Source organism: Camelus ferus, chromosome 5, assembly GCF_009834535.1.
Source record: "Camelus ferus isolate YT-003-E chromosome 5, BCGSAC_Cfer_1.0, whole genome shotgun sequence".
In the NCBI taxonomy this organism is placed as follows: Eukaryota; Metazoa; Chordata; class Mammalia; order Artiodactyla; family Camelidae; genus Camelus; species Camelus ferus.
In genome coordinates, this window is record NC_045700.1 from 33961265 (window position 1) to 34033353 (window position 72089).

Below are 72089 nucleotides of genomic sequence, written 5' to 3' on the forward strand. Positions count from 1 at the left end.
AGGGAATAGTAAAGGTTTCCAGCACTTTCACAGGCCAACCAAATGTCTTCCTCTGCCATGTAAATGCAGTAAAAGGATATCTGCATTAAATTACAGGATTTATAGTCGGCAGAAAAAAACGAAACCACGGAAAGATCATTTTTGCATTAAAATTTGGTTTTCTCTACTAGTATGTATTTTAAAACTATAGGTGCCTTTTACTAATGAAATACATCAAAGTATATTATGTTCTGCATTTTGTGAGAACTAGGCAATTTATAAATGCTATTCACATTTAATTAGTAGTCATTTCTTCTCCATAAGCATATTTACTCGGATCTCTTGTTCCTACGGCAACCCAGTGAGTATTACAGCTACAGGAACAGCCTGGACTAACCTAAAAAAGGATGGAGATTAATGAGCAAGCTCAATATTAAGACTATAATGCAAAAGACCAAGCAATAAGATTGGTGAGAGGAGCATTACAAAGAAGCCTCAAATCAGAATCTCTTATTTCAAGGAGCCTATTTATAGCAGCATAGATTTATTTATTCAAGACTGCCTATAGTATACAGCTAGTACAAGAGATGACTCATTTAGTGCTAAGTTCTGCTTAATTGGCTATCCACTCAGGTAAGGCGTTACATATATAAACACATACACACACATACATACATACATACATGTATATAATTATAATCTGCTTCACACACTTATCAAAGGATTATTATATAAACAGTATTATAAGCAGTTGTGTTTATGGATTTTTCCCTTAAATACTGCACTTGTTTAATAGTCTTTAAAATTAGCTTTGATGTAAGATAATGTCATTAAACGTTTAGTGAAAAATGATTCTTAAATCTTAGTGTTTGTTATTTTAAGGGTATTTCTCTGATCTCTTTATTCTAGTTGCAGAACTCAACTCTTATGAAAGAATTGACTTGAAAAGAAATAACAAAAGCATTTCTGAGGGCACCAGATCAAAATAAACAGTTAATAGAAATTTTACTTATTCCTCAATTCTGCCTTAAAGTGACCATTCTTCATTTAAAGATATAGATGGGGGAAATAGGAATAAAGAACTGAGGCTTAAATATATTTCTTTACAAAAAATTATATAATTTTCAATGCCTATGAAAGACAAATTAGGAATAATTAAAAATTATTTAAACTTTAGAAAAAATTAGATATAACTAAAAAAAAGAAACCCAAACTCCTGGAGTCAAACTAATTTTGCATTGCACATTGTGGACAGGTAGTAAATAATTACCACATGTTATTTGTCCTAAAATTTCTTTATGTCTCAATACAATATGTGAAGGAGAAACTGAAGACGAAGAAAGGCAAATTAGAAGTTATATAACCCTTGTTATCAAATCGTGCTTAGTAAAAGCGACAGACTCTCTTCAGAGCTGGGCAGTTTGTTCTTGCTACAACAACACAGAGGTAATGGCATCGTTACCGAGTCTCTAAATTATCTTGCTTAGTGGCAAAAAGTAAAAATGATTCCTTCTGACCTTTCTGCATTGCTTCATTAACTCTAACTTGCAAGCAACAAGTAAAAATGAGAAGCTTTCGGCAGCCCCTTCTGGTATAACTGATTAGAAGAAGCAGCAGCTCGGCATCTGTTCAGGAGACGCTGGGTCCCGCTCCTGTGCTAAATGAGGGCAAATGTAGTGTGTGGCAAGGAGCGCTTGCTATGCAGTCACTAATACTTCCGTTCAGCTAGGGCATTTCAAGTTTGTTTCTTATTAGATCTAGAGAGATCACTGCAGATGTAAAACAGTTTGTATAGCTTCTCCTGAATTATTAGTCAACAGTGAAATTATTTTATGTGGCTCTATAAATAAAAAAGGAAGCAATATTTTATAAAGATTAATCTGTACAAATAATTAATGGTCCACCAATTCTGTTGTCTCAACTCCAGTTCTATAATATCAATTCCTCTTTAAAGAATACGTAATAGCTTCTACCTGTAATTCTCCTTTGTGAAAATGCACCTTTACCAGCAACTATTGTCTATGCAGTGAATTAATTATGCTCAACAGTTAAATCACAAGGCATTTCTTTCAGATAATCTATGAATTTGAGTTCAGCATTTCTATAGGTACTTTTGTGCCTCTGTATGAAGAGTATTTTAATACCAAAGAACACAGCAACTTAAATGCCATTCCTTGGGTTTTATGAAAAAGCAATATAGAAGAGTAAATAGGGCAAATATCAACAACAAAGAACCCCTACTTTGAGTCAAACAATAAATGCAAATAGAAGAGCTAAACCAGGGAAGAGAGGTAGGAGGTGAACACTGTGGTCTGAGTATTCCTTCCTGAAAACGCTCACCAGCCTGTTTTAGGCAAGAATATTCTGCTATCTTAAAAAAAAAAAATCATAATCGACCATCAGTGAATCCTCTTCGCTCAGCTTCCCAGGTAGAATTAAATCGCAGTCCCAGAGGCACCAAGACATGAAAACCGAACCCTCTTGCTACAGATAATCAGCATAGAAGAGCGGCGAACTTCCTAAATAACCACAATTAAATTTCACACACTCTCTTCTCCTTTTCTGGTTTTCAAACGTGGGGCTGTTTATCAGAGAAGAAAAATTGGAAGCTGTGTCTTTAGAAGGCAGCCAGGCACTCCTAACCTAATTAGCGTTAGCCACCTCTGAAAATAAATCCCCTGAATCCTGCAGCTCAAAAGTCACTTCCCCCAACCCCCAAGCGCCTCCAAACACACCAGCACCTGGGCTGAATTGAACACCCCAGTAGATAATAACCTTCCATCCTGACTCCCAGAAAATAGCACTAAAGAGGCTTTTGCCACTGCCTTTCAGGAAATCAGGTAAAATGACAACACGGAGGGTGATGCAAGCGATTTGCTTTTTCTGTATTTAAACTTCATGCCCACGACACCACAAAATACAGCCCGGAAGCTACCCGAGCCTCGAAGCCTCTGCACTCAAACAGAAGGCTCAGAAAAGAATGGAGATTTGCAGATCTGATAATGAGCCAGTTAATGACATAAATGATACCTCAAGAACCTCACTAAACCATCCAGGTCCTACAATTTAATCTGTAATAAATACTCCTGCATCATTGCGAGATGGCTGCTCATAATGGCAAATGAAATATGCTGGTATGATAGGTACAATAAATCTGGATTTTCCTATGGTTCCCTCAGGCTAGAACAATATGTAACCACAGTGCGCACTGTCAGGATGAGCAGATCTCAAAGCCATCATAAAATCTAAATGGGGACTAATTAGGAGGCCCTTCCCTTCCAGAGTTACTATTTCTATTGACATTTTCCATGCATGAGCCCCTCCATAACATCATAAGTCACCAAGATAAGAACTCCCTAGATTATAGGGAAAAAGCTTTAATGGAGAAGTTGAACTCAAAGGCGATGCATAAATTTTCCTTTTGATACTATGGGAAGTCTGTGTTCAGTACTTTCTTTACAAACTTTGAAGCCATGAGCAGGGTACTTTTTAATCCCCCTACAAGCTTTGCTATGGTCTGGCCGGTTTCAGTCTCTTTGTACCAGGAGCGTGAGTGTCAGGTCGTGCCCAGGGAGGATATTAAAAGAGAGTGGGCTGCTTGTAAAACTGATGGCTGTGGGTCAGGAGAGTGTCAGGAGGTGCAGTTGGCAAGTTGACTTCTGGTTCAGGGCCTTTTGTCTTGCAGGTTGGGATTTTTCCTAAAGGTCACTGAAGATTAGGCTTTCCCGGGGCTCTTCCAATCAGGGGTGGAGCAGATTTCTTCAAACAGGCCCTTTCAATGCAGAGAAGTGAACCCATTCTTTTGATAAGCCAAGATGCCACAGGTCCTTGGGAAAAGGTGAGGTGGATCATGGGGTGGGACGTTACCTTTGTGCTGGGTTGGGGCTTGGGAATGAGACCTCTAGGCACTCTGGAGTGGAAAGATGGTGGAGAGAAACCAGGAGTTAGTGTCGGACAGACCTTCTTTGTAGTCATCTACCAAAGGTATGACAAGTTACTTAACTTTTCTGAGAAACAAAATCCTCAGTTAAAACGGAACAAATGATCTCATAGGGATGATGTAAGGGTTGAAATATGTATGTGGGTAACTTTAAAAATAGCTATGAATATTATTACTTATGAAATTTATTATTTCATTGCAAAGGAATACAATTAAGAAAATACCATGAAAAGGGGATGTGCAATCCAGTATTCCATTTTCTCAATCTTTGTTTTATGCAAGAGAAAAAGCCAAATGATGCTGGGGGTGAGTTGTCATATGTTCTTATGAAATGTAAGTCCTGTACCAAAGAGGCATGGTCCTGTTCCTGGTGTTATTACTTGCAGATTTATCCAACTTTTGTACTTGTTAAAGCATTTTTGGTTACTGAATGAAAAGCTGAGTGATGAATTAAGAGCAGAGGCCCCACTCTTGAATTGTCCCTCAGCAAGGAGGTTCTGTTAAGCAGGTTTATTTAACAGCCAAGGTTTGGGACTTGAACCGACCCCAAACATTTTCTAATCCAGAGTGTCAGTAACAACCAGGGCGACTTCCCTTTGTGCATAGAAAGTGAATAACATACATGGGCTGTAAAATTGGCTGTATTACCTAGTTGATTGGCTAATTGATTTACCACTAGTAGAATAAATACATTATCTTCTGTGATCATCCTCTACTCTATGCAAAAGATCGCATACACTCTGATAGACATTTGGTGATTTGTTTTAGCTGCAAATGCTTCTAGTCTGAGTTTAACGTTAAACTGATAATATCTTAGAAGATAAGTAACAGTTTCGTTTGTATATTTATTTTAAATTTATGTATAAACTTCTGCTTTATATTGTTACCTTCCAGTGGGGCTGAATTTATATTTTATTATTTTAATCTTTTGTTATTGCCTGTTGGGCTTATATAAAATTTGGTTTATTTGCTGATTTTGGCTACAAAGCACTTTATTTGCTGCTTTTGGCTACCAGAATGCAGTTGGTATCACCTAATATTGAAAATTGTGAGGGTGTTCTCATAATGATTTATAGAAAATAGCATAATTACCTGTAAAGTATAATAAGGGCATCAATAGAATGAAGAAAAAACATATTTCAAAGCCTATATTGTCTCAAACTATGTGGATTTTATGAAGTTAAAACTATAGATTAAATTAAAAATAGTTAAGAAATAGGTTATATTAGAGCCCAACAATAATTTTGTGAGTAAGACTATCATAATTTTAGTAAAACATTCATCTTCTTGTTTCTTCTTACCTCAGTGACACTAAAATAATTCTGATAAAAGCAGTCTGCACACTGAATTCTATGCTGAAGCCACCACTAAAAAAAAAGTTGATAACAATAAACGTAAAGGTAATCACATTGTTGGATTTGTTACGCCACTATAGTCTTAGTTTATGTAGTAAGAGAAAACACGTTGTTTTAATACTAATAATTTTCAAACTTTAGGTATGTTTCTTGGACCCCAGTCAAGCTGTTAGTATCAAAGTCAGCTGTGGGGTCAGAAATGTTCTCTTACAAAGTGAGACTTACAGAGGAAAAGAGAGGCTGAAGGTCTTTATGAACTGAGATGTCCTGTTATTGCCCAGAGCTTAGAATTAAAATTGACTCTCATCCACCCACATTCTGGTCTTAATGGGGCTTCCAAAATACTGATCAGCTTAGTTCTCAATGACTCAGAGTTGATCCTAAGTTTTATGCATTTAGCATTATAGTTTATTCACTCAATAAGTATGTATTTTATACCTCTTTGTCAAACACTATTTCAGGTGATACAGCATTGTACAAAGCAGGAAAAAACCCTGCCTTCACAAAGCATATGTTCTACTGAAGAGAGAACAAACGAACAGTGTTAGAGGGATAGGAAGGGGGGGTTGCAGAGGAGGGCACTGACGTATTATTATATAGGACAGCTGGTCAATACCTCACTGAAAAATGACGTTGGAGCAAAGACCTGAAAAAGAGGAGGGAGCCAGTCCGGTGGGTACCTGGAAGCAGAGCATTTCAAATAGAGGAAGTAGCAAGTGCACATGTCCTGAGGTGGGGCCAGTCATGGTGTCTTTAATGAAAAGCCACAAGGTTAGTATGGCTGGAGAGAAGGGAATAAAAAAGACTGCAATGGTGAGTTAAGTCAAAAAGTGGCAACTGGCCAACCGGTATAGGGCCTGGTGAGCCTTTGTAAGGATGCTGACTTTTACTTTGAGTGAGATGGGAAGCCTCTGAGCAGAAGAATGATAGGATCTAATTTACATTTTCAGACTTTCACTCTGACCTTTGTATCAAAATTCACCTGGGGTGGAGGGGGAAGGGAGAGTGGTCAGGAGGGTAGAAGCAGAGAGACCAGTAAGGAATCTACTGTAGTAATCCAGGGGAGAGGGTTGGGGGGCAGGGACCAGGCTGGTACAGCTTGAGGAATTGGTCAGATTTTGGATATATTTTGAAGACATGATATATATAAAGTTTGTCAAGGGATTGGATGTGCATGTGAGCGAAAGGCAGGAATGAGAAAAGGAAAGATTAACTACTCTTTAAAATTTCTATTTTATAACAAACAGGATCATGTTCACATGTTAATATCGGAGATAAAATGATTATTTTGTTATGGTCCATTGTCCTTCAGTGTGTACACATTCATTCATTCAGCAGGCTCTACAGATGCTGATTCAGCACCAACCATATACCCCGTACAGTGCTGAGGGTATAATGCTAAGTGGAACAGGCAAACTCTCTTACCTCTCTGAGCTCCTATTTTAGTGGAAGAGGAGGTGAGGGCAATAAAAAAGTTTTAAAAAAGAAAGAAAGAAGACTGTAGTATTTCTTTTGAAATAACTAGCATTATTGCCATGCTTAATAGAAACATCTGCAATCATAATTAAACTTTAGTTTCATTTCTTTATAATAATCTGCAGAAAGGATACTGCTTCCAGAATTTTTGCCCACACCTAGGTGAACATTTCTTTTACTGAATATGTGACATTTTACACTAATGAAGTCAGGATTGCAGACATATAGAAAGATGTAAGAATATCAGAGTCATAAGGTACAGTGAAATAGCAGTTGTATATACAAAGAAAATACCCTAAATCTAAGAATAGGTAGAAAACAAAACCATACGTGCACTGTACTAATACAAAAAACCCATTAATTTTCTTTTGGAAGGGGGGAGTAATTAGGTTTATTTATTTGTTTATTTTTAAATGGAGGTACTGGGGATTGAACCCAGGACCTTGTGCATGCTAAACACATGGTCTACCACTGAGCTATACTCTCCCTCTAGGCCCCATTAAATTTTGTTTTAGTCTTCATTTTAAGCTGAGGAAAAATAATTTATAAAGATGACAACCCTCAGTGAAAGTTTTTTTTTTTTTTAATTAAAAGTATGTTTTGGTAAAGCAAATGAAGAAATTGGTATTGGAGATTTGGATAATTTGCTTGGCCTAAATTAGTTAGATAATTACTTCAAAACTTCTTTGAGTGATCTTGTTTATTCTCATAATTTTAACTACCACTTGTGAGAACATCCACATCTCTGTATCCAGTCCTGACAATCCACTGAGCTTCTGGCTCATGTACCTAAGTGTTTGCTGAGCATATTCACCAGGTACTTCAAAGTCTACATGTTGTCACATTACCGCTTATATATTTTTCCAAACCAATATAGCTAGCTTTTACCTTTGAATTTTCTCTTGTTCAGTAGGCATTAAACCATCCAGCCAATCAACAAGCCAGAACATGAGAGCTATACTCATCTCCTCTCCCTTCCCTGCCCTGCATGCACAAACAATAATAAACCCTTTCTAATACTTTTAATTCAGCATAGAATGGATTATGCTGTAGTAATGCATGACAACAAAATCTCAGTGGCTTCACACAACAAAAGTTTATTTCTTACCCTTCAGAAGTCTTCTGCATAAGCCCTTGTGAAGATTCAGCATTCCGCCCATTTTTGCTCTTAAGAGAACTCTACCTGTAGTACATGTTTCCACAAACACCATGGCAGGGAAATGAACAATGGCAGGTTACCCAAAGACTCTTCCACTTTTGGGCCCAGAAGTAACATGTCTTTTCTATCCACTGTCTGTTGACCAGAACTAATCAAATGGCACCACCCCACAACAAGGGACCCAAGAATTATAGATTCACATGTGCCCCAAAGAGCAGTTGAGCATTTCTACCCAACCTCCCATTATCTATAGGATGCAATTTATTATCCACATTTCTCTGCATCATGCTCTTTTGCACCCTTCACCCTCTTGTGACATGGCTCACATAGATAGGAATTTCTCTGAATGTTCTTCCCCTTTCTATACCTGGCTTTCTTGCAGTGATCCTCAGGATAAAGTGTGGGCATCATCTTCTCTAGAAGATAATGAAGCTCAGATTGAGCCATGCATCGTCCTTGGTATCCCAGTGCTCTTGGCACTTCTCACATCCTTACATCAAATTATTTTTTATAGTACAGCTGTCAAACTCCAAACCCTGGATGATAAATTCCTCAAAGACAGACACAAGTCCACCTTTGTATGTCCATCACTCAGTGCAGTGCTTGGCATGGAGTAGACTTTTATAAATGTTTATGGAGTTAAACTGTTACTTAGATCTTACTACCTTATTTGGAATCTGAATATTGGAATCTGAATATGTAACTTGGAGTTGCTAAAAACAGTAATGGGCAGAATAGAATTTGTATGGTTTAGGTTAGAGGAAACAGTTGACTTTCCCACTAATTGATATACAATAGATGACTGTTAGCTAATTTGATTCTTCTTTCTTTGCAGTAATCCAAAATCTAGTCTTGGGAGAGGTACAGTGCCAGAATATGAGTTTAGCTCTGTCTTAAATTTTCCCTCTGAAAATATATGGGCTGAGTAGTGTCTTTTATGTTAGTGTGTTTTAGAAAAAAAATTCTGAGCTCTTTGCTACAGGCAAATTCCTGGTTCAAAAAAGTACTTTATGAACTACAGCTGACCCTTGAACAACATGGGTTTGAACTGCACAGGCCCACTTATATGCAGATTATTTTTGATAAATACAGTACTACATGATCCATGGTTGGTTGAATCTGTGCATATAGAACCACAGATACAGAGGGCCAACTGTAGGACTTAAGCATCTGCAGATTTTGGTACACATGGGGGCTCCTGGAATGAATTCTCTGTGGATGCTGAGGAATGACTGTACTGCATCATACTTTTAGCATAGATACAGAAATCTAGAAGCAATATATGAAAAAACAAGTGGACCCACAATAAAACCTCCCTAAGAATATGCCAAAGATACATGCTCGTGCAAAATAAATTATTAAAACTAAAAATCGACCAAATAAAGACTCCTGGGCCTCTTAGGTTAAAGCCATCTTCTTTGTCTTAATAGAATATTGGTACCTATGATTGATTCAAGTATTGCAAAGCAACTATTTATTTGCTAAGCAATTACATGTATGATGGAGATATTCAAATACATTAATAGTTTGTAAAACAAGTATAGATGGATAAATTTATTTTGAGGGGGCCCTACTTTTCTTATTACTATAATGAGGTGATTGGAATAGATGATATATATGAGTTAACAGTATCTTAGGAATTTATAAGTAGAGATACATAGGCATGGGGGTATAATATATGAATTGGCCAACTTGAAGATTTGGAAAAATCAGTAAAAAGATTTCACGGAATTTAAAATAATATATCTTCATTGAGGAGTGGAAGAATTAGACTCAAAATAGTAATAGTGATAACTAATTTTGTGGAAATGAAATAAGACTACATACTAGTTAGTCTAAGCACTTTAGGTGCATTATTTTATTGAATCTATACAACAATGCTGTCAAGTGAAAATGTCTAGTATCCCCATTTTAGAGATGAGGAAATTGAGTCAGAGAAGTTAAATAATTTATCCAGGGTTGCAAAGCCAGCAAGTGAAAGTGCCTGATTTGAAAGTAGTCAGTCTTCCATCAGATCCCATGCTATTAATCAACATGCTAGTCTGTCTACTATTGAGTGTTAGGCTTCTTTTCCTTCTGACTATCAAAAAATGTTTATTGATTTTTCTCTGAAGTCATCTCATACTGTTGAATTACAAATGTTTAAGAATTTATTTTCAATTTTGTGATGAAATATATATTTGATGTACTGTACTTATTAAAAGCATTGGCCACATGAAAAGTGAGTAGGAATTAGCACTCAACACTACATTACTTTTGTTCTAGAGTCTTTATTCTGGGTATGAAGTTTCTACTTCCTATTTGGGTCGAATTTACTTTATTTCAGTTTGTAAGGTTTTTTGTTTTTTGTTTTTTTCCTTAGATGGATGGCCTATATTATCTACCTAATGGTAGCCATCAGGCCCTCTTAATATGGCCTTCTGATTATTAACCTTTGGGATGCCTAGGGTCATCCTGATAGAAGATTTAATATTTTAAAATGCAAATCTGGTCATCTGGGATGTCCAAATGGATAATAATCACTTCTCAAAAGTTCATTATTCACATGACCTTTTTTTTTTTTAGAAAGTACTACATTTTTCCTCTCTTCAGATTTGTGGTTGGGACTGATTGTCACTTGACTATATTTATGAGAACAAATATTCAAAATTTGCCACTTGAAAGAATCAGCCAAAGTGATCACTGAGAAGAAAAATGAGGATTAGTGTATTAGCCAAGAAAGGTTAGATTATGCTTCTGTAGAAAACAACCTCCAATTTTTAGTAACTTAATGCAACAGTAATTTATTTCTCAATCATACCATATGCTTAACACAGTTTTGTGTGTGTAACACATACAATGTGTGTAGGGTGTGGTGGTTCTGCTCAATGAGTGAGACAAATATACTCTTCATCTCAATATATGCTTCAACAAAGGTCATGTAAAGGAAAAAGACATGTTAAATAGTGCAGTGGTCTTAAAGCCTTTGCTGGAAATGATATCCATCACTTCCTTGTTCAGTTCATTTGAAACACGGATAAGTAAGCAACTAACAGATAAGCCTAAATTCCAAAGAAGCAGTTTAGAGAAAGTATAATAGCACTGTGATACTAGAAGGAAGGGAGCTGGAAATACTTGGTGAGCAGTTGTCATGACTACTACAATGTAGAAGTTGGTTCTGAAATATAGGAAGGATCTAACAACCTTCAGAAAAATTCTAACAGAGACTTTTGCATGACACAAAACTTCCCTTCAGGACAAGATAGAGAATTCTTACAGGAACTAACCAATTTCCCCTAATTTCAAGAAACTTGAGCTAGAGTTGTAAGAATGCCATGGAAGAGGGGGGCAAATGAACATGTTTAGCTGGCAAATGAATTCCAATCCAAGAATATATAGGGAAGACTAAAAGAAGAAGTAAGTATAGGCTTATCTTCTTCCCATTTCTCTCTGGATTCTTAATTGCATTGCAGTTTTTCTCCAAAATAGGGGAAATTCCCCTGATTGGAGTGGCAAGTGAGAACCATGGATAGAGGGCCACTATTCTACTTGGCCCTATTTTTGTAAGTGGACCAACAGTAGCAAATAAAGTTGCACAGAGGTAAATAATTGCACTTTCATCAAGTAGAAAAACACTGTGGGTTTTCTGTAATCTGCTTTCTCAACAGTGTGGCTCATCCCAAATGGAGGAATTATATCCTGTACTGGAGGAGAAACCACCTATTCAGGACACAGTACTTTTCAAACTTAGCAGACAGTAAATGAAAGGCAGCCCACATGCAGAATGGAAGTCAGATCAACACGAAAACTGGATATAGACACTTATTTATCCACTCATATAACTGGTAACCGACTAGCCTTCCCAATGTAAACAGCTATAAAACTTGGCAAATACATATGAAATAACCATTTTTAGATGTTGGAAACAAGAAAGGGCAGGACTGTAATTCATGAGGGGAGGGAAATAAGCATGATAAATACTATAACTGCCGACATTTTCTACCTGGAGGCATTTTCTAGCTTGCAGTGCAAGGGAAGAACTCAACTAGAAAGCACAGCAGTCTCACTGAACTGAGTAGACAGAGATCAATGTTCAGAGCTCCTGAAGCATCTGAAAGTATCTGTGGGGAAGATTACTAGAGGGAAAAAAAAAAAAAAACTGCAGAGAAGGAATCTCAAAACACTTGTATGGGGGTTTATTAAGTCTTTGGCATGATACTATGATGATCATGCAGAGGGCAAGACTGCATAAGATGGGCCAGTGAACAACTACCAGGGAAAGAACAATTGCCAGGAAAAGAACTACCAAAACTGCGCTGAGTGATGTTGAAAAATTCCATAGCCAGAGAACAGAGATATTACTGAATACATGAGGCATTCAGTAGAGACCCCAGAACGGCCACTCCTTAAGTACCAGGGCTGTACTAGAGAAAAGGCTATTCTAGACCTACTCTAACAAATCCTGCAATCATGCATTGAAAGAACTGAGCTGATCTAGAAGTAAATTACTCAACAGTGTAATATTTATAATATCCATCACTCGGTAAAATAGTATGGGAAATGGGAAGAATAGGGAAATGTGACCCATAATCCATAGAAACACACAAGAAAGAGATGATGAAAATAGCAGTCAAATACTTAAAAGAGCTAGTTTTAATATAGTCAAAATTTCAAAGAAAACATATGAATATAATAAGGGTATAAATTAGGACTCTCAACAGAAAAATGTAAACTATTAAAACAAACCAACTGGAAATTCCAGAAATGAAAAATGCAGAGTTAAAAATGAAAAATTTTATTGCTATGTATTCAGTTTTATCTTATTTTTATTGTAGAATTTCCATTTGTTTGTTTTTAAAATATCTTTTCTATCCTTATTTTCTATCTTGATTTATCTTTATCTTTAAATCTTTTTGCATCTTTCAAAGTTTTTATGTGCTAAGTCCATTAGACTTCTAATTATTGTCTCACTCTATTTTCTGATTTTTTTCTTCCTTTTAAAAATATTTTTATTGAAGTATAGTCAGTTTACCATGTTGTGTCAATTTCTGGCATACAGCACAATCCTTTAGTCCTATAGGAACTATACATATATTCGTTTTCATATTCTTTTTCACCGTAAGTTACTACAAGATATTGAAAGTCATGTAGAGTTTAAAACATGCTGATTTTAAACTTTACATGACTTTTCAGTTCATAGAAATAGTTAGAAAAAGATACAACACAAAAATATTAACAAATAATGTAAGCCAGAAATGCTCTGTTTGTATCAGAAAAATTAAAATTGAAAGCAGAAAACATTACCAGAGATAAAAGCATCACTCTGTAATGATAAACACTTTAACTCACTAAGAAGAAATGACTTAAATGCATCTTATAATAGTCTCAAGCTATATCCAGCAAATAAATGATAAACTATAAGGAAAAATTGACATAATACAAAATTTTGATCCTTCTCTTAGTTACCGGCAGATTCAGCAGACAAAAATTAGTAAGGATAGAGAAACTTTGAACAACATAGCAAAACAGTTTAATCTGTGTAGAACACTAAGTCTCAACAATTGGAGCACGCACATGCTTTTCAAGCTCACACTGAACATTATTGACAACTGACCATCTATTCTGCCATTAAGGAAGTCTCAATAAATTAAAAAAAAAAATTATTATCATACGAGGTTCATGACCACAGGGTAAAGTAAATTATAAATAATAACAAAGATTAATATATAAAAACCAAATATTTGAAAATTTAAAAACCCAATTCTAAATAATTTATGAGTCAGAAAAGAAACCATAATGGGAATTAGGAAATACTCAGAACTGAATGATAAAAGGCCACCTTGATACTATCTCTCATGCATTTAAGGGGGCTTAAGGGACCATATATTGATTTAAATGATTATATAAGAACAAAAGAAAGGTTAAAAATCGAGGAGTTTAAGTGTCTACCTTTAGGAATTAGTTAAAGGAAACTTTAAAAAGAAAGTAAAAGAAGGAAATAATAGTGATAATAGGATACAATGAACAGATAAAATAGAGAGGTTCGAAACAATCAAAACTAAATTCTTTGGAAAAAATTAAAAATTGGTAAACAATGATCAAGATTAATAAAAAAGGAAGATACATCAAAAGTACTAAGGAAAAATATCGACAAAGTTGCAGATAGTAAAATATAACAAGAATATTATGATCAATTTTATGCAAATAAATTTTAAAATTTAGATGAAATGGGCAAATTCTCAAAAAAAGTACAACTAAACAAAATTCATACACTATACAGTAAGAGTTCTACAAGTTTAAATAGTTAGAATCAATTGTCAGTCATCTTTCCCCAAAAGGATAAGAAAAATCCCAGTTTATAACTGAGGTTCTATACTTACTCAAGAAACAGATCATTTCAGTCTAACATCTTTCAGAGAATAGAAAAAGTAGAACCACTCTGGAATTTATTTTATGAGACTAATATAACATTAACACAAAAACAAGACAAGAAAAATAAAAGAAAAATTATTGACTGATATAATTTATGAACATAGATTAAAATTATGTTAACAAAATATTAGCAAAACAAATTCAGCAGCCCATGAAAAAGATAATACATCATGGCCAAATGGGTTTTCTCAGGAATGCTTGACTTGTTTAATGTTAGAAAAACTATAAATGTAATTAACTAGATTATATAAATAAATAAAAGAGAAAAATTATCTCAAATGTAGAAACAGTATTTACTGAAATTTAGTACTGATTCTTGATATTAAAGATTTCTTAGAGCACTAGGAATATATAGTAAAATTATAGTACTTATAAAAAAATCTTACAGCAAATATTATTGATAATAAAACTTTGATATCAGTAAGAGGAAAAGAATGCCTCCTACTACTGTTTGTTTTCAGTATTTCCTGGAGGTCCTAGACAGTGTAGTTACAATATAATAAGAAATAAAATTTTAAGGACTTGTAAATAAAAAATGTTATTATATATAGGTGATATAGTTGTTGACATAGAAAATCAAAAAAGAATGTAGAAATAATTAGGATTATTAAGAGTTTAGCAAATTTGATGGATATAAGATGAAAATTCAATTATATTTTTATATACTAGCCACAAACCATTAATAAGTGTAACATGATTAAAAAACATTTATTGTGTTAACAAAATAATAAAATGTCTAGGAACAAATACGAAAGAAGACATGCAAACCATTATGGCAGCCATTATAAAATTTTGTTGAAAGATTTGAAAGTAGACCAGTGGATGGAAAGATCTACTACCTTCATGGATTGAATGCTTCAGTATCTTAAAGATGTATCAATTGTCTATTAATTGATCTATAGATGTGATGCATTTCCAGTTAACATACCAACAAGATTTTGTGTGTGTGTGTGTGTGTGTGTGTGTGTCTGTGTCTGTGTGTGTGGAGTTTGACAAGTGGAATTTAAAGTTTATGTGGAAGAGCAAAGAGCCAAGAAAATCCAGAACATTTTGAAAGAAGAACAAGATCATGTGAAAAAACTTGCGAAGGCAATTAAGATAGTGTGGCACTGGTATTTGAATAGAAAAAATATCAATAGAACAGAATAGAGGTCCAAAATAAGGTCCGTGTATATGTCAGAACTGGCACTGAAGATAAATTGGTTAATAAATGGTACTGTGAACTTAGCTTATCTGTGTATAAAAAATTTAAACTGGATTCCTATCTCATGTACAAATTAATACCAGATAAATTAAGAATTTAAGTGTGAAACCAAAATTTTAAGACTTTAAAATGAAAATGTAGCTGAATATCTTTGTAATACTGAATTAGGGAAAGATTTCTTAAAGACTCCAAAGGCATAATTCATAAGTGAAAAAAAAAATCTACCATATTAAGAACTTCTGTTAACCAAAGAAAACAGATAAAATAAAAAAATAACCTATTTGGTATTTTGCAACATCAGATACATATCAACAACATAGATCAGAACATATGTCTAGAACATATCTAGGTGCACGCATGTAATATTTGTATATAACCTTATGTAAATCAACACAGATAAACAACTTGATAAATAGTTAAACAAGAATTACAGAAAACACATTTTTTAAATGAATATATGTAAAGACTCTCAATCTTATTTACCAGAGAAATTGAAACCCTAAGGGAATATCATTTAGTATGTACTAGATGTGCAAAATTAAAAAGTCAGACAGTAAAAACCATTGATGAGGAAGTTAAGCAAAAGGAACTCTTACACACTGCTGGTGGAAATGTAAATTACTACTACCATTTTGAAAAAATTATTGATCATCTATTAAGTTTGAAAATGTACATACTTAATGACTCAGCAGTTCCATTCCTAGGGATTTACCCTAGAGAAAACCTTGCACACGTGCATATGGAAATATTAAAAAATTCCGTAACAGCTTTGCTTAAAATAATGGAAAAATCTGAAAAAAATCTAATTGTTCATCAACATGTAAATGCAACAACAGCAATAACATACATTGCAACACTAAACAAGTGAAAAAAACTGAGATAGATGCATTTACATAGATAAGACATATGAGCATATTGTAATTGGAAATAACAAGTTACAGAAAAATGCACGTAATATGATACATTTATATAAAATTCACAAACATGCAAAACTGAACAATATAGGCATCTCTCTCTTATTATCAGTAATTTGAGCTGAATTTCTTTTACTTGTACTGAATGATGGAACCCTGATTAGTATGTTTGGGAGTTTGAAGAGAGAGAGAGAAGGAGATTAAGAAAATTATCTGGAGAGCTCCAGAACCTTGGGCAGGGGAACACGAGGCAGGGAGAAGGTCTAAAGACTGTCAACATAAATTTGTAAATGTTCAGAGGCTGGCAAGAGAGATATCCCAGCAAGGTCAGAGACAGGAATGGGAGGCATGAGAGGAAAGACGCTGAATTGAAAGGAGATATGTCTCTGAAGCCTGACCTGCCCCTTTTCATAATTTCCCTATGACAGAAATGCATTCCATCTCTATTGATGTTATGTGAGGGCTGAGGTTGGGATGGCAGTAGGAATTGAAAAGCAGCTCAGGTTTTTGATCATGATTGTTCTGTTAGCAGAAGCTGAGTTGTTAAGTACAGGAAGTAATCCTTCCAGTGTATCCGGCAGTGACAAGGTCTTCGATCAGCAAGTCCTCCTCTAGCTTGAGAGAAGCACAGCTGACGGGGTACACAGAGTTTGGAGAGAGTCCAGAGGCAATCAACAAAAATGACGAAATAGCTGAAAAATAGGACCTCTGAGGAAAAGTTAAAGGAACTGGGCTTTTTAGTCTAGAGAAGAGGAAACCCAAGGGTGATATAACTTTGGGAATATGAATGGTTATTGTAAGGATGATGGAGACCAGCTGTTCTTCCTGATCATGAAGGATCAAACTGCAGGAGATGAGCTAAGACTGCAGCAAGGGGGATTTATGCTTGTTAGAAGGAGGAATTTCTCAGCGTGTCAGAAAGTTAAATTCTATCTCCAGTTATTAAAATAACTTAAAACTGCCTGCTCTGTAAGGCTTTCTGAGCAGGATGGTTTGGTTTAGGGATCTGACGAGCTCTGTAGGTACTTCCACCGTTATTCTTATAGTTTCAGTTTATGAGCTTTAATAAAAGCTTTGCTTCCTACTTGGTCCAGGTAGTAATTGGAGATTATGTTACATTCTTAGCACATATTTAGCACAACTGAAAGAAAGAAGGTTATTTTCTCAATATCAAACAAATGTCTTTGTTCATGAGATTTTAAATGGTACCTGAAATAAAAGACAACTGTGACTTTAATAGAAAATTATATAATGTTGACAAGGAAATGATAAAATGTTGCTTTTGTTTGGAACCAACAAAGAATTTTCCTTGGTAAGGCACACTGTAAAGACCTTGTAAAAGCATTCCCATTTACTAATTTGAGGCATATAAAAAATATTCTACATGGAAATATGCCAAACAGGTAGTATCTGGCATTTTAGCATTTTCCTTGTCAGAAACACAGCATTTGTTGCTCTTGTGTGTGGATTAGAGAGAAGAATACAAAGTGTATTTCTGGAATTTTATTGGAGGTGGTTTTGCATATCCATCTTGGACACTAATGGGATACTCCGGATTGTTTCTGATGTCTCATCTTGATATATGCCCTTATGTCCTATGTTGGGATATAAGAACTTGGAGGTATTGCAAAGCCCCTACATACTTGAATTGAGACATTGCTTAAAGGAATCTCTTAGGGATCTTGAGAGATCACGATAGTCAAGGAAATACTGATGGTCTTATGTCTTTGCTCTTTGCGGGACTAGCATTTGATCTTCACTGTTCTGTTAGCAGGAGCCAATCTGTAAGAACAGTAAGTAATACTTCTAGTAAATTTGGCAGTGGTAGGAACAGCACTGGATGAAGTAGCCAAAGCACTTGGCTAGGAAATCGTACTTCTTGGAGAAATCCACCTTTCTCTCCTCAGTATGAATCAACCCAGTGGATAAAGGGCCAGATTTCCCATGATCTCCCCTACATATTGTAAAAAAAGGGGTGTTTATTAAACTGAAGGGGAGGAGAATATCTTCTCCCTGTAAAACCTTTTAGGATGTAGGATCCAACAACTCCAAATAGTGGTTCAAGCTAACTGCAGAGAGTAAGCACTTACCTATCCTTAAGATCCCAAATTAAGAAGACCAGATTAAAGACAAAGGGAAACCTTTCATTGACAATAAATTTTAATTAAAACAGAAAAGTCTTACAAAATAATATCTTTCTGCCTTGCAATATGATCTTGCTTTAAGTGACATTACGAGAAGGCTTACTCCTTATATAGTCTTCACTCTATATAGACTCTAGGAAGACACTAGACTATCCCAAGGTCTTCAAGGAACTGTGGGTAAAATCATAGCCACTGTTTAAACATCTACCTGTGCCAGCTGCCTTGCGTGCATTAGTTAATTTAATATTAACAATGTTTAGGATAGGAAATATTAGGCATGCAGATGGGAAAATATCATGGCTCAGAAAGATGAGGTCCTTTGCTCAAGTCATTTGGCTGATAAATGGGAGGACCAGGATTTAAATCTTTGCCAGTCTAAAACCAGACCAGTGCTTTTTTTCTTCATATTTCCAGGTACACGTATAACCCTCCCCTCCACACACACACACAGAAAGGAAGAATATGTGACAGATACTATATGTGGCTCACAAAACCTAAAATATTTACTTTCTTGCTTTTTTAAAAAAAAAAGTTTGCTGATTTCTGCTTTACTGAGTAAAAATGCTATAATATATTTTTGGGGAAATCCTTTTTATTAGCTACTTCTTGAGAAGTCTCATTTTTTTATTTGATGCATTTTCTTAATCTTTTATGTAGAACTATGATATGAAATATCTGAATAAAATAAAAATTTGGAAAGATTAAAAAATAGCTGAATTAAAATACCTTCTATCTTCCATATACTTTTGTATTAAATCATAAGTTAAATATATATATGTTCATATACATACATACACATATACACAAGCCTATTGTAGTTCAATTAGTATACTTCTTATTTGTCAATGATGTTGATTTTGCACTTCAAATTTGATTAGACTCTGCCAAGCTTTGGAAACTTTTTCTGATATTGAAAGTAAATAGAAATACACTGAAAGTTTTAAAAATACCAAACAAATGTTAATGTAAATGGGCCAAGTTGGGGGAGCATTGAAGAAACTCCCATTATTCCACCTAATTCAAAAGGGTTTTTTTCTTTTTATGTTTGTGATTCTAATATAGATTTTTAAGGAGAAATCACAGTAATTATTTTGTATAAAACATTGACTAACTAGCTGTATTAGTCAGAATAGGCTGAATTAAGCCAAATCTCATGGACTTTGCACAACAGAAGTTGTTTCTAACTCTTGTTACGTCTCCAAGGAAGGCTGGCAGGGGCAGAGGGTTGGGTCTTCTCTGTAGTCACCCAGGTGCCCCAGCAGCTAGATCAAATGTCACTAGTGACCAAGGCGGGGGAAGAGAAAAGGACAAAAGAATTGTGAAAGGGCTTTTCGCTGTCTCCACTCACAAGTGACTCAGTTAATTTCCATAATTAGTCCCTGGTCCTGCCTAACTGTAAGCTGCTGAGAAATGCATTGTTTCTTGTGTCCTGGGATAAAGACTATGAAATGTGATTTGATACACATTCTCTCTTCTACACTGTCCAAACTTTTAAGTGAATTATGTGTTCCATCTATATAATTTCTATTTGACATGAGCATTGTGGAAGAATAGAAACATCTTCCAAAACTCAAGGCTTGTTTTACTTGCTTAGTACCAATTAAGTTCAAGTAAATGTGTTGTCTGTTTTGCTGAACCACGTGGAAGTGTCACAACTCAGACAACCTAGTATATTTCAGCTCAGAAATGGGCTTTTGGAGGGAAGGAGAGGTAATAGTTTGAGAAGCATTACATTCTGCTCTTCTCACACAGATGGGTCCTTGTGTTGGCCACTTTCCCAAAGAATCATCTGGAATGTTCCTGGAGACAGATCAACTCTCCCTATAATGTGTTCTAGGGGGAAAATGTCAATATAAAGATCAAAAAGTGTTTTCTATGTTTTCCCCTTCTTGTTTGCACCATTTCTTTTCCTTTCAGCACATCACTGACTGCTCAAATGCAGAGTACCCTTTGCAGCTTCAGTTCCCCAGGACCTGCCACCCAGGCCAGTAATATCATCAGACTTCCCATCTTTTCTCTTTCCCACATCAAACATAAGAACCTTTTACTTATTCTAAAAGCTGCTTACTGGAAATACTAGCAAATTTGATGAGTTAATTTTAGTTGCTATTAATGGCTGAATGTTTTATTCCCTTGCAGATATATGTGCATTTAAAAACTGGAATCTTAAGGAAGTTTGTTATCCAAGATGATATATCTCTAATGGTGGATTATCAGGAATCATGTTGTGGTAGGTTCATAGAAGAGCAGTCAGACATGGAGTCTTTCCATGATTCTTCTCAAAATTTTATTCACTTTTAAAGTTTTGGATTATCATTTTGTTGGAATATATTCAGGATCACTCACTTATTTATTCAAATATTTATCTTTTATTAATGAAGTATTTATGGTTTACATACCATCTACAGGGCACTGTAGTAGTGTCTGGGAATGGAGTAAAACATGATTACTGTTTTCAAGGAAGTTCTGATTATAAATGAGAGGCTGAAATATAAAGATACTGTCATTAAATGCTTTCTTTTTTTTTTAAAAAAAAGTCAGCTTTGTTGAGGTATAATTTGCATATAATAAAATGCAACCACTTAAAATCTATAATAGTTTGATGAATTTTGACAGACTTATGCATTCGTGTAACCACATTACAGTCATCATATAGAATATTTTCATCACCTCAGAAAGTGCCCTTTTTACCTCCACCCAGTGCTGATTCCAGGCATTCAGCAACCACTCTTCTGCTTTCTGTCTCTATAGATTAATTTTGCCTTTTCAAGTATATCATGTCAATGAATCATACAGTGGGTATTCTTTGGTGTCTGTCTTCTTTTACTCTGAATAATGTTTTGATATTCACCTATGTTGTTGCATGTCTCAGTAATTTATTCTATTTTATTGCTGCATACTATTTCACTGTAAGGTATGACACAATTTATCTACTTACCTCTTAATGGGCACTTGTGTTGTTTCCAGTTTTAGACTTTACTGGAAGACAGCTGCTATGCACATTTGTTTACCAGACTTTATGGAGATGTATATTTTGATTTCTTTTAGGTGTAAAACTGCTACATCACAGTAAATGTGTATTTCACTTTAAAAGAAACTGCCAAAATGACTTCCAAAGTGATTGTACGTACCATTGTACATTCGCACCAGTAATATGAGAGAATTCATATTTTTGCCAATACTTGAAATAGTCAATCCTTTTCATTTTCAGCATTTTAGTCAATATATAGTAGTACTTAATTATGATTTTAATTTTCCTTTCCCTAGTGATGGGTGATATTACACATCTTTTTATCTCTTTATTAGTCCTTCCTGTATATCCTCTGATAAAAGACTTTAGAGTTTTTGCAATTTTTAATATAGTTATGTGCTTACTTAATATTGAGTTGTAGAAGTTCCTGTACACTTACACTTGTTCCTAAATTCTTTGTCATATCATCTAATACAAATAATACAAGTACATTCTCCCAGTGTGTGGCTTGCTTTTTCATTTTATTAAATGATGTCTTTCAGAAATCAGAAGTTTTTAATTTTTAGAAGCCAGTTGATAAAATTTTTTCTTTTATGGTTCGTGTTTTTGGTGTTTATTCTAAGAAATCTTTGCCTGCCCGTAGTCAGGAAGTTTTACCCCTGTGTTTTCTTCTATAAGTTTTATAGTTTTAGCATTTACACTTAAGTCAGTTTCAAATTAATTTTTGTGTATGGTGTGAGGTAAGGAAAAGTTTTATTTTTGTAAAATGGATATCTAGTTGTTCTAGCAAAATTTGTTGAAAATAATAATTTCTCTATGATTATCTTGACACTGTTGAAAATCAATTGCCTGTGTATGTCTGTGTTTATTTCTGGACTGTCTATCTTTCTCCATTGACCTATAATTATATATCTATACTAGATTAACACATTGTGTTCATTACTGTAGTTTTATATGATTTTGAAGTTTAATAGTGTGACTCCTAATTTTGCTTTTCTTTTTCCTAAATATTTTGGCTAGTCTAAAATTTTTACATGTCCATATAATTATTAGAAGAAAGTTGGCAGTTTCTAGGAATAAGACTTTGGGAACTTTGATTCGAATTCTATTAATCTTTAGTTTAATCTAGGGGAGAATTTACACTTTAACAATATTGAATCTTCCAATTCATGACAATTATATATTTCTCCATTTATTTAGGTCATCTTTAATTTCTCTCAGCAATTTTGTGTACATATTTAAATTTATTACCAAGTAGTCCATATTTGTAATAATGCCATTTCTTTCATTCCTGATATAGTTATATTTTGTGTTCTCTCTTTTCTTTTCTTGATCAGTCTATATAGAGGATTATCAATCTTAGTGACCTTTTTAAAAAGACCAGCTTTTAGTTTAGTTTACTTCAGTTTAGTTTAGTTTAGCTCTGGGTCAGAATCTGAAGCTAGGCTCTGAAGCTAGGCTTTTAATTATTGACAAAACATCTTGTATTGGTTCCTCATATCCCATTTCTCCTGGGGCAACACACTGAAGGCAGATGTGGCACAAGAGAGAAACTCTGAAATTTAGACTTTTGGAAGTTAAATATGGCAGATGACACATTTTTCCTTCTCTTTTCCAGAAGAGAGCGAAAGAGACAGGGAGATGGAGGGAGGGAGGTGGGTAGGAAGAGAGAGAGAGAGAGACACTATTACTGTATAAAATAAATGAATTTTCTCTGAGGGTAGGACGGTAGGGGCTCTAGGATTTTATTCTTCTTCAGAATGAAAACAGACGTCTCTAGGGGAGTTACATTTAAATCTTTTAGGAGGTGTCACTCTTTAGGATTGCTATTCAATCATCTTTTAACCTGGGTGCCAGTTCTCCTTGCTCAGAAAGTCCTGAACATACATATATTTGAAAATAGTCACAGAGCATTGTTTCCCAACATCTTCTCTCTACTTACTTTGTTTTGATTTCTTTTTCTAGCTTAAGGCAGCAGCTTAGATAATTATTTTTAATTTTTTTCTTTTTTAAAAAACATATGAAGTTATAAATATTGCCTTAAGCACTATCCTGGATGCACATATTGTTGTCTTTTCATTATCATTCAGTTTGAAGTATTTTCTAATATCTCTTGGGATTTGATTCATGGATTATTTAAAATTATGTTATTTAATTTTCAAATGCTCAAGAACTTTCCAAATAGCCTATTGTTATTTCTTTCTGGTTTAGCTCAGTTGCGGTCAAGAATATACTCTATATAATTTCAGTAGTTCTAAATTTATTGAAACTTGGTTTGTAGCCCAATGTATGGTTTTATATGAAGTTCAGTATACACTTGAAAGTAATGTGTATTCTTTAGTAGTTAGGTGGGGTATTCTGTAAGTATCATTTAGGTCAAATTGATAGTGTGACTCTGATTTTCTGTGTATTTATCAATTTTCTGTCTGTTAGTTCTGTGGATCACTGAGAGAGTATTGAAATCTTCAACAATAATTGGGTTTTGTTTGTTTCTTCTTACAGTTTTTTTCATCTTTTCTTCATATATTTTTGAAGCTCTTTTTAAGTGCATACACATTTGTGATATTTATGTCTTTATGTATTGACTCTTATCATTCTGAAATCTCTTTATCCCTGGTAATAGTCTCTTTCATCAAGTTTATTTTATAGGCTTCACAAAAAGAAATCTATTTAGAGATTTAAAAAATATTATTCATAAATATTAGTCTAGACATTGCAGTTTTCTTCTAACTAATGTTTGCATAATATATCTTTTTCTATGCTTTTACTTTTTTTTTTTTTTTTTTTTGGTTGAGGAAAGTAATTAGATTTATTTATTTATTCTTGGAGAAGGTACTGGAGATTGAATCCAGAACCTCATGCATGCCAAGCATGTGCTATACCATTTGAGCTATACCCTGCCCCCATGCTTTTACTTTTAATATATATGTATCTCTATATTTCAAGTAGCTCTTTTATAGACAGTATATAACTGAGTCTTGCTGTATTATCCAAAAGGACAATCTCTGCCTTTTAATTTGAGTGTTTAGATTACTCAGATTTAATGCAGTTTTTGATACTCTTGAGTTCAAATCTATCCTCTTGGTATTTATTTTTTCTATTTTTGTTCCTTTTGACTCTTTTCCCTTCCTCTTTTAAATTACTTTAGTATTTTTTTGAATTTCTTTTTATTTCCATTATTTTGCCTTATTGGCTATATCTTTGTGCTTTATATTTTTATTATATTCTCTAAAGTTTTCAATATACATTTTTAACCTATCAGTCTAGCTCAGAAGTGGACAGACTTTTTCAGTAAAGGGCCAAATAGTGAATACTTCAGCCACACGGAAGTTCTCTGTCATATATTGTTTTTCAATTGTGCTTTAAAAATGTAAAAAAAAATTTTTTTTTCGCTTGTAGGCTTTACAAAAACAGGACACAGGCCAGATTAGGCCTATGGATCATAATTTACTAACCCTTGCTCTAGCTTCAAATATTATACCAAATTCACATATAATGTAAGGCACTTAACAGCAATATAGTGCTATTTACCTCTTTCATTCTACTTGCTATTTTTATCATACTTTTTTCTTCTACATATAAGCCCCACTTTTTGTTGTTATAAATTTACTTTAGTCAATTATCTTTTAAAGAAAATTTAAAAGCAAAAAAAAGGATATTTTAGATTTACAAATTTTCAGGTACTTTTCTTCAAGTATGCATCTGGTATACTTTCAGCTTGAAGAATTTTTTTTTTTAACATTTGCTATTTAATATTTTCAACATTTCTTCATGTGTTACTCTGCTGGATGTGAATTCTTTAGGCTTTACTTGTCTGAAAAGGTGTTTGTTTAACCTTTAATTTTCAAACACATATTCACTTAATATAGAATTATTTGTTGACTTTTCTTTTAACACTTTAAAAGTTATTTTATTGACTTAATTGTGTATCTTTTCTGATGAGAAGTCTGTAGTCATTTTTATGTTTATTTATATCCTGTATATAAAATGCCATTTTTTCTTCTTGCTTTGAAATTTTTTAAAAAATATAACCGGTTTTAAACAATTTGATCATAATGTTTCCTGGTGTGGCTTTCTTTTAATCTGTGCTAATAACTCATCAAATTTGAAATACTTTGGTTGTTATTAATTCCTGTATTTTTTCTGTTCTTTTGAAATTCACCTCCCTGACTTTGACCTCAAGTACATATATATATATTAGACTACTTATTACTGTCCCACAGCTGACTAAGGATCCAAAATATTTTTTCGGTCTTTTTTCTCTCTGTACTTTGGTTTAAATATATTTTACTATTATGTCAAGTTCATTGACTTTCTTTTTCCTGAAGGCTTTGCTATGTTGTTAAGCCTGTCCAGTGATTTTTTTCATTTCAAATGTATTTTTCAGCTCTAGAAACTACATTTGTTCTTTTAAAATATCTTCTATTTCTGTATTCATTAAGTTTATGCATTCCCTTAAATCATTGGGCATATTTATTTAAAAGCTGATTTAAAGGTTTGTCTCCTTATTCTGTCATCTCTGTTATTTCTGGCTCTGTTTTATTAATTGCCTTTTCTCTTGGTTATGCTTCAGATTTTCTTACATTTTCATGTTATATTTCATTGGATGCTAATATTATGAATGATACATTGTTGATTATTTTGGATTTTATTTTTATTTAAAGTGCATTAAAGTTTTTTGGCAAGGAGTCAAGTAATTTGTAAGTCAGCATGATTACTTCAAGGTCTTTTTTCGTTTATTTGCTTTAAGTTTTGTTAGAGCAGATGTAAAATAGCCTTTTACTCTAAGTTTTGTTTAACCTTTCTTCTAATGTATGGCCCTTATGAGATCTTTATTGAATGCCTCAGATATTCAACAAGATCTCTCTACTACAGCTGGTAAAAATTTGAATGTCTGCCAGTCCCTTGTGAGCTTTGGGACTTGTTCAGCTTATAGGCTCCCTAATAGTTGATATTTGCCTGGACTCGTAGAGTTTCACCTGGAGCACATACAGATTAGGATTCAACCTAGGATTTAGCTTAAGAATTTTGGGAGTCCTTGGGTAGATTTCTAGAAGTCTTTCTCTGAGTAGCCACCTCTTCTCCAGTACTTGCCCTGCAAATTCTCTCTTCCTTGTTCTCCATGAGCTCCAGAGTCTGTCATCTCAACTCTATGAACCTGAGATCTCTTCTACCATGGCAGAAAACAAGTTGATCATAGGCTTCATCTCATTCATTTCTCTGTTAGGGACTACATTCCGGTGCTTCCTGTTGTCCAGTGGTTTGAAACAGTTATTTCACATATTTAATCTAATTTTCTAATTATCTAGCTGTTTTTGGTAGAAAGCAAGCCCATTCCATTTACTCTTTCATGAATTGAAGTGTAACTCCTTTCCCTGAGTACTGAAGAATCTTATTTATATGGCAATATGTTTCATGAACAGAAGTGTGAAAAATCAAAGGAAATGTAGCAAGAAATTTTTAAAAAGTTTTGAAGAAATTGAATCAGCAGAAAACAATCATCCCACTATGATAAATCCAGGCTCGATGGCTATGCAGATAAGGTGGGGGCTTCTCTGGGGAGGAAGTTCTTTGTCTTCCATTAATTAAAGGTGTATTTACATGTACAGTGGTGGTGCCAAGGAAGAATAACTATTTCCATTTCGGGAGGGATTAAAGAAAGCTTTATGGAGGGAGAGAAAGATGTTTGAGCAGTCTTGAAAGATATAAATATGAAAAGTTAGGTTAGGTAGATTTCTGAGCAGAAGTACTGTTGTAAAGACATGCAGATATAAAATGGAATGCCTTGAGCATGTGAGTTTGGGGAGTATGATATGTAGGTGTAAGCAAGGAGAGACTTGATTTCATGAAATAGTGATATGTTTAGACTTTATCCAGTAGTTGGAAGAAGGGCTTTAAGGGGAGAAGTTATGTGTTTCGCTAGGTGGAATGCAACTTTTTATTGGCAGTGTGGGAGAGTCATTAGTCAGAGTGTTGACAGGAGTCAGGACAGTTCTTTTGCAATTTTTCTCAATTGCAGATAGCAACCCATCAGTGAGGTTGTAAAATAAATTTTGCCTTTAAAAATGAAATAGAATAGAAAATATTAGTGTGCATTGCATTTAAGAGGAATGATGTTTTGAAACTTTTATTTTACATATACATTCAGTTTTAATTGTGTGTGTGTATATATGTGTGTGTATGTGTGTGTGTATATATATATATGTGTATGTCTGTGTATATATATATATATATATATATATATATAGTCATAATGTAAATACATTTTTTCTTGGTGATAGGAAAGAAGTGCTTTAGCAGACTATAAAAATTGTTTAGGTAAAAGACCAAGAGCATTTAGCCAAGGCATTAACAAATGGAATGAGATAGGAATAATAATGAAAATGTAGAACCTCAGAATTTATTTAGTAAGATATGTGGCCTGAGGGTGACAGAAGAGTACAGGATGACATCTTCATATGTAACTTAAATAATAGGTGTTTGGTGATAATTTTATCTAAGAGGCAGTACAGGTTTTGGGAAAAGCAACATCACTTCAGACAAAGAAAATCTAAAAAGACACAAAGGATGATTAGAAAAGGATATGAAACATGTCTAAATTCTTATTCAACAGAAAAAGTCAGTGCTATAATACTCTCATCTGTTCTGCCCTTTGAGATGAGAAATTACAAAAAGTTACAAAAATATAACAGCAGAGTAACCTAAGAGCAGATATACTAAGTAGAGCAACAGCGTAAATGAAATCAGACACTTTCTTCTCAATGTATTATTTTATTTTATTTTATTTTTTGTCTTAAAGGAAAAAAAGGATTTGATGATGAAGTAAAAGCCCATAGGAAGATTTTGACAAAATACAGAAATACAGGAAGACAGACAGAAGAACTGTATATTATATGTAATAACACAAGAGCTTAAGCCCTTGATGACATTTATCTTCACTTGTGAGAGGAGATTTAATAAAGTAATTTATTAGGTCCCTTCGTACTCATGAAAAGAAATGTCATAAAAGACCTATTCCTTCATATATTGTCTATATATTGAATATTAATCCTTATATTCCTAGCTCACTACATTATGTCAAATTTTCAGTGGTCCTGCTTTAGAGCAAAACAAATGTAGAAGCCAAGAAAATCTTACATTTGGGGGACAGAAGAACTTCAAGCCTGGTAGATGCTTTTGCATCCCTCAACTTTGTTATTTATTTTCAAAAAGAACTAACTTTGGGAAATAAGAAAAACATCATTCCAGCTGGTTAAATTATGATGCTAAGTATAATGTCTGTTCAGATAATAAGACAGCATTTTACATGGACCAATCTACTTCCCATCCACACTTCTCTGGAGAAAAAGTGACAAGAGTGTTGGTGACGGGATGCAAATTTCCCTACTGTTAGAAAAACAACTCAATTCATAGAGTCTATTGTGTGTAAAACAGCAATTTAATTTTATCATTGAATACAAAATTCCAGCTATTTAAAAGACAGGCATTTAAAAAATATATGAGTTTAGATCGAAGATTCACAAAAAGCTAGGAAAATAGAGAATCACATGTAAGTTAATTCTAGCTCAACTTATTTTTAAAGTTAATGGTAATGACTTCAGCTTGAATTCAGACATTTGAGTTTTGTGCCTTAGATATTTTAGTTGCTCCTTAAACATTGACTGTTTTTCACCTTTGCCTTTCAGGCTTATCTGCACTTAGGAAGGGAACTGTCTTGTCCAATAAATTTTCAGGTACATCTTAAGTTGCTTGAGACATGGGCAAAATGATGTAATGCAAAGCAAATATGAAATGACTTCAGAAATTGACACAAATTCCTACAGTTGACACAAAGTGACAGGTCTTTTCAAAGGAAAACTCTCCTGACATTGGATTGGATTATCATCCTCAAAGCAGAGCTTCAGTTTCAGTGCCATAGGTAGTTGGAAAGAAATTTTAGGGAAATAAACAAAAGAACATTATATATATATAAATAAATATAATGTATAAATATATATATAAATTTTAGGGAAATAAAAGAACTTTGATAATAGGTCCATGTAGACCACAGATTCATTTATTAGTTAAAAACTCTAATTTAGAAACTTCATTTTTATATAGAAATTTTATATAGCATCTCTTATGTGGAAATATGGATTCCCCAAATCTAATTCAGTTCTAGCTTGACAAAGAAGAAGCCATGTAAGAAATTCGACTATGATCCTTGGGTTGTGGACTTTTGAACTTAAGCAATTCAGAAACACTCATTTTAGGTAGGAGTGACACTGCAGTTAGCAGAAACGATAGTTTTCTTTCCTTGAATGTGTCCTGGGTTCTCTATCTACATTATAAGCAAAGGCTGTGTCTGATACGGATAGGGAATACATATAGTATCTTATATATAGCAGGTGCTCAAAGTATTTTAAATTTTATGCTAGCCTTTATTTGCAAATTTTATTAAGAAAAATCTAAAAACGTAAATAAAAGCAAAAATTGGAAATTTCCCTCTTTCATTCATGTTTTTATAAGAATCACTATTAGCAGATCAGTTATGAGAAATGGTTTGCCTGTGGCTTTTAAGAATCTAGTTGAGACTCAGAAAAAGCAAACATGCCTATTTTTTCCTTAATTTTTTTTAATATCAACATAGAATTAATGTATTATAATATATCTAATTATAGAAATAAACTGTCTTCCCTTTTCATATGTATTATGAAGATTCTGGCATAGGAAAGAATGCATAGACAAAAGGTGCAAAATAGAATTATGTCAGAAGGGGAAAACTTGCTTATTGCTGTTTAAATATATATGGTGAGGTTGGTTCTGGGATAATAGAGGTGAGCTGGCAGCAATTGTTTTTCTTCTCCCACCTTCCCTTGAAATGCTCACAGATACCTCTGCTATTAAGAGTGGAATACTCCAGCAGCATTAGAAATTAGGGATTTTCATCAATTCTGCAAAACCTTAGAATAAGTTTCTGCTGAACAAAATTAGATCATATGCAGATTTCTATCAACCATTAACACTTACTTCTATATCATACTTACTTCTGATATCATTGATATCAGATCTTTGCTGAACAGAGACCAAAGACATTATGTTGACTAGGGACATTTCCTTTCCTGTCATCTCTATCATGGCTACTCTTCTATAGTCATAAAGATATGTAAAATATCCAGATAGTGCAATCTTCCTGGGTATAGATGTGTACAGGTAGGATATTGTACCCTGTTGAAGCCCATAGAAAAAAGAAGTAAATGTGAAAAAAGTAGTCAAAATTGTGTACTTTGAGGGATGTGTATGATTAAACATATTCGACATGAGACTTCAAAAATACTCTTTAATATTAATAGAAAGGTATATTATCCTTAAGATACAGAGAAAAGATTAAAAATTCACAATTAACATGAAAGCAAAGAATATTTTGATAACATTTTTTATTTACAATATATTTATTTACAATACAATGACAGGATGTGATAAAATGGAGCTAAATTTGATGTAAGCCAATAGAAAAATCAACCTAGAAACATGGAATGATTGTAAAGAAACCTGAAATGCAGTAGCACAGTTAAAATCTGCTTTAGAAGCAATTAAGAGCAAAATCCATATTACAGAAGTATAAAGTTTATGTTGAGGACAAATGAAAACATTTTCTAGAAAGCATATTAAAAATTATTAAATTTATTAAAAATTAAAACTGTGTGAGAAGGTAACTACAAAATTATTTTTAAAGGGTCAAATATACAGATAGTTGGTAACCCTGATGAAGAGGTGAAAATAAATGAGATTAAATCAATACACATACACAACAATACCAGAAGAGAAGACTTTCCTCAGGTGAAGAAAGACTTTAGTTAACAGGACTCTTCAGGGAAAATGTCTCCATGAAGAGGGTAATGTGTAGATAATTCCTGGTGAGTTTGTTTCATAATCAAATGTAATAAACATATTATAAGCTTTTAGATAGGAAAAAGATTACACTAAAAGGCACAAAAACTTTTTTGTTTTTTTAATTTTATTTTTAAGGTAATACTCATAAAATAATGCTTAGTTGATTTAATGATTATGTCCTCTTATGAAATTAAATTGGTATCTAAATAATATAGAACATAGGTGCAAAAATCCTTAAAAAAATACTAGCAAACTGAGTCAAACAATACATTAAAAGGATCATACACCGTGATCAAGTGGGATTTATCCCATGGCTGCAAGAATTTTTCAGTATTCACAAGTCAATCAGTATGATACACCACATTAACAAATTGAATAATAAAAACCATATGATCATCTAAGTAGATGCAGAAAAAGCTTTTGATAAAATTCAACATCCATTTATGATAAAAACTCTCCAGAAAGTGGGCATAGAGGGAACATACCTCAGCACAATAAAGGCCATATATGACAGACACACAGCTAACATTATACTCAATGGTGAAAAGCTGAAAGCATTTCCTCTAAGATCAGAAACAAGAAAAAGATGCCTACTCTTGCCACTTTCATTCAGCATAGTTTTGGAAATCCTAGATACAGCAATCAGAGAAGAAAAAGAAATAAAAGGAATCTAAATTGGAAAAGAAGAAATAAAACTGTCACTGTTTGCAGATGACATGATACTATACATAGAAAATCCTATGTACGCTACCAGAGATGCTACCAGAAGAGTACTAGAGCTCATCAATGAATTTGGTGAAGTTGCAGGATACAAAATTAATATACAGAAATCTGTTGCATTTTTGTACACTAACAATGAAATATCAGAAAAAAATTAAGGAGACAGTCCCATTTACCATTGCATTAAAAAGAGTAAAATGCCTATTAATAAATCTACCTAAGAAGGCAAAAGATCTGTACTCTGAAAACTGTAAGATGCAGATGAAAGAAATTGAAGATGACACAAACAGACGGAAAGATATACCATCTTCTTGGATTGAAAGAATCGGTATTGTTAAAATGGCCATACTGCCAAGGCAATATACATTTTCAATGCAATCCCTATCATATTATGAATGGCATTTTTCACAGACCTGAAACAAAGAATTTTTTAATTTGTATGGAACACAAAAGACCCTGAATAGCCAAAACAATCTTGAGAAAGAAGAATGGAGCTGGAGGAATCATACTCTCTGACTTCATACTATACTACAAAGTTACAGTAATCAAAACAGTATGGTACTGGCACAGAAACAGATACATAGATCAATAGAACAGGTTAGAAAGCCCAGAAATAAACCCTTATGCACTTATGGTCAATTTATCTTTGACAGAGGAGGCAAGAGTATACAATGGAGAAAATACAGCCCCTTTGATAAGTGGTGCTGGGAAAACTGGACAGCTTCATGTGAAAGAATGAAATTAGAGCATTCTCTAACACCGTTTGCAAAAATAACCTCAAAGTGGATTAAAGACCTAAATGTAAGACTGGATACTATAAAACTCCTAGAGGGAAACATAGGCAGAACACTTTTTGACATAAATCACAGCAATATTTTTTTTGACTCCATCTCCAAGAGTAATGGAAATAAAAGCAAAAATAAACAAATGGGACCTGGTTAAACTTAAAAGCTTTTGCACAGCAAAGGAACCATAAACAAAACAAGGACCACCTGTGGAATGGGAGAAAATATTTTCAAATGATTTGACCAACAGTTGATTAATTTCTGAAATACATAAACAGCTCATACAGCTTAATATCAAAAAAAACCAAACAACCCAATCAAAAAATGTGCAGAAGACCTAAATAGACATTCCCCCAAAGAAGACATCCAGCTGGCCAACAGGCAGATGAAAAGATGCTCAATATCACTAATTATTAGAGAAATACAAATCAAAACTACAATGAGCTATCACCTTGCACCAGTCAGAATAGCCATCATTAAAAAATCTACACATAATAAATGTTCGAGAGATTGTGGAGACAAGGAACCCTCCTACACTGTTGGTGGGAATGTAAATTGGTGCAGCAACTATGGAGAACAGTATGGAGTTTCCTTAAAAAACTAAAAATAGAGTTACCATATGATCCAACAATTCCACTCCTGGGCATATATCCAGAGAAAACTATAATTCCAAAAGATACATGGACCTCAATGTTCATAGCAGCACTATTTACATAACCAAGACATGGAAGCAACTTAAATGTCCATGGGCAGATGAATGGATAAAGAAGATGTGAGATATATATATATTTATACACACAAAAACACACAATTGAATTCTACTCAGCCATAAAAAAGAATGAAGTAATGCCATTTTCAGCAACATGGATGGACCTAAAGATTATGATATTAAGTGAAGTAAGTCAGAGAAAGACAAATATCATATTATATCACTTATATGTGATATCTTAAAAAATGGTACAAATGAACTTATTTACAAATCAGAAATAGACTCCCAGATATAGAAAACAAACTTACAGTTACCAGAGGTGAAAGGGGAGAGGGATAAATTAAGAGTTTGGGATTAACATATATGTACTACTTTATATAAAACAGATAAACAACAAGGAACTACTGTATAGCACAGCGAACTATTTTCAATGTCTTAACCTATAATGGAAAAGAATCAGAAAAAGAATGTGTGTGTGTGAGTGTGTGTGTGTGTAACTAAGTCACTTTGCTGTATACCTGGAATGAATACAACATTGTAAATCAACTGTACTTCAATTAAAAAAAAGTCACAAAACCCATCTTAATCTTAGATTTCTCTGAAATAGTGATCATCAGATGTCAAGGGAGCAATATAAATTAACTCTTGAGAGGGAAAAATAGTGTCACAATACCTTATGTATACAGACCATAGCAGAAGAGCCTTCTGGCATCCAGAATTTCCACCTTTCATGTGCTGTTGCAAAATTGTATATACAGTTTTATTTTCCATGTACTTTACCTGAGAAAAATAGGAGTATATTTCTTATGTTCCTTTCCTAAAAAAATTAAGACATATATCAACCAACCAATGACTAAATCAAATAGGAGATCTCAAGAATGGTAAATTATGGTATAATTTAACTATAAGTTACAGAATTACACTTAAACAATCGTGGCAAGTATGCTTAAAAATCACTACGTATGTAAAACAAGTGTTGAAAAAATACTGTGGTAAAAATAATTATTTATGAATCATTTTCTGGGTCCAAAATCTTAGTAGCAACAAAATGAAAGCATTTTTAGAGAAACGAGAAAAGGAATTTAAATTATGTTTGTTATTTATTTCACAAATTGAGGAGTCAATAAACAACAATTTTATTTTTCATAGTAAACAAACATATATGTATGTATACATATATACATAGATATATATACAAACACAAGCATATTAAAACTACAAAGATACTCTCCAAATTAATCATATGCGATATCTTCTAAATCTCCAAAGAGGCAAATAAAGCATAATCCATTTACCAGTGCTAGAAGTCAAGGAAAATAATAAGGAAACATTTTCTAAAAAAGTAAATTGGCAAATGAGAAAATTAAGAATATAAACTAAAACACTGTAAATAAGTCAATTAAGCATCCTAGAAACAAGACTGAAACATGCAAAAGAAAATGAAATATGTAGATTGAAAAATAGAGGGCAAAGATGTGTCAGGAAAATGAAATTTAAAAATTGAAGTGAAAAAGCAATAAAAGCAAATATGTATATTTTTAGTTAAAAACAATAAATGAAGCAAGGAGATTAGTCTTATTTTGTCAAAAGGCGTTCTGAGAAAAAAGATATAATGCCAAATTTGTGTATGCGTGTAATAACACAGCAATGTAATGTAGAAGGATTAAATTAGGAGATACTAAACCAAGATTTTTTATTTATGTGCTTTGTAAAACCCATTACCCTTCCTTGGCAGTTGATTTGATTGTATTTATAAGAGAAAATTGTATTAGAAAAGAAGGTATCATGTAGAGCAAACTGAATTAGAAAAAAGTATCAAGTTAGCAGAAACAGAAAGATTTACATTAGTAAATTTAGGGAAGAGGGTGTATATTGGAGGAAGCTTCAGGGGAGACAGAACAGGGAGAATAAATGAGTAGAACAGTAGATTTTGCTTTGTTTTTATCATTGCAGTTTGAATCACATTTGAAGTTTGATCGTGTAGACTATTAGGTCATGTAGAGATTTCACAGAATCTCTAAGATTTTCTAGTTTCCCCAAAAGCTTGAGAGAAATTGTTTAGATCAGCAGGCTTGAAAGGGTTTTGCAAGATACATGTCAAGAGATGTATTACTGTTGAGCCAAAGATTGACATTAACAAAAGAGCCAGTGTTGACAGGAAGGACAAGCCAGACCCAGGTGGAGGCTGCAGGGAGAGTGTGGGGAAGTCCAGATGGCCCTGTCACTAGAACTGGAATAATATGTAAATCCCTGGAAGCTCAGATCTCCCAGGAAGATGAGAAGGAAGAATATAGGTAGCAGGGAAAGAAATAATTTTCCTGAGTACATATTCTGGAGACCCTAAGTTTTACCTACAGGAGCATATATTGGCAAGTTCAGCATCAGGGGAAATGGAGGCTAGAGAGAGAAAAGAATTTCAGTTAGGGAAGAGTAAAATTACATTTCTTGTACTCCTGAGTTGTAGATGTGAAAAAAAATCACTACACATAAAACGGATGTTAAAAATTAAATGAAAAACGGAGATTTCAAAATAAATAAGGATATGGGAAATTGAAATGATAATGATGCTGATGAAATTTGTATTCTATAGGAAATTCTTCTAAGTGTTCATGAAACACAAATCCTCACTAAATCTCTGAAACATGAACAGGACTATCTGCATTATCTGAGCAGTATTTAACAAAAGACAGAATAAATAATCCCCCATGACAATTATAAAGTGCCTAACTTCAAAATAGTTCTTGTGGACAGATTTCCCCATCAAATTTCAGAATACATTACAAAGCTACAATAACTAGCACAGCATGATGTTGGCTCAAAAATACACAGATTATTTGGAAGAGAATACAGAGAATCCAGAAACTGGTTCAAGAATATGTATGCAACATTTTGTATACAATAAAGTGGTATTTTGGTTAAGTGAGTTGAGGGTGGGGGGAAATGATTGTTGAATGAATATTCTTGCTCTAATTGACTGGATATTTGGAGAAAATTTAGATCACTACTTACCTCTAAATTTCAAATATACTAACATATTAAGAGGACATACAGATGACTATTTTAATAGTACTGGGATAAGGAGGCCATTTGAATTATGATATCAAAGAAGAAAGAATAATTGAAAATAATACTTTTTCTGCTTACATCTAATTGTATTTGTTTTCTTATTGCATTATCTAAAACTCCCAGAGCAAAATAAAACATTGAATTGATAATGAACAATCTTTTGTCTCCTGATACATAGTAGTTCTTTGAGTCTTAACAATAGGCATGATGTTCTCTGCCATATAAGGTAGTCATTATTATTCTAGAGAGAGTCTTTTCACTTAAACTTCAGAGTATTCACTTGTTTTAAAATTGGACATCTTTGTTGACTTTTATAAAATGCTTTTTTATAGTATCTAAGATGATAGTGTGATAAATTATATTAGAAGATCTTTTTATTGATCTATCTTTGCATTTATAGAATAAAAATTTGCTTTGTTGTGGTTTATTGTTTTTTAATACACTACTGAATTCAATTTACTATTACTTTGCCTGGGATGCTTACTTCTGTGTCACTATAAGACTTTGGTTTGTAGTGTTTAATTGTGTTTGCGGGTGAGTACTATCTTGATCAGGTTTTGCTATTAGTGTTGAGCTACTTTCATAACATATTTTTTTACCTCTCTTCCTCCCTGCTTCTCTCTCAAAAAAGACGTACTTCAGTGACATAAAATATTTAATTCTAAAAACATATTCTCCCCACTTATCTTACACAGGAGGTAATTGAGCGAAATTAAATAGCGTGACTTGTATGTTGAACTGGCACTATTGGGCAAATATAATCAAATTCACTTTATTTTTCTTTCCTACTCTCCATTCAAAATACGTACTATAGGGCAAAATTTTCTCCTGCTGCTGCATGAAAATTCTGGGGACTCCATGACTTTGTAGTCATTTTTAGGTAATGCTAAGATCTATAGTTCCTCTAACTCACAGAACACTCTAAATTTGATATTAGAACACTGCTTCCAAACTTGATTGAGAATTAAACATTTTCCATTCTCTCATTTGGGGAAGATTTCAGATAGGCAACAACACCTGGTAAGGGGTACAATCAGTATCTTCTGTCATTTTCTTCTTCTCCTTCCTCAGCTTGCATAGTGGTTTCTGGCTCTTCCAAAGAGTGTGCAGAGAGGAAGAAAATGAAAGAAGGCACAGGAAGTACACTAGTATAATGTAAGGTTGCTTCATGGTCTCTGAGTCTTGGTGCTATTTAAAGATGACTTTCTAGTCTGGAAATTTCTGTAGATTCCTCAGAGGCTCCCTTTGCTAGGCCTTCCAAACAGCCACCATTTCCCTAGAACCTTGTCTTCCCATGAGTCTCTCTGTAATAAGTTCCAAATGGCATTCTTGGGCAGAATTTGAGGTGACTCTGGTCAGCACTTAATCCTTTTTGGCCCAGTGAAAAAGAAACTCTCACACATTTTGTGCCTGTTATGGTTAGAGGAGCATTTCTGCCCACAGCAGCCTCCATTTTCTTTCTCACTTGCCACCTCAGCCCTTTAGCAAAGCTTCTTGCCTTGAGATTCCTCTCGATGTGGCAGACACCTCTCGATGTGCCTACTGTGTTGCAAGCAGCTAAAGTTTCCATTAAGGTCCATGAACTGTCCTGTTGAAGCCCTTTTTTTCTAGATAAAAAGTGAGAGGCAGACACTCCAGTCCATTTACAAGGGTATCCACAGCTTGACAGCAATTCTTAGAGAAGAAATACCACCTGGAAACCCACTGTCAACTCTTTCATAATTTCAAAGTGAGTGAGGAATTTTAAAAGACCTGAAATAGCTCGATAATATTTCATAGGGTCAGGCCCTTTATCTGGAATTTTATATTTACCTTGTTCTGGTACCTCAGGTGCAATTTCAGATATAATGTCTTGTCTCAGAGGTCGCCCATGGTCATCTAGAATGTTGGAAAAGGCCTGCACCTGGGTCCTTCGATTCCCAGTCTGGCAGTCACCGCCAGTGCGGTGCTGCCACTTCTTTGTTTAAATTATTGTTGGCTGTTGTTATATGAATTTAATTTCTTATATCTTGCACCTCACAGCAGGGATCAGAAACAATTGGCATTTCTGTATTTACACTTGTATTCAAGTTAAAGCTAAAAAGGATGAACCTTATTGGTAAAATCATCCTGAACTCCAGTGGTTACTATCAAAGTACTTCCCTCCAGACATTAACTATGATTGATCTTTAGATATAACACATGTATCTTATAGAAATAAGAGTCCAGAAATAAAAGAACACAGTCAAAATTCTTTACTTTTAGAACTGACAATACTTTGTGTGTATATATATATATATATAAATTAGATAATGGAGTTAATCAATAACTAAGTTCATATCATGAACTTTTTTCTTAATGAGCTATGAAAACCCCTATATAAAATAATAAAGTAAATCGTTTTGAATAAAGTGATATTTTTATGAGCCATGTTATGTTTGTTAATATATATTTTATATGAAGGATATGAAATCCCCTCTTAAAATACAGAACACTATCTTGAAATATTTGTGAAAAATACTGTAAGTGAAATAGCATGCTAAATTCATAAACACTATTATTAATATTAATTAGTTTCTGCTGATATATTCTAGTTTATTCTTTTTTGACTTATTTCAGTTTGATATTTGGAATATTTATACTGTAAATTTGATATTTTATTTAATTTGATTTATAGAAAATGTCCTGTAAGTAATTTATCTTACAATTAAATTATAGATATATTAAAATTGTAATATATGAATATCTGAATTTTGAAAATATGTAATTTAGTAGCTGTTTGTGCATATTACCAAAATGACATTCACTTTAGCACATGTTTCATAGCACATTTAAAAATACAATTTAATATGAAAATATATGCTTGGTATAGTCAGTTTTGTGGAAAATATCTCTTGATAACTTGATATAGTTGTATAAAGTCTTTTGCTCTGTCATTATTGCCTGGTTATTCAAATATACACTTACTGAGCAGCTATCATATGCATAATGTGGCCAGGTACTATGCAGATAAATAAGGTACACCACCTTTGTCTTTAAACTTTTACTTTGTTAGCTAAAGAAAAAATTCTAATCGAAAACAGTGAATTATCATTCCAGACAATAAATAATTAACAAATAGCCTTGCAGAAGTAAATGTAATAGAACTTTATAGCATTCAGAGAGCTCAGTAGATAGAGATGAGTAAGACTATGGACTAACTAGAGAATGAGTTCATTTTTCATGATTGCAAAGGATCAGAGATGATTGAAGGAATGATTTCTGAACACACACACACACACACACACACACACACACACACACACACACACCATGAACAAAATTATGAAGGTATGAATGTCCATTTTATATTTAGGGGATAGAGAATATGGTGTAAACAAAGAGAACAAATACCAGTGTGTAAATTGGAAAGATGTTTTGGATCTTAACTGTGTCAGTTCTTCAACGTCAAGATAAGAGATTGCAGCTTTATCCTAAGGATAGGATTACTGAGTAGGAATGATAAGATGAAATTAACTCTACAGAACTTTAGAAGAGAGGTGAACCACTGGAAGCTCACTAGGAGATTACTGCAGTGGTGTATATTGAGGAGGTCAAAACAGCCCCAAGTAGGATTTGAAGTGAAAATGGAAAGTGGGTGGATTCCAGGTACACTGAGAAAGAAGCACTGGTAGAATAAGTGAATGGGTTCATCAGGGGAGCAAGGGGGAGGGAAAAATCAAAGAAAATGCAAAGATATCCTGGGGGATGTTTTGATATCAGAGCATATTGATTTCTAATCCTTATTAGCAGCTGGCTTTCTCTTGAGAGAAATACTCTAAATTACTGCTTTCATTTACATATATTTAAAAATGAACAAACTGTTATGTTAAAGTTTATAATTCAGTTATGAAAGTTTACCATTTGTTTGGAATTTTATATGCCAGTTATTTGTCAATAGAATCAAATTTTTAAAATTATCTTGAGGAAAGACTCCTTATTAATATAATCCTTTTAAGGTAAACTGGAAACTATTTTAGAAAGTTATGTACTACACAAACTGTACCATCACAAAAGTTCGATAATGGAATAATTGGTTATCTTTATTAAGCTTATCAGAATTATGAATTTCTTTAAAACATTACTTCTTATTTTATCTGCAAATCACGTCTGATTTCTGAAACAGTGAAAAAAAATTGAATTTACATTTACTGAAAAACACAAATACCTCCAAAGGAGTATCAGAATCAAAAAACAGCATCTCTGATGGACAACATCATCTCTTCCCTTAGGCTCCTTCCCTAAACGCTACACACGTTGTTCCCTATCCCCCTGCCCTGTCAGCCTCTGATAATGATTGAACTGTGTTTCAAGTCACCATTTTAGAACCTAAAGCTTTGGTAATACCTAAATAAGGGACTGAATATCAGAAATAGTTGTAGTAAAATATTTTGGAATGCATTTCTTACAGTTTATCCACATGCTACTTTTGGGTGAAATGTTGCAGTGTAGTTCTCTAATGTCCCAGAAACCCACAATGTACTTTGAAAGATTCTGCTTAAATAGACTGTAGAATGCCATTGGATGGATTCATCCTGAGTTACAGGAGTGTTATCTGTCTGTTTGCTTCTGTTACCCCCATAACACTTTACACAGGGTAGTAACATTTTCATGGGCCCATCTCTGGTTTTTAATTGTCTTTCCTGAAATCATGAGTGTTTGGAATTAGAAGATCCTGATGTTAGTATCAATAAAACCAGATTACCTACTAAAAATAAACAAAAACAAATCTTTAAAGGCTTTAGCTAGCTGTCATTTAATCCTTTTTATTAGCAGTTTATATTGAGCAAAGCTCATAAGGCACCACTAGTTAAAATAAGACTAGATATATTGTCTTTGCTCCATATACCCTCTAGGAATTACATATGTAGATAGAAGCATGTGTGTGTATGTTTGTGTGTGTGTGTGTGTGTGTGTGTGTTGTATATATTACAAAAATATATTCCAAAAATAATAAAGAAATAAGAAAGCTAAACTAAGAGGATAATCTACTAGTGATGGAAGGTCATTTTATAATTTTGCCTACAGCCAGTAAGAATGAGAAAGAATGGCCTATCACAGTTTGGGACAATAGTTTATCCCAAGAAGTAACCTTCTGTAGTAAAATTATAATAAGAACTAACTAATAAAAAATTATTATTGATTTATCATAAAAATATTTATATTTATATTATTGTCTATGCTATTGCTTCATTCAGAAATATTTTCTGCAAAACAGTGTTTAACAAGAACTGCACCTAAGATTGAAACTAAGCATGAATGGGTACTTCTTTACCTTAATTCTTTAACAGAAAAACTCAAATTTCAGGGGCTTTCTGAGCACATTACTTTTCTTTAGAGTAATAACTATGATAAGAAAATTTTTAGGGCCCAGTTGTGCCCAAGCTCTCAATCTTCTTAAAACATGTACTTCCTTTTAGAAGGAAAATCTCGATCAGAATTGGTATGTTTTCTGTATTATTGTACATATTGTGGTAACCAGTATCTTGGTTTGAAAAGCATTCCCTCAAAAACCTTGGTATAACTAGTGAGGAGGCAAATGCAATTTTTTTAAACTGGGTAGTGCGCACCCCTCTTGTTCCCACATTCTCTTTCTCATATTGGTTGGTAAGTCTCTTAAACCTAGAATTTTGAATGCTATCATGTGAAGTTAAACAGAATATTTAGTTAAATGCAACAAGAACTATTAGGGCATTATTTTAGGCATTATAAAATGAATCAATTATAAATAGCATCAGAGTAATTCTCTTTTCACTGGCAATGATTCCTCTCCAGAGATTTATAAAACTTTTAGCCATTAGGACCTGCAGTATGAATGCAGTTTTTTGTTTATATTTTTGTGTTTGCTTTTGTTCCACACTTATTAGTCACAAGTTGCTTATCTTCTTTTCTAATAGTATTATCTATAGTCCTCTGCATATTTTTAGGTCAGGTTTATAAAGCACAAGACAGAGGCATTCCATTTTCTGTCTTGCTTGTGTCACTGCATTTGCACATTTATGCACTGTGTCAGTCTGTTGGGTGGTTTTTATTTTTCTGTCTGTGCAGGAGGAGGATGACTTTTACCTGTTGGATTTTGTTCTTGATGTGTGAGGTTAACCTTACAAGGTTTCTGCATCTTCATCTTTATCAGCATGCCCTTCTTGAGTTTCTCTTCGCGTGTACCTCAGCGTGTTACATTTCCCCGTCAGTCTCCCAATTCTGAAGAAAGGTCTTACATTTCCAAGGCTCTCTGAAGCATCACACACAGTGTGGTCCACAGATTAACAGCATCGGCATCACCTGGGAGCTTGTTAGAAAAGTAAAATCTAAGATGTGCCACAGATTTGCTGAACCAGAATCTGTATTTTAATCAGGGCTTTGAAAGGATAGCACATGCAAAAATAAGAAATTACTGCTCTAAAAGATCTGCCCCTGCTCCAGGCCCTCTGAGATCTCATCTCCATATTCTCTCAGGCTGTTTCGTTGCCTAAAATGTTATCCCCACTGATTACTGGAACATCAAAGCCAGGACTGTTTCCACTTGGTAACAGCTGTTTGTGTCTACATGGATGCTCAGATTCAGTGATCTTTCTGATCGCTCCTCTCAGCATATTGGATTTGAGTGTTCATCCTACCAACTTGGTTGTGAGTGGGAAGGAGGGGATTGTGGTTAGGAAACAATTGACTGGGTGCCTATCTCTGTTGTTTTCTATTTTCACTTTTCAAAATCATCATCTACTACCCACCTACAAGGTGAAGAACAAGCTACATGGTCTTAATAATGCCACTCTTATTTAACTACTGCTGCCCCAGCAACACGGTTTACTTAATTTAACTCTTTTCTTCTCCCACCACAAATGGGTTATTTTGTGTTAAGCCAGCTATTTTGATTGAGAGAAACAAGTCCCATTTGTAGGACTGGGCATATACTGGCAGACTAACCTCAGAAAAGGAGTGATCTATTTTGTAATGAAAGCTATCTCTACCACCTGTTTCTAGTCCAAGTCCAAGTAATTTTTATTGTTAATTTGGTTAGAAAATGGCTTGCTAAAGCTTTAGCATACTGAATGCTCTTGTATTTTGTAGTTTTTCTTTGTGCTTTGGAGTCCTCGGACTGGCCAAGTGACATAAAATGATCTTAAAAAGAGAAGGATACACTGTACATTTCAGTGTAGAATCATCATGTCATAGAAATGGGCAACTGTTTTTCATTTGTTCCTATTTTTCTCTTGGACATGGTGGAGATCCTTCACACACAGTTAAAGTACAGCAGAGAAGGGAATAAGAGGTAGGCGATGTCTTTATGTTCTTTTGTGGAAGGATGCTGCAACTGAAAGCTAAACAATTCAGAAAAGAAAATAAATAGTATATGTCATAGTTCATGATATATTAGAACAACATACATAATGAGATATTCTCTTAAGAATTGTGTGACATGTTGCTTACAACAGGTGGGTTGAGAGAGTTAAAAGTCTCTAATAGAAACTGGTCATATATAAGAGGAATTCTCAGCATCCTGGTCCATTAAGAATTCAAAAAGTACGTAATTACTGAATCTAATTTCAGTGATCATAGGCCAATATAAAGATCTGAATGTGAAGGATAACTAACACTAGTTGTACTCGATGGTGTGTTCTTTGATTTCCAAAGGTAGTTGTACTGTTTCCCTAGACTGACATAAGAATCTTTTGTAAATTCTGTATTATGAGTAAATAGCATTTACTCAATACTCACATCTACATTAAAAAAAAACCCTGTTTTTGTTGCAGAAAAATTTAATGTTATTTTTAAGCATTGGGTTATTATAAAGTATAATTGAACCAATATTAAGTTTAACATGAATTACATTCTAAATTAAACTATATTTCAGATTAATGTTAGTTTAGGATTTTTGATCTTGCAATTATGTTCTGTTACCATTTGCAAAGATGCAATTTAAAGCTTATCACTTTAAAATGAAATTTCTTTCTGCAGATGTATAAATAATATCAATTCAGGCATGTATAATGTCTAAAACTAAGAGTTCATTTAAAATGATATATTCTTCATATATATCAAACTTTTTTGAGATTTTAATATCAGTTTTCTTGATTCCTGTGCTGAATATATCCCACCTACAATATTCAATGATGATGATTCTACTCTGGGGCATTATGAGAGCTGTGGGGACGTTGTTGGTTGTTGCAGTTTTTGAGGAGAACTAATGCCATTTATTGGACAGGAGGTAGGACATTAGACATCTTCACACTTCATAGGACAGTCCCCACAATAAAGAACTGTCCTGGATATTGCATGATCTTTAAATGTCCATCAAGATAGCCATTCAGGAAGTTGAAAATCCTGGTGATAATGATCTGAGTTTCAATTTGCCTATTAAAACAAAATACATCTGCAGAATTTAATATGTGCAGCCTTTTTTAAGAATTCAAAAACAAATGATAAGAATAATGAAAATAATAAACTTTCAGTGGTTGTAATTCAGTTTGGAATTTTACCAAGATTTATCTCACCATCTTGGAAAATCTTGTCAATCATCAGCAAAAATCCTTCATGGTATTCGAGTCACTGATGAAATACCCTACATTTTGAAGCTATGTGTTCATGACTTCTTAAAGGGGCAAACACCTAATTACTTCACAGCATTATCTAGTACAGTTGTTTCCAGGTGTTTAACATATTGAAACACATATGCACATGCACATACACACATTTTCCATCAACTTCTACTTTCCATTCATTTATTATTTATATTATAATTCAGGCATTAAGTTTATGTTTAAAAGTTATCTATACATAAGCTTTATTATCTGTGAGTTTTAATTCAGGATAATAATGGGGGCATTACAGTGTAGCTGATATAAAATGGGATATATTGGGTCTGATAGTGTCGAGAACCACTGTCCTAGGAGCATTTACCTCTGATTGATTTATTTTTCCCAGCAGGATCCTTGTATTATATATAGCCAATTGTTCAGGAGAAGTTTACTTTGGTAGAAGGGCAAATGTGAATAACACAGAAAATAGATGGGGTAGTGTATGGGAGACACTTGCCTTGAGTTGACGTTCTAATGCATGCTTACTTGCTGTGTGATTTGGGGGTGAGTCAATACATTTCTCTGGGCCTGAATTTTCTTTCTGTTAAAGTGTTGGAATTAGTAAAGTCTAAAATCCCTAAGACACCACATTATTATAGGTAGAAATTTATTTTCATGATATAGAATCTATACACAGAAACCTAAAACTTCATTTGCAATATTCTCTGGTCTTTTTAAAGCTGAATTTGAACTTAATAGAGTAATAAGAAATTAACTTTTCTACAAATATATTTTCCACTAAATAGCAAACCACTTACATTTTATTTTGAGGACTATATTAGCAGAATGATACATAATTTGTAATCATTGCAAACTCTTCCTTGGCAAAAGCAATAGCTTGGGTTTTTATTTTTGTTACACATATAAACATCCAATTACACACATATATGATGGTGGGTCCAAAGTTGTGTGTGTATATACACATATATAGATTTACCTCTGATATTTTGAAGGGTATGTGCAGCTGTGTATTTTAATGATCGATTTCCTTAAAGCCCAGACTAGATTTTCTGAGTGAAATATACATGGTATTATATGGGAAAATTACTTGTCCTCAGGTCATATAAAGAGTTGGTTAGAAAAGAAAACATTCATCTTTATCTTTGAGATAGGCCAGAATTCTCTCCTTCAGTTCCCATTTCCTTCCTCTCTCACCCACCTTGCCACCTTTTTTCTTTAAATTATCAAGAGGAGGCCACGATATGAGGAATATTTCACTGCAAGTGGTGATATGAAACTGACAAGTAGTTTATAAACTAACCCTACCCTATTGCTTGGAGAAGCTTTATAACTGATTGTTTTAATACCAGAGTGACACCAAAGGGGGTCAAGTAAATAAGTATGCAAGCCTCACCAGTTCAAAATAATAAAATTCCAATGTGTGCAAGCCTGCTTGTTGAACATATGTTTGAGGCACGGCTAAGCCATCTGGCTCAGTGTCAAGCATTTACACCAACTGCAGTCTTACAGTACCTGACAGCAGAAAAGCTTTATTCCCCTGGTGTTTGGGCACAAATGGAGAAATATTATTGAAATGATTATCTGCATCAAGACTCAGATTTGCTTTGACATTTAGCTGGCTCTGTTTAATCCAAAGGGTTGTCTGAATGAATAAAGAGAAGGGTTCCTCCAGAAGATGCTGCGAGCAGCCAGGGAAAGCCAAATGATTAATGAGACTGAAAGGCAGGGTGGACCTGCCCACCTCCACCCAGACCTCAGTGCCAAGAACTGAATATGAAATTAGTCTAAAGCTATCTGTGGCTTGTCAGGAAGATTCTTCCACCCTCATATGGTCTCTCATTTTGGACCTCTGGAAACAAAAGAAACGGATGCCTTACCCAATATGGAAGAAATAAAGAGGCTGGGAGAGAGCTTCATGGTACAATCAGAATATTTCAAATTCAAACACTTTTTGCTTTCAACAGCTCTACTAGATGCATTTAGATTGTATGTTAGGAATAGAGTCTTTTAGAACCAGAAAACTACTGTTTGTTAAATTGTTTTGGTAGCTGGTTTCTACATGCTATGATCTTTACATAAAGATAATTTCATTTGGTTTAGAATGCCATGTTCCACTGGTTATTCTGTGCCGTCATTCAGTTTTAAATGCTATATTAAGCTGAGTTTCTTGAAAAACAAGGTACAGTGCTAGTTTTGGTATTCATCTATGCTAATAAAATTCAGAAGTTTAGCCAAAAGGAGACACCTTGATCAGAGACAAAGGATGTCAACAAGAAAATATAATAAAAATAATAATAATAATAATAATAATAATAATAATAATAATAATAATAATAATAATAAAACAAATACTTTTATCAGGAAATCTTTATCAAAGAGTTATAAGTTCACATCTGCTTTATCTGATTTTCAGGTATACTGTACCTTTTGGAGGGATAGTTTTAGTAATGATTGTTGATTTAGATTTGAAATTACTTTGGTGATTTGGATTTAATAAGAATGTTAGACGTGATTTCTTCCTCACTCTTACTTTTAATTAACTTTTTATAGAGATATGAATGAATTCTAATGAACACAATTGGCAGGCTAATTGATTTGTTTCAGAGCACAGTGAGTGATCAGTATGCTGGCAGCATTGTGATATACTATTCAAGGATGTCAAACAGTTTTTGGGTTAATTTTCTGGCAGAGGTTAGTTGGGGAAACTGCTTAAAATATATACTGTTTTTGATTTTCAAATAAGTGCCTGTTTTTTAAAAATTCAGTGAATTAAAAGATATCTATTGCTTTGAATTTATAGTGTCTTTAAATTATCACATCGCCACTGGGGAGTTGTTTTGTGTATTCTGTGCATATTAACAGAATACTTACACATGTGTTATGCAATGAGAATATTAAAGACAATTTAAAGAAGATAAAGCATTCTTACTGCAAGAAGAAAGCCAAGAATATGCTCCTCTGTTTAAAAAAAATTATTTTTAAGAGTTGTCACAAAATCAAAAGCGGTCAAAACAAGTCCTAAAAGCACCCATTTAAAGAAAAATAAAGCACAACTCCAGGAGGTTACTGTTTTGCTGGGGATCTCACTTTAAAGGTTTTGCTTAAATAAATCCCAGTGAAATGACATTCTTTTATAGTGTTAAGAACAATGAGCGGGTGAGAAAATATATTATGACATAGTTAAACACAGGGCTATAATTTCTAAACTGCATAAATTACATGTTTTCCCCTATTATGATACAGACAGCCAAACTGAACATTTTTGAAAGAAAATGACCAACGTATGATTAATTGCAAGCTCACAGATTTTGCAGCTTCAAGAGTAAATCAGCTGCTAAGAAGTGCTAACTTGCTAAAATATAAACTAATTTTAGTCTCTGGATATTAAAATATAATCCATCTTCTTCCTCCATTGGGAAAGCTAATTAGAAATTGTGACTGGCAGAGGGAGGAGAACTCAGAGAACACCAGGATTAAGTTCACGCATTTTAAACCTGAGCCCAGGAAAAGTGGCCAGATTTCTTATTCTTTACATTTCACATATTTGAGTTTCTTGAAGCCAGCTTATGGTAATGGCTGCTGCCCAAATGTGCAAGTGACAGAAGAGAGAGTTTGTGAAAGAACACGTTTAACTAACATAGAATGCTACAAATATAATGCAGAATTATAGAGAAATGGTTCATGGATTTCATTTGTGCACATCTTCTCAAAAGACCTGACTGATGACATATGACACATCTACTAGCTGGGTTTGGGAAAGGCCATCAGATAAGTTGCATTTGTGTTCTGAATCTTGATATTCTAGGAAACCTTCCATACTTTGAGTTAGTGTTGATTTCAACTTGATTTTACCTGTGCTCTGATGACTCTTCCATTGGAGGTTAAGGTGAAAATGATGGGGTTGGAAATACATCATGAATAAATAGGCTGTGTACTCATACACCCAGAACACTTGCTGACAGTTTTAGGTTTACTATTTTATGTGGCTAGTGTCTTATTTCACAGAGTTTTAATTTTGCCATATTTTTTTGAAGTATAAGTATACTGTTAAGACCTTTTGCAGTATGACTGTGAGATTTTTTAATTAAATAAATGATGGACATAGCAGAAAGCAAGAAGAGTCCTTACCAATATTATGATTTAGCATGAATAAGAGAGTGAATTAGAACTGTATAATTTCAAGGAGTTACTGTCTTATAATAATAACAGCCCATTTTCTGTATTTACTGTTGAAGGAATAGATCCAGGCAAACATTTTATAATAGAACTAGAAGCCTACCGAATGTGGAGCTGATATTCTGTGAGCATTTAAAAATATCAAATTATGATGAAAATTCTCCAGTGGATATCTTTATGTACATTTGCGGGTAGATGTACTTACCTGACATTGAGATTAGTTGCAGTGCAGTTTTTAAAGACTAGCATGGGTTTCCACAAGGAATTTTAATTAAATTCAGTACATAACAAGGCAATGAGTTTTCCAAGTTTAGTTATAACAAAAACTACACACACTCTTTTGCCTGCCCTTAATGAATAATGATTTTAATCAGCAGGATTCCAAACCCTAAGGCAATGTTTATAGTGAATATATATATAGTAGTAATGGAGGCATTATTACAGAGCGATTAAGAACTAGATGACCAGGGGTATTATTCTGGCTCTACCACTTCACAGGTATGAAATGTTGCAAAAATTATTTAAAATATCTACCTTAGGTTTCTCATCTGAAAAATAAGGATAGCAATAGTATCCACCTCACAACACTGTTATGAGCATTAAAGATAGTAATGCATGGCAAATAATTGCACTAGTGTATGGCATATAGTAAGTGTTTAATAAATAGTAAAGCACATACATATCCCAAACATTACATATTATACCTAATATATAGTACATGCACCTATGGAAACAACTTTTCCCTCTTTCCAATAAAGTTCTTTGTCTTAGAGTCTCCATGAATTAACATGAGACCAGGAAAAGCTGGCAAGGTGAAATGAGGGCAGAGATGCACCTGAGCACTTGCATTCCTACAGAATCACACTCACATCTCAGATAAGAGCCCAGAGAGATGACAGGTTTGGTCATGAAGAGAACAGATTATAAAATTTCTGCCTTTCAGTTCACACTCGAGTCATTACTACAGGATTTCAGTCAGAGGTTTATGATTCAGCACAAAGAATTGTATTATTTTTAAAGCACCTAGCACCTTTTCATCAATTATGTAAAGGTTAACAATAATAATTTAGGCATTCTCTAAGAATGGTTACCATTTCAAATGCCTGCTTTGTACCAAGCACATTTATTTCAGTTATTGCTAATCATCACTATAATCCAAAATGTTTAGTACTATTATTATTCCCATTTTAAATATGTATAAACATTTTCAGAGAGACTACTTAATGTGCTATAGGTAGTACACTTAGTAGCAGACCTTGGATTCAAGTGCAGATTTATTTAAATTTAAAGCCAAGTTTATTTGTCCTACATTAAATACAAAAATAGATAAGAAAAAAGACTTTAAACCTGACCATGCTCCTAAGAAAGAATTTACTTTTCTCTTCTTTGATTTAGCAACCTATAAAATGTGGGAAAGGGGGAATTTTTAACTCTGAATTCTCAACCGTTTGTCCACATCAAGAATCTGAAATTACTGGATAAAAGTAACTGCACATGTCATCTCATTTTTCTGAGGTTCTGTTTTCTCATTTTAGTTTCTCTGATTTCATTACTTCAGCAGCTCGTAAATAGTCTTAAACCAATGGTCTCTGAATTGTATCAAGTTTTCCTCATTGTTCTTTGTAGCTGCACAGTTCTGTGGCAGACTACTTAAACGCATCCTGGAAAAAAATGTCCCTTCTGCAATTTTTTTTGACCTATCTGAAAAAATGAAAATGTCTTACATGTGTGTCATTGGAGTCTCAGATAAAATGGAAATAAAGGATAGGACAGAGGCACTGTCTGGGGAGATAAGGCTGGGAATTTTCTAAAACTGACAAAGTACATCAGTCTACAGATTCAAGAAATTCTGTAAGCCTAAAGCCAGTCAAATACAAGAAGAAACTCACCTAGAGACATAGAGTAAGGTAGCTGAAAACCAGATAAACAGAAAATACTAAAAGGAGCCAGAGAAGACAAGACATACATTACCTGCAACAGAGTGGCAATAAAATGGACAGCTGATTCATCAACAGAAATGATGGACACAAAAGACAATGGAATGACATCATAAACTTTTGAGCAAAAATAAATGCCAACCTAGAAGTGTATATCTAGCAAAAATGTGAAATGGCATCAAGATATGGAGAGCAACAAAAAGGGTAAATATGTGGATAAATATAAATGAATATTGGTTGGAAATAACAATTAAAATCATATACAAACAATAATATACAAGCATAGTATGTAAAACAATAGTAGTATGACTAAGAATTTTAAATATGTGTAGCATTAAAGTGCATGACAATAATAACATAGAACTGAGAAAAATAAATGGAATTAAAGTGTTCTAAAATTTTAGCATTATTGCATAAAGTGGAAAAATTCCTAATTTTTATAATACTAAAATTAAAATTTTTACATTGTTAATTTGTCTAGGGTTTCAATAAATCTAAAATGCGTGTTACAATCTAAGGTAACTGCTAAAATAATATCAAAAACTTAAAGTTACAAAGTGAAAATAGAATAATAAAGCAGTTTTATTAATACAAAAGAAAATAGAAGAAAAAAAGCACCATAAAACAGGTAGTTTAATGGAAAGCAAATAGATAGTAAATATAAAACCAGATGTATCATTATGTACTGTGACTGTAAATGGACTAAATATAGCAGTTTAAAAGACTAAAATTGTTAGATGGGGTAATATGTAGCAGGAAAAGAAAAGCAGAAACAGGTAGGGAAAATACTAGACAAAAGCAAAAATAAATACAGAAAAACAAGAGAGAGAAATCTGCTTCAGTAAGGCAGAGAGCTGTGAGTAGCAGAATTACACCATTGTGTAAATGATAACAGGAGTGAGAAGACAGACTCTCACTGGGAGTGGTGAAACTTAATGAGAAAGTGACATTGTTATGAAAGAAGGAGAACAAAATTAATTATGAAAAAAATGAATTAAAACAGTATCATAGTCTGTGGAAAGTCCTGTAAGATTTATTAATGCCTGAATAACTGACTAGCTTTTAAAGCTCATTTTTGTTTCCAGCAGTGTTATTGATGTTCATAATAACAGCCTGTGTTTATTAAGAAAAACTTAAATTATTTTCAGTGTACCCTGTTTTCAGAGATTAGGAACTGTGTGATGCATTTTGGAAATTTTCGCATCCAAATAGTTAAAATGAAGTAGCAGTGCTGCAAAAAGTGATAACTTTCCATTAGCTAGAAATTCAGGACACTCCTTCTCACTACTGTAATACTAACTCCTTTCTCTGGCATTGGAAGAATAGAGCATGAACTTCATGGCATAGGAAACTAAGTTGGGGGCATGAAGAAGCATTTAAAATCAACTGATGAAAGAATGTGGGAAAGGCCTTAAAATATATAGCAAATTTGTCTAGATTAGCACATCTCAATTTGAAAGGCATATTAATTACCTGAGGCTTTTGTTAAAGTGCAGATTCTTATTCAGTAGGTCTGTGACGGAGCCCGAGATTCTCCATTTGTTACAATTTGCCAAGTGATGAGGATGCCAAGTCCACGGGCCAAACTTGGCGTAGCCAGAACCTAGAGAACGTAGAACAGCGAGTCTTGAGGGTGATAATCAAAGGTCAATAATAAAAGTATTTCATTTATTTTATAACCATTTCCTCCATGGCTTTAAACTCCTTTTAGTCACAAGGTGTTCACTAGACCCCAAATGGAAAAAAAAATACCTAAAGAGAAAGTCACTCAGGAGATTTTAGGAAACTTATAAAAATGTAACAATCAGTACTTAATTATTTCCACCAAAGTAATGTTTAAAAGGGTTTGCAATTATTTATTTCCAAAAGTAGCAAAAGTGGTTGCATCCTGTAAATGCATATCTTCTCAGTGAGTCTCAGGACTATCAAATTCAACTTGGGGAAACAAAGCTTCCTTAGAAAAATACATACAGGGGAGCTCCTGCAGTCATTTTCGATTATGACTTCTAAAATATACTTCCCATCAAATTTCATATAAAATTAAAATCCAGGGTTATATAAAACTGCCAATCAGAACATTGGCAAATGAGAAATGTACACAGTAAACATTTGGGAAAATACATAGCAGTTTTCTCCTTTTATTAAATTTTGACTGAACAAATGGTAAGTGCTTTGGTGTCAGGGAAGCTGCAAGAATAAAAGGCAAAGAGGTTGCAAGCAGTGTGTTAGAAAGATTAAGATAACTATATTCAATTATCTTACCCACATATTTCCCTCACCCTATAAAATCCCTGTTCTCTGAAAAGTGTTTAATCAGTAGTCTTGAATCTGAGAATTTCTGGGAAGTCTTCATGTTGTGTGTAACTTTTGAGATCTGCAGATAGAGTGAAGAAATCAAGAACACTAAAATATAAATTAGTTTTTCTAAATAATTATTACTAGCAAGAGAAATAAAGTATAATTAGATGTCTCAAAAGGAATATGATTCTCACTGAAAATCCTATTTATCTGAGGTTTCAACAGATACTGTTTAAAATCAGCAGTTGCCTTCCCGTTTAATCCTATGGTGAGAGTAATGAGAGGAAAACTACATGGAAAATATTAAAGTAAGAAATATAAGAATTTAGAAGAAAACACCTGAATTTGCTTCATCAGAAGTGGAGAAATCTGATTAGATGAAAAATAGTAGCAGAGTCTTCAAATAATTTTCTGGAGTACTTTACATAGAGGCAAAGATGCAGTAAGAAATGATTTAGCACAATGTGGGAAAGAAAGATTGATTAAAATCCTGAAGGAGTTATTACAAAATAAAACTTACCTTATAAAAAGAAGGAAAAGAGAAAAGTTATTTTAGTTCAGTCAAAAGAGAACCAGATGGAAGAATACTTTTTAATTAATAGTATAATTTTAAAGTGTATTTTTACATTGTAATGAATTTCTATACACCTTGGTTGACTGAAATAAGAATCAAAATATCACTATTATCATCCTTCACAATTACTTATTGAATATAACTCTATATAACAGACCACTTTTCTAGGTCCTGAGAACCCAAAGTGTGTAAAATATGGTCAAGCCCTCTAAGGAAGTACAATCTAGTGGGGCTGAGAATATATCATTTATTCGTGAATTTATTTTTTTGTTGAATTTGTATCACTTCAGTGAGCATTAATTTGGCAAAAGAGGTAATTGTGGAGAAAAGGATGAAAGAAATAGACTTTGGCTTCAAGGAGCTTGTACTTCAATAAGGGAAATAAGTCATATGTATAAATAGGTACAACGTACAAGTCATCAAAAGACGAGATACACCTCTGTCGGCTACAGAACCAAGTATAGGTATTGACACAGTATATGCCTCTAAAAATTTGTTGAAATAATATTGAAAGCATTCTCAAAGAGACTGGAAGATGATGTGTCCTGTGAAGTCAGAGATAGGATCATTACATCTGGCTGGTAAGAACAAGGAGTGCTTTCTGATGAAAGTAACTTGAGATCTGAATAGGAAAAATTTAATAGGATTTGAACAGAACAATAAAACAGGGAAGGACCATTTGGAAAAGTGAAGAGCAAGGGCACTGAGACAGGAAAATAAGAAGGTCATGTAGGAAATAAAGAGGGCCGTGGTTAGGCTTGAATATGACAATGAATATACACACACCCCATCAAACATCAAACAATGATAGATAAAATATTTCAGAAAAGAAACAGATGCAAGAACAAGATGAACATCTCTGACTGGAAACAGACAAATGTAATGAGTAAGAAAGGACTTGGTTTGTATTATAAAGAAAGGAGAGTCTGGAACCAACACTTGTGATCTAATAGGGATTATCCCACATGAGGCAGGAGATTAGAGCCAGTATCTCTGCTTGGTGACTGGAAAGTGGCAGCAGCTGCCCTGGCCTGTGACTGATTCTGCCAGTCAGGACATTCCCTAAGACTGGAGTTCTGAGGGCTCGTATGAGATCGAGTTCTGAATTGGAGACTCTCAATAAGACGTAATAGCACCTAAGGCTGAACAAGCCATGTAGTATAATTTGTCCTTGCTTCAGAAAAAAAAAGAAGTTCCTCAATCATTGGAAAAAACTTGGGAGCAATGATGTAGTTCCTAGCTATCATTTCCTAGACCTTAGGACTGCAGCCTAGAAACCACCCTTGTTGAAAAATCATAATAGAATCTGCTATGTATAGTAATAATAAGTCAAATTCTACAATCTTCATGAAGGATGAAATGTCTTATAGGTCAAAACAGGTAGTACTGAGGATACAGAGAGTGTATAAAAATAAGAGGGGAGGTTTTAGGGAAGTATAGTTTAGACAATGGTCTGAAAATGGTGGTAGCAAAGAACATGCACACTCCTTTACAGTCTCCTGATCTATGTGAGCAGGAAGTAGTGGCTTCTTTCAGACACTTTTAAGAGAATTTGGATATACAAGGAACAGCTGTTACATATATTCATGTGCATATGTGTCTATGGAAACTGGACCTTGAAGATTTCAAAGCTGAAAAATTGGCCATTCACAAAGTAATCAGCAGTCTCCACCTTTGAATAAGAATTCTCTATCTGGGAAAGTTGAGTTGGTAGGCCTTTTAATATGCAGATGCGAGGCAAAGGGCATGGTCTCAAAACTGAGAAGAACCTTAGATCCTGCCTTGTGGAAACTATAGGGAGCTGACTCTGCTCAGGGCTCTGAGATCAAATTTGGATGTGGGTTATGAGCAGTCGTTTCCCTCCCCTTCTCCTTCCTTCCTTCTGTCCTTCCTTTCTTCCTTCTTCCCTCTTTCCTCTCTCCTTCTTTCCCTCCTTTGTCCCTTTCTTTCTCTGTTTCTCTTTTCCTCTTCCCCTCCCTTTTTCCGTTTTTTTTTCTTTTTCTACCCCTGTCTTTTAAAATCTTTTATTATGAAACATTTCACATGTACACAGAAATGGAAGAACAGCATAATGAAGTTCCTCTGCACCTGTCCCTTAGCTTTACCATCTTCATCATGGCCACTGTTTTCATCTATACCTTGACCATGTCCTCTGCCCCAAAATCAGTATAGGAGAAATCCCAGACATGATATTATTGCATTCTAAATAGTTCACTAGAATTGCCATTTCTAATAGTTGTATTTTCCCTACTTCATCCTCAGGCCTTTAGTAAACTTTTGTCAAAAGTAGGATTCCTGTGGGTATTGTGTTAAGAAAAATTATGAAGCACCTGTCCATGTTCAGAAAGAATAGCTAAGGGGAAGTTGTATCCTTTTCAAGACTGGGAGCAGGATTTTGAAGACAATTGCATGGAACAGAAATTGGCACGTAATAGAGAGAGACTCTCAGTAAGGAAGGGCATTCTTCAGCAAGGCAAGCTGTGTGGAGACATGAGGGGAAAGCCAGATTCTGGCCCCATGAGAGGCAGCCCTCTTGGACAGTACTTTTCCAAGTATAGATTGCTGTGCATTCTTGGGGAGTGGTATCAGTTTCTTGGGTGACACTACCATTCAAAAATGAAACAGAATAGACTAGGTTTAAGTGGACTAGAATAGAAAATATCAGTATACATAATATGTATTGAAGCTAAGTAATGTCTTTGTAAACTTTCACATGAGCTCTCTGGGTCATGTTATGCCATGTATTTGTGGCTGGTAATTATGGCCACAGAATGTTTGAAAAGCAGTGCTATAGGAACTCTTACAAATAGCTCGGGGAGACTTTCAGGGGAATGGGAGTTTATGGCAGTCAGACCTGTGGAGACCTGTATAGCTGGCTCCCTGAGTATAAAGACTATCTATTTTGATTACTAATATGTACCCAGCACCTTGCAAAAAGTCTGATACATAGTGGGTTCTCAAGAAATATTTGCTTAATAAAGAAATAGAACAAATAAATGCACTTCTGGTTAGCAGATGGCTTTCCTTCCTTTGGTGATTCAGGCTCGTTCCATTTTGTGACTCCACTGCTCCCAGAGCCTCGTCATCTGTCTCTAGCTGTGATGGTAGGAAAGGGGCCTGGGAAAGCATCCCTGCCTGTAAGGCCTTGGCAGGATTTAGTCTTGTGACTACATCAGAGTGCAAGGGAGTCTGGAAAATATGTACGGTTTTGTGCCCAGAAAAAGATGAGACTAGATGATGGACCGTAGCATAGTTATATAAAGTAGTACATGAAAAGGATCAAATACCCAGTACATTTTCTATTCTAATGAAATCAGGAGTCGTATTTGAGAGATTAATTGAAAAACTGAAGTAAAGAGAAAAATTTTTCTGAAGACACTCAAAAATACTAAACACTGATTTTAACTGTAAAATGTCAATGTAAATTTGCCCATCTTCAATGCAGTAATTCAGACTTTAAGTATAGGTCTTTGATTGGAAGCCTGCATTATCTTCTTTACAAAAATCACACACATAAGGGAAACAATTTTTAGTTTTTTTTTAAACCGAAGTGAGAACTTGTAAGTCAACCTGCATCCAGAATCCTTCTCAAGCTATAAGCTATTTTTTTCATTCACATACAAACCAACATGGTACTCTTGTAAACAACTCTGAGTAATTCTTTCCAATATTTTCAGAGTGTTTTAATAGAACTTGCTGTCTTTCTGTGTTCATATTTTCATTAGTTTACCATATGAAATTATATCATTGTAACACTAAGCACTGAAAATAAACAGGTTTGGTAATGAACATAGCATTTTTAATAGGCATTCAACTCAACTGTTGGATTCATCCCTGCTGGTAACTTATTAGCATAAGTATTCGCCATGTTGTGGGCAAAAGTCACTGCTTCTCATAGAAGCAGTGGAGAGCAATGATTAATCAAGTGAGCTGATTAAGGAGAGGTTAATTGAGTTGGTTTCATCTGTACATAAATTAAATATTGCTTACATTTTATCAATTATTATTGCCTCAATCCTTTAAAAAAGTGCTCTTACAATGTCTATTGTATATGCAAAAATAAAGGATTACATATTTAATATTTTCCATGTTTCCCCCTTTTGTTATTCAAACAAAGCTCAATTGCATTATAATTGATCTTCCTGGTGCATAAAAATTTGTTTAGTGTGTGGATTACTTTCAGTTATTAGTAAATTCATATTAAAGTCTTTTTTTAGTCCTAATAAGAATAATAACTGGTAATGTTTATTTTGCCCTTAGCCTAAATATCGTGCATGCAGTAATTCTTACAGTACCTCAGAAATCTTGGAGAAAGATATCCCTGTTTATTATCCCTGTTTTACAGAGGGAAAAAACAAGTTTGAAATGTTGACCTATCTGGTTATGGTCACAGAGCTAAAGGCAAGATTAGACACTCTGGATTCCAAAGTCCTCTCTTAACAGCTCAGGTACATGTTTTAGTCATAATCGGTAATTTTGCTCTGACTACTTATAAGTTGACTCAATTCTCCTTCTATATTTAAACTATCTAAATATAAAGGTGGCTCTATAGGTTGAAGAAATCTCTTGTTAGGTCAGTTACTTAGGCTTTAATTATCCCTTTGATAAACCCTCATTTACAGCATATATATCATTTGTATGTCAAAAAATTGTTTTGATGACCCTTAAAAATTCAGCACATTATATAACCTATATACTATACTCTATGATCTAGGAAATTGCAGACTGTGTTTTAGTTGACAACTGTATTTTTTATGCCTAGCACAGCATTTGGCTCAAAAAAATTGATTGAAGAATAAATGAATCAGTGAAAGAATAAATGATTTTTTCCAGTATGGTATAAATATTCCATGGGAATGGTAATGGTAAGAGAAAAGTATTGTAAAACAGCAATAATATTTTTTGTATTATCAATTGATATCCTTTATTTAATCTTGAAATTTGTTAAGAAGGATCTTGCAGTTAAAAGATAAAAAGCCTTCTCAAATATCTTAAAACTTATAATGGAGGATAATGTATCTTAAGGTTTATTCCCACCAAAACAAGATTAATATTTAATAACCACAAGTAGAATGTGTTAGGTTATGATTGTATTATTAATCACCTAAAATTTATTTCATAAAGCTATCCAGTAACTGTTCAGTGCCACTTTTTACCAAGAGCCGTCGTAATTTAGGTTATTAAATATTAGCAGATGCATACGCTATATTAAAATTGTACATTCTTTTGAAATATAAAATCATATCTTCTATCTGAAAAATGATTTATTTAAACCAGTATAGATATGGGATAACAGTCAGCATTCCAGCATATAGCAAATGGCACAAAGTAGGATAATTGAAAGAGTTTAATAAAGGGACTATCTAGAAAAGTGTGTCTAAGACTTAGGGGAAGCACAAGAGATAATATTAGTGCCCCAGTGCAGTAACTTGTATACTTTACTACTAGTAACCAGTAACAGCACTTTAAATACCATCCAAGACCTGAGAGGTAAGGAGGAAGGACGGTTATAGAGAGGGTTGCTGGGTCAGGGTTGCCTTGAAGGGGACCAATGGCCTTTGAGGGATGCAGTCATCCTTGGCAACCCTACACTACTCCACTCTCCTGCATCCCTTTGATCATCCCCTGTGCTCCTGTATGTCCAAGTCAAGGGCAAGATTGCTTGTTGATATTGTCAACACAGGGCAGCTCTTCCTTCAGAGAGCAGAGAGGATCGTGTTTGAGAGTAGACTGGTAGGCACAAGCAGGAGAGATCCAACGCAGGGTCTGAACAAATTTGTTTCAGATTTAAAAGTCCTCTATATGCTGGTTTCAAAATATAATTTCCTAGCAAAGGCTTAGATTTTGCATTGTAATAAGTGGAAAAATAAATGTAGCAAACTTTTTAAGGAAGTCTTTAAAAAATGATAATTTAGAAAAGTAGAATGGAGAATCACTAACATTGAAGGGAGAAATAATATTCTTCCTGACTAATACACAAGGTTGTCATGGGATTAAATAAAATGTCTATAAAAATGCTATTCAAATGTAAGTTACCTTTTTTAAGTGAAGAAAACAACCTTATAATTATGCTCTTCATTTTTCCTTCTTTCTTTGACATTTCCAATAATGCACAATACTGTCTTTCTAATGATCCAAGTAAAGTGCAATCAAATAATTATGATATCTTGTGATATGTGTGGGAGATTAATTCTGTATCCAGATGAGGGTTGGTAAGACTTCAAAGAGGAGGTGACATATCAGTTGGACCTAGAAGAGTAAATAAGATTTCAGAAAAAGTGGCCAGGAAGGGGGTTTGAGCAGGGGAAGGAGTGCAAGGCAAGGAAGTGTTTCACTCCTTGGCTTACTTGGGAAAAAGGAGACCAGGGTTTCTGATGTATAGGATGTAAAAGAAGTATGAAGTGTCAAGAGAAAAGAGTGAAAGAGACTTGCATCACATTGTGTGGGACTTTTTTTGGTCCATGCTATGGCTATTGGAATGTTTAGTATCTACAATAGAGCAGTAGTGTAAAACCCAGTCTCCATTTTAGAATTTCTCGGGGAGCTTTTTAAGAAATATTAATGCCTGGGACCAATTACATCAGAATCTTTGACAATGAAGGCAGGTATAGTTGTTTTGTTTGTTTGTTTTTTTTAATGATCCCTTGGTGGTTTAAATATGCAGTCAGTGATGAGAACCTGTACAGTAGAATAAATAAGAAGACACATCAATATCTCCAGTCAAGATTTTTTTCCTTAAGCAGTCGGCCCATAGACAGCTGCCTCCTGCATACCTCCTCCCAGACATAGCGTGGGCACCTACCTCACATTCAGAATTGCATCATCACATGTTTATCCACATTTCCGAATCTATACTTTATTTAATATTCTTTATTTCAGTGAATTCATCAAAATGCACCCAGTCCAGAACTCTGTTATTTTTGAGTCCTTCCTACCAAAATCACTCAATTCTTTTTCGACCTTCTAATTATTCATCCAGGCTGCCTTACCTCTCTCCTGTCATGCTATCACTGCCCTAGGCCAGGCTACCATTTCCTCTCACCCAGATGGTAACTGGCATCCAAGTTGCAAGTTTGTCCTAATTCAGTCGGTTTTCTGCATAACTGCCCCAGTGACATTTCTGAACTATTGGCCTATAACTCATTCCCAGTATTGAATACCACTTGATATTTTCACAATTTTCTTAGAACACGTTGAAAAACATTTTAACATCAATTGAAATGCCTTTAAGATTGTTTCACCTTCTGCTACCCGTCTTTCCCTTTGTTGCATTTTCCCTGGGCACCACACATGCCATTCCTCTTTCTTGGCTCTCTACACCTGCTACTTTTTACCCAGATAACTCAGTCCTCCCTTCAGGTCTCCTTAGGTAATCATGTTGACTATCTGAGACCACAGGAATTTGTACTACCTTTATCAAGACACTTATTAGACTATTTTAACTACTCATTAAGTTTAATATTTTACTCACAGTACATAAAGTTTTGTAGAACAAGGACAATGTCTGTTTTGTTCATCGTTCATATTTCCAAACTGTAACATAGTTATTGGCACAGGCAGGGATTAAGTATTTGCAAATGAAGGAATAAATGTGCTAATCTTGGCGGTGCACCAATACAATGATGCATAGTACTCAAGTCCTATCCTCCAGAAATGTACAGTCTAGTGTGGGAAGCTGACAGGTAAAGGGTAAAACAGTACAACGTGAAATGTTCAATTTAGGTTAAAGCTAAGGGGTGCTAGGGATCCCATGGGAGTAGCGTCTAATTCAACTTTGATAGCAGGTAAGGGAGATTAGTTAGGAAAGATTTGGGTGAGAATTTGATGTCTAAGCTTATTTCTGAAGGAGTAAGTGATTGGCTGAAAAAAAGGAAAGAACAAGGAGAGTGGGACACAAAGGCCAGGAAGAAAGAAAGCAGCGTGTGCTAGAGGAGCTCCAAGTAGTGAAGCAGGGCTGGAAGTGGAGAAGCAGGATGGGGAGACAGAGTTTGAGTGACCAGCAGATCCTAGGTAATGAAATGGGTGTGCATTTGGAACTTGATCTTGAAGGCGATTAAAATCAGTAAGGACTATAAGCAGGGTCTTGGCCTGATCTGACTTGATCACCATCCCGGAGACTATTTGAGAAGGAACAGCTGTTTTAGCTTTGAACAGCTAGATGGTCAGTTAGGGAACTTGTTCAGGAGAAACATGGTCTCAGTGAAGCAGAGATAAGAACTGATGAAGAGAAATAAATGAGGAAGCCCTGACAGGATTTGATGATTGATAGGAACAAGGGGACACAATAGAAGGAGGAATAAAGGAATGCAACTTGGGTTTCTGACATGAACAAGGAAACAGAGGGCAGTGCCACGTCTGAGATGGGAGTGGCTGATAAGTATCAGTCTGCCTGTGCTGAAGGATCAGTCTTCTGGGAGAAGACAAGTTCTGCTTTGAGCTGTGTGCAGGTAGGAATGTTAGTCCGTACATGGGATATTGTTAGAGGTTGAATTTTGTCCCCCACAAAAGATTTGTTGGAGTCCTAGCTCCCAGTATCTCACAATGTGACCTTATAGGGAAATAAGGTCACTGTGGTTGTAATTAAAGTTAAGTTGAAATCATGCTAGAGTAGAGTGGGCCCCTCATCCAGTACGACTGGTGTCCTTATAAGAAGACTGATATGTGAAGACAGAGACAAAGGGAGAAAACCCTGTGAAGACAGAGGATTGGAGTTTAGAGTGATGCATTTACAAGCCAGGGAACAACAAGGCCGGGAAGAAACAAGGCAGAATTCTCCCCTGGAGGCTTCAGAGAGAGCATGATGCTGCCAACACCTTGATGTCAAGACTTCCAGCCTCCAGAATAAGAGAGAATGCGTTTTTCTGTTTTAAGCCCCCTAGTTTGTTGTGCTTTGTTTTGGCAGCTCTATGAAACTAACACAGATTTTTTACTAATGCTACTTAGTATTTCTGAGCGTTTACTATGTGTTCTAAGTGATTTGTGTCCACTAGATGCAGTTCTCATTGCAACTTTATGATGTAGATATGTACTATTATAAAAAAGGAAGCCAAACAGGTTGACTAAAAGAATGAAAAGAAAAGGAAAGGAATTGGGTTATTTTTGTGTCTCCTGGATAAGCTCTCCTTTTGAGACACCTTTGCATTCCCCAGGAGCTGCTCTGGAATGTAAGAGGTCACAGGTTTTCCTTAATGTGATAATCAAAACAAAGAAAGAAACGAGCAACCCTACAGTGAATAATACCTAAACCCACCAATTGTATCATGTAAGCATTTATTTCCATGAGGCTCTCTGGCTCTCCCACCAGGTGCTGATGACAGAGATTAACCTGGGAGGAGTAGAGGGATTTCCCCACCCAGGTGTCACAGATGATATATTTCTGGACGGAACTTTTTTGGTCTATGTTTATGGTAAGAAAGGCAAGGGGCAACCGATGCATTCAGATGAAATGCAAATGAAAATGTTTGACTCCTTACAAAAGTTGTCAGATTTATAATGATGTGGCCAGTTATCCTGAAGGATCATCAGGTCCAGACAGCACAGGACAGAGACTTTCCCTACCTCTCTTCATAGGGGTACTCGGGGCAGATGTCAGGTCGTCCCCAGTCCCTGTGGGTGGCTTCCTGAGGACTTGATTTCCTTCCTGCCTAACTGTTAGGGAAACATATTTCCTCAGAAGTAAATCCCCACCATAAACGTATATATGAGTTGAGCCTGTAAAGTTATGAGATGGATTTTCACTGCGGCTTGTGGAATCAGTTTCAAAAGCTAAGGAAACAGCAGAGCTGATTTAGGCTGCCAAGATGGATAAGTTTTAAGGGATAATTTATGTGATGCTGAGATATGTGCTAGTGTCGAGATGATGTAAATGAAGAGATTTTGGAAAGTATAAAGCACTATATAAATATATTCCTATTCAGGATGGTTAATAATCACTGTGTTATTATTCAGCACATTGACTGAGAATTCAATTATTTTATATAAGCTGTGTATTTCGGGTTAAATATTATCCAAGATGGCATTTTAGGAATTGATTTCTATTCCAACTAGAGTAGTCCTCTAGTTTTTATTATTTTAATATAATCGGCAGTGCATATCTGTGCTTAGCTGAGGAGTATGTATGTAGTGTTTCGTGCACCTTTTATCCAGAGATATTGCAATGTTTTATACTCAAGCTTTGCTGATTAATTAAGCCTTGTTTATGGATGTAAAATCACAGAAAAGTTGATGGCGCCATGTGAAATCACACAGCAAGGCAGAAGCAGGATGGTTAGGATGTAGCAGCCCTGACCCTCAAGTATGTACTCAGATCTCTTGAACATTCTCCCTCCTACTAATTTTTTTTTAAATATTGTATTTATACTTAAATAATGGCCTAGTGAAGAAACTCGGGGCTCAATTTTCAGTTTATAAATTTCTCAGCATAACTCCAAGTTGAGCCAGGAAACTATCATAGGCATTAACAGATTTAACAAATGGGAACCATGCTACTGTGCTCATTAATATATGGCTGAGAGTAAATGTAATCACAAATTTGCACACTTTTAGTTATCATTTCCTCAATTCTGTAATACCAGATATTGGTGTACTCATATTCTGGGAACACATATGTTTAAGTGTCATTCTGTTTTTTTAGCAATGATATTTCATGTCCAGCTGCCCAGATATTTCTTTAGGATATGTGTTCAGAATCCCAGAGAGTGAATTTCGTGTAACTTTGAACATGAAAGTAAGACAACACTTGGAGTTGGTATCTGAGGAAGGTATCTTTAGGGAAGTGGCATCATTGGCTCTGGCTGCTAACATGCTATTACCACTTGTGATGTTAAATGTTCTGGGCAGAAGAACTTTCAGATCACATCAACAACAGAACACATCAACTCCAGATAATAACAAGATTATTGATTTGTAAGTTGCTAAGAAATTTTATTTATAGTTATTTAGTTATTTATTTTTATGGCCAGCTGGTATGTTTTGTTATACTGTATAGATATGGTCTGCTGACAGTCAGTGTTTGCTCTACCTTCCTAAATGAGTATAAAAATTGCAGCATTCAAAATTAACATGGCCATTTCTATTTTTATATCTCATTATACATTTAGGAATAAAAACAATGAGATAGCAAAAACAATACAATAAAATAGCAACAACAAGAACAAGAACAACAAACAATAGACTGATGTCACTGACAGCTATTTGACAGGGAATGGGGTGGAGTAAGAACCTACCTGGCTGAATGAGGGTGATGTTAGATTGTTCCCATAAAATACTCAGAGAAAAGTTTTGGGGCTAATTAGGTAAACACTACAAAAAACACTGGTTTCCAGAAACAAGTATCTCTTTATAGTACTGTGCTTTGAAGCACTCTACATTATGTTTGTCGCTGAGGAAGAGGAAGTTATTATACACCATATGTAAGTTTAAAATAACTTCAAACGTAAATACTGATGACACTATGAAACTAAACTGTAAAATAAGATAAAATTGTATGTATGTGTATATATTTATATACATATATACATTTTCGCTCTTGTGTTGCATCATCTTTTTGAAAATTTACCTTCTAAATCATACTGAAGAATAGAATATTTTGAGGTTGTGACTTAATATTTACTCTGCAAATTGACAAGTTATATTGGTTTTTAAAATGGAATATTCCATTTTCTTCATAATCATTTCACTTCAGGTGGCTAATATACAAGAGTATAAATGCCCATGTTTCAATCCTAAAAATACTGTTGCCTCAAATGAACTCTGAGGTATGCAAACATCTATACTATGGATCAAAGATGCAAATGTTGGCATTGGCAGGCCTGACCTCAAAGTATTTGAAGTTTACCACAATTATATTTTTTAAGTGTTCACATCTCATGTATCACTTGCATTACAATCAATATTCTCCAAAAAAAAGTGTAGAAAATACTGAAATCGACTTTGGTTCCATGTACTGCTCTGAATTTTGGAAGCCCTGATTTGACCACCAAATGGCCAATATGTAGGATTATTACCCTTGAGAGCCGTTTCAAATGCCTTTTCACTTCCAGTACAATAAATGCTTACATGTCATACTTGATTCAGTGAAAGACCCAAATAAGGCTTTTCAGTTTTCAGCAGAGTGACATCAGCATAATAGTGTGATACTCTTTCTACTTCACTCTCAACCCTGTGGCTTGGAGGAGCAGAGTTTATCTGGACATCAGGCATGTGACACATGAGTATCTAATTTGCTCTACACTTACTTTACCACGCTAAGTGTGGTTTTTAAAAAAAATTAGTTTACACGTTAAACTGCTTTATCCAAAATAAAGTTGTACAGTGGAAAGAAAAAACTTCTTGAAAAAGATTTGAAATATTAAACAAAGAGCTTTTAATCAATAAAACTTGTTCATGTTCCCCCTGCTTCAAACACAAACATTAGGGTTATCTTGCTGCATGTTAGAGGAAAAGTGTGCTACTGCTGAGATCAGCTCCTGAATTGAACATGAAAACTCAGATGCTGATCTTCCTACCGAAGTGGTCAATTCTGAAAGGAAAATAAAATCAAATGAGAGCAAAAATTAATCGAATAATTATTTGGACAAATATTAAAACGGAATTGATTTTTTGACTGAATTTTCAGATGGTTATAATGACAGGTTTCTTGATACAACCTCCGTTTCTGGTTTTTCAAAATATACTCTTGAGCACTATGGTTTTGTAAAAATCAGCATCTCACAGGAGGTGTAATTCCTTGCTCACCAAACAGGATGTGGGCAATATCTCAGGAAGCAGAGCTATCTAGAGGAGTGTGTTTTATAGAGGTGGTGATGGAGCATTGCTGGTCAACTGATGGCACTTCTCACCCTAGGGGTAGGACCTTAAATATTAGCTGGGGAATTTTATCAAATGCTCCACCTTTAAAGGATTTTTTGCCTTTCCAGAAAGACTTTTGAGAATAACACATTATCTTCCTTTTCACAAAAACCTGGGTGGGTTTAGAAAATATCTGTTCTTGCTAATGTTGGCTTTTTGCTTTTCAGAGCAAATTCCCTGTGGCAAAGATATTATCCAGATCTCTGAGTATGTGTGTCTTTACACACACGCACATCTTTTTTAAGTTTTCTCTTTTCCTCAAGTTCTAACAAATCAGAATATTTAATTGTTTAATTATATAGCTTATTTCCCCAAATCTTACAAAATACCATCTATTTCATCTTTGGAAATCTAATCTCTCTCATCTTAACCTATTTGTGAACATGTCTGTTTTGACTGGACCTGATGAGGAGAACCACAGACAAAAAACTCATTTCTTAAGTTGAAATTTTTTTTTTTTTTGCATGTTTGTAAATGTCAGGTGGTAGGAAAATGAAATCAAGTAGAGAAGTAGATGAAGTTTGGCTGGAAAGGTGTTTTGTCCTGGGTATTTATTTTAGTTGTAAGGAAATGAAAAGGTGCCACTGACTCATTTAGTGCTCCTTAATGTTTGGGCTGACTTATTGGAGGGTTTTCCCTTGTTCTCACATTACACACGGTGCAGGCGCGTGTGCGCGCGCGCGCGCACACACACACACACACACACATACACACACACACACAATAGATGTTCAGTTACTATTTATATATTATCATCTGCCAGGGTCTTTCAAATTTCTGTTTTGCATTAAAGACAAAGAATTCCTCTCTCTGACTGCTCTTTGAGGGTTTCCTGACACAAGAGCATAATTAACTCTTTACTGGCCTAATTTCTGCATTTTTAAAAAGTAGCCAGATATGACAAAAGTAGAACATTCAATCCACAGGGTGGCCATTAACTGCACTCCGTTACTGTGTATGTTCTCAATTCAGACCACAGTTACTGTCAGGGAATTGCACTGGAAGCTCCTTCTTGTAAGCAAACACGAATACTATTCATTAAAGAGCACTTTCAATAAAATGCAATCTATATTTTTTAATGAATATTTGAGAAAGAAAATACAATCTTGGGTTCAGAAACCTGCAATATGGTTATTATTCTTTTAATAACGTTGACTTTCTCATGTACGTGTACTGACAGGTGTAGGGAAGGAAGTAGAAATGAGACAGCGGGGCTTTAACTCAGAAGAAATGAAAAAGCCGAGCCACAGTAACCTAAGTCAGTGTTAAATAAGGATTTCATAGAATCGCCTATAGCAAACGCAGCTTCTTATGGGTTTTACTGATGTCCCTGAGATAGTAGATTCTACCTAAATCTTTCAAGCCCAGTTAAATACAGGAACATGGGGCACTTTGGAGACTGAAAAAAACCAAGAGGCCCATCTAAGACTGTCCCTTGCTCCAAGAATCTGCCACTCCAAGCCCAATTCTTCTTTTTCCTAATGTATTTTTAATTCTAGTGACTGCAATTTTCATATTTTCAGACTGTTGGTTCTGATAGAACACCTACTTGCAGTTTCTAGGAAATGATAGCAGTAATGTTTAATGCTCAAGAAAAATGTCTACAATTATTACCCTCTAATGAACTTTAAATATGATTCTGGACTAAAAAAACCGAAGACAAAAACAGATTGTGTGTGTGTGTGTGTGTGTGTGAGTGAGTGTGTAAGTACACACACACATCTTTGTAAAAAAAAAATGAGTTAGTAGTGGATTTATTAAATGGAAGAGCTGTTTGTTCTGGTAACACAGTCCGCAGTAGTCCCACCACATTGCCAGTTGTTTCAGAGAGCAAAGGCACAGACAGGCGTGTTGGTATACTGAGAGTGTTTCTTTGACAAAAAAAAATTCCAGGAATTTTGCTACTCAAACAAACCTTCCATTGAAAATTGAAATTGCGCTTCCAGAAAACAACTAGATTATGATTTTTAAAGAAAGTAAAAATAGATAAAAACAACCTATTAAAGGCTAATAAGCTGCAGAGGGGAAAAACTGCAACATCTTAATAAAGAAAAGGAAGCTGACTAATTTAGAGTTTCCTAAAGAAAATGACTCTTACTTAAAGGTCCAAATTCACAGTAGGTTAAATAGTTTAAAATCATAGTAGGCAAAATCCACTCCCCATGAAAGAAATTGAACACCAGTTATCGAAATTATTGTCAATATCCTGATATTAATTTTGAATCATGTTTTAACTAATAAGAAGATGGATAAATTTGAAGGAAATTCATTGAACATGAATCAGTATTTTTTTTTCCTCCCTTTTACGTTCAGTTTGGTTACCTATGAGGACCGTGATTGGATTATACACTGATGGAATATTTGAGAATAAGGACCTGGTAAAAATGGCTTTCAGTATTTCCCAAAGCAGGTTGTTTCTCCTCTTGCCTATCACTGGCAAATGGAAAGGAAGAATTTAGAATTTCAGAGACAGCGCTTTGCTTGTGCGTGCCAGTCATGCATGGAGTGAAATGTGTTAACCTTTAAACAATTTGGGAGTGGATGCAGTTAATAGGTAGGACAGATAGTTACAAAGTCCTGATTAACTACAGAGCGCAGAGACATGTGGAAACTTGTCTGTGTTGAAAGGGAAGAGACAGCGGTGATTATTTACCGTTCTAGAGACCAGGTCCCAGGGAACAGAAGGAGGAAATTCTGAACAGCAACATTGCCCTCTTTTGGCAAAATAGTGCACAATGTGTTTACCTCACTCGCAGGTGAAAGCATTTCTTCAGGACACAGAAATTTTCCATATCAAGAAAAATGACACAAACTAAAACAAAGCCAAACACAGAGAGGGAAAGAGTTCACCTATATAACCAGAAGCTAGACACGATTCAAATACAGAGTAAAGAAACTTAAGGAAGAGGCTAATAAAGAAGCCTTTAGACGCAGTTGTTCTGTTGTCCAGTCTCAGTGACAAATTGTCTCTTTAACCCTTTGTTTATCCCTGACAGCTTCAAGCCTTCTCTAGTGTAATCAGAATCATGTCGGACTCAGAATGTGAACAGATAAAACAGGAGCTCGCTCTTTTCAAGCCACCAGGGCTTAAACATGTGGGGAATCTGCAGGAGGATTGAAGTCACTGAATAGAGAGCCGAATCCAGCAGAAAAGACATCCACATCCCAGCAGTGTGTGCCTTGCGACTCTAACGAAGCCGGCAGTGAGTCAGGATAGTAAAGGAATGGACTTGATTACATCAGAAAAAGAAAAGACAACTGTCAGGAGGAGACATAACGTTAAACTAATTAGTTTTACTTACATTGTGGGTGCTAGTGTCACTCTTTAGATAATATTAATTTCAGGCTTGTCCTTTATATATTTTCCTCTCTGTTTTTCAGGTTAGAGTCCTTGTCTTGCTAGATCCTTGTTACAAGATTTTTAAAACGGGTTATCTCTGGAATTTAGGAATGTCTGGTAGAAATGCAGGTGTACTGAGCCAATTTAGAAATTTATGTATTATAAATTTTTTCTCTCCCTGACTGGTGAAATTAATCACCATTCCTGCTAGTCCTATATGTATCACCTTTGCTAGCTTATAAGCTAAATAGTATTTAAAGAAAGGTACCTATGCTTTGAATGCTCACAGTCCTTTAGGGACTAGGACAAAGCAAGTTCTTCATCTTTCAACAGTTTGAGATAAAATTTACTTCATGAAAGGAATGAGAGCATCATGTTCCATTCTTTTTCATTTAACTAATTCTCACTAAATAAAATACCAACAAGGAGCAATGAGTTTCTTAGAGAGAAAATCTAATTGTGAAATAAATACAAACCTGAAGTTGGAGAGGTAGCTCACACCAATGCTTGCAAACTGATTTTTCTTTTCATTCTTGTGATTTGGAATATCTGGATTGTTATGTATATGTTAATTTATTGTCAAAGCTGCATTTGAAGGGAATTAGAGTTTAATCTTTAGATTTTCCTCATAGGATTCATTTGCAAAAAATGTTTAACTTAACATTGCTCAACATGAAAACTCTGAGAAATTATTTTGAGCTTTTTTGCAGTTAATTTAGAAAATCTTAAATCACTTAATTCTATTAGTGCTAAAAGTTTACTAATTGCTTTCATATAAATCATCTTATCTTTATAAAAACCCAGAGAGGTACTTCCACTTGGCAGGTGAGGAATTGGATCAGACAGTTAATATGGCCATTTAAGGGTATGCAAACCCCAAATTCCGATTTTTAATTCTTGTGCTCTTTTCCTTATATATGAAATCACATAACTTATTTCCCTACCTGCTTTAAAAGCAAAGAGAGTGGAAAGCTAGGCCCCCAAAGCCTTGAAATAACATGAGGAACTTAAAACTGTATAGAAAAACATTTTAAAAGCGGAACAAAACTTGGGCCTTCCTGTTCATTCATATTAAGACAGATTTAAACCTGCAGCATTATCTGAGTGGAAGCCCATTTCATAGGGAACCCCGTTCCATAGGCAAACCAGTTTTGTACTTCATCAGCTCCTCCTAAACATCAGGATGCTTCAAAGGGACAAGTTAAGCTGTCCGTTAATGTCCTCCTTCTGTCACAGTCAAATTGACATTTATCTCTCCCACATTCAGAGACAACTTACCACATTATAGGTATCAGGATTCATACCTGAGGCAAAGGAAAGTCATCTTCCAGTGGCAGTATTTGAGGTGCTCATGGGTGGCAAAAGCAATTGTATAGGTCTGACACCAAACACAAACAGCACTCCCAGGCACACCTTGCTAGTCAGCCTTGTTCTGTTAGACCATATTTTCACTGACTACCCCTTTGAACCTAAGGAATTTGCTTTCTACTACCTGTAGAAGAATACATCCTTGTGCAAATTTCTCTTGGCCAAAGTATGCAAGGCCTTGTTGTGGTAAGAGAGCCCGTTCCCGATCATCATCCATGTCTTTCTGCATGAATGTGTTCATTGACCTTTGAGGCCAGCCACATAATTTTGTGTGTGTATGGGTTTG